Genomic DNA, 72089 nt, shown 5'->3' on the forward strand with positions numbered 1-72089 from the left:
CGGCTGTTAAGCCAAGCGTTGGAGCACGGGCATAAATAATATATAGATATTACTTGTTTATTATATTATTTTTAGATTATAAGGGTCATATTGTATTAAAAACAAACAAAAACAGATTTGAGTATTAAAATTAACATTTAACTTTCCTGAGGAACACTGTAGGATGCAAAAGTGTTGCCTGGAAAAACAATTGCTAATTTAGCAGGCACCATCGGTCAAGGATTTTTCCGAACAACCTTTCTGGCATGAGGTGTTTTATCGCCACGAGAAAGTTGCTAAATTTAAATATGATGTACGATTTAATGCATTAAGTTTAACGCGTAAAACAACAAAATAGCATTCTTTATAGAAATTAACGCAGTAATTTATGAAATATATAATTGCATAGTTGATGTGTGGTAACTTAACGTCTTACTTCGTTGGAAGAACCCGAGTTTTCCTCTTTGATCTTTTGAAGGTCGAACAAGGGCTCTGCAAGACAAACGGCCGCATGTGTCAGTGTATAGGTTTATAAGGGTTCACCTACCGTGTTTTTCAATATCTGTTAACAATTTAAAACTATGGTAAAGTTGAAAAAGTTACCTGCCAAAAAGGATCGATGCAAAAAATCATTTGATAATCTTAATATGCTACGTCACGGGCTGTGACGTCAACGAACCTTGCTCACCTCGGGAGACGAGGCTCCGGTAAGGTTGACTGTTGTCTCGACCGAGAGAGTTGGCGCTAAATCTGCATCAGCTTTCTGTTTAATGAAGGGTATAAACGGTTTTAAAGCAGTGGTTCTCAACTGGGGGTCCGCAAAACGTTTTCAGGGGGTCCGCAGAAAAAACTTCTAAATATACCTTTATTGAATTAATTAACGCTGGGAAACATGCTTAATAAAATCGTTTATAACAGTCTCAGGGTTATTTACTAATACGCGCAAGATGTATAATATTTATAATGTAGCATGTGGCTAACTTACCTCTGGACACATAAGTCCGGAAGATTTGGAAACAATTTCGGCGGAAAATGTAAATGCAGAAGCAACATCAGACGATTTCTGTTAAAACCACAAATAAGGAAACGATAGTAATTAATTTATTATCATGAGCGCTGAAGCTTTTACCCCAATTTAGCGTGGTTAAACAAAATGTAAGAAGCCTTTAACTGTCGCCCCTTTTAGGCACTTTTAAATATTATGTTGTACAATCCCTGTGAAGGTTTGCTGAATCACGTGTCACAATCTCTATAACCTATGGTTGCAATTGGCCTGTAAAGTAATGCATGCTTTCATGGTCGGTTGATAGCTATTTTATCAGTTGCCCGGCCTAATATGAACAAAAAATCAGTTTTATAACTAGACTGGATATGAGGTTGTTGTATATTTTGCCTGGGGGGTATAGTGCGGTACTACTGTATATTCAAACAGCGCAGTGTTGCTAAATTTTGTCAGAGTGGTAATAGGTAGTTAACTATATTCCTCCAACTGGTCTTGTTTGTCGCTTTCCATATGCTACCAATGATATTTTCCGTTTCGATGCTTTAGCAGGCAAATACGGACGTGGCCCGAAGTTGCGTGTCATTTTTGGGCATGGTGTTGCGCCACAAACTAGGTTGCCAGTGGACTTTGTCAGAGAAGTTATTAAAAATATATTTATTTTTAAATTTTTTAGGCACTTAAAACCAAAAAAAAAATAGGTTAAATTCAATTTTGGCCTAGATATTCGAACTGTGATCCATTATATAGCATTTACTATATAGTTGTGAACTGCGATCTATTATATAGCATTTACTTTCAATGTAGCCGTGCAGTGCGACCTAATCATTTTTTCATTACTTGCAGGTAACCTTTACCTGATCAAAATTGTGTGTCCATCAAATGTAATTGTGCGACAGACTAACGTGTAATGCCAGGCGCAGACATTTTCGCCATCTCCTTATATGCGTTAAGTTTTAAAATTTTCTTATTATCAGAAATAGCGCTATAGCCTCGGACAAACTTTAGGTCAATTTTAGAAAGAATTAGTATTTGGACCGTGTTTTTGTTTGTTTTATATGTACAATTGTACATAGTTATCCATCACAATTCCTTGTGAAATAGCTTTAAACAGACGTTGTTTATTATTTGTAATATTATGTTGTATGACATATATTAGCAAACTGTGTTGTATTTAATTGCTGTTTGCTGATTATAAACGGTATATTATGAGTATTTAACACCTGTGTTAAGTCTTTTCTTTGCACATTAGCCGTGTTTCCTTTTTTTAACTCAACTATACATTGCACCCAGTAGCCTATTCTGTCTATGTTAAATAGCTCTAAGCACACACAAGACGCAGGCCAAATCTTGTCTGTTTGACTTTTTGAAAATTAACATTGCTTTATACTTCTAATTGGTTTATTTTTGTTTAGTAATGTTTTTCTGGATTTGCATTTTGTCTTACAAACATGTTTATACTGTGACCCAGTTGTGTTTTGGGACTTTTTTTTTTTTTTTTTTTTTTAGGGCACGCCAAATGACGCGCACGTTATACCACCTTACGAAAGTGCAACTATTTCATCACTATCACATCATTAACCTATCATATCATTATCACAAACGCTAACTAATAAATGGTTGCACACACTTTCCAGTTCGATCTTTTGCTCGTGTCACAATTCAGTGTCTCAACTGTTGTATTGGACGTTATTTTTTGTGGCGTGATGTTTAGTAGTTTACTGCGTTAAAGCAGGATATTCTACAATAAAAGTAGCACGTGTGCTTTTGTGCGACTGAGAAACCAAGCTAAAATCGAAACTGATAGTTAACACTTCTGGTACCGGCTGCAAAACGTTGAAGTATATTCAAAAATAGCGGGCACAGTATTGTGTTTGTGACAGTTTGTTTTTTCACGTGGGTTAGAATATCTTTTTAGGATATACTTTTGAAATTAGGTTTAATGGCGTCTTCGAAGATGCGTAAATTAGATGTCAGATCGTTCGTAAATTAGCGGATCATAGCAGGGCTGCGGACGCGGACTTGGGACTCGAGTAAGACTAGGTAAATCTACATGAGTGCGACGGGTGCGCATACGCAGTACAAATTTCGAAACTGATAAGGCAGAGAACTGTAAATTGTTACGGTGGAATAGCAAATGGTGGCATATTTTACATGAGCCCTACGAAGGATTGCTGAATATCCATCTTATTTTAGTCACGTAAATCGGTTAAATACAGGCTGTAGATTCTGAGCCGGATGCGGGATTCGACAAAATCATTTGACCAGATTGGGACTCGTGTTGTGTTTAACCGACTCCGCAGCCCTGGTTGACAGTGAAAGGCCAAACAAAGAAAAATGTTTTACACGCGAGTTGTTGATAATAGAAATTATTCATAAACAGGCACACTGCATACGAAAGGTTGCCGACCCCTGCTTTACGTCATACATGACATATAATGGCCCTAGTTTGACCGGTGCTGCTGTTTTGCAATCGCATTGTTTGTCCTGCGTTGGTGGTTCGGAATTGGGTTAGGGTTAAAATATTAGGGGAGTTAGTGATGTATTTGAGGTGGGGTTTGGGATTAGGTAAAATGTTGTATAGGCCTTATTCTGGCCATTTTGGTCTTGTTCCCACAGGTTTCGGACTTATTCCGATTGAGACGGTATTACGATTATTGGTTATTACACCTAGTTTAGTCTTACTCCGAAGTGTGTTTTTTAAGTTGATGTTGTTTTTATAGTTCCGCCGTATGGCTAAGTTCCTTATTGCATGTAATATTTTGGACTTGGATAACTCAATTTAAAGAGATTACAGAATCTCCCGCTTAAATCCGCACCCGTTCAAGTCCACAAGAAAATCGGGATTCAAAGTTATGCTCGAAGTTGTTTGCTTTTACTTTCTTCTGACATCAGAGCAGATCGTTTTTGAATATCTTCTCTATTTCGCCAAACATTTCGAATAGCTTTTTCATCTACATCGTACGTACTTTCCTGCAAGACTTTGCTTACGAGGGTGGCCTGGGTAACTCAATGCAGGGGCGGATTAAGGCGGGGGCTGAGGGGGCTGCAGCCCCAGGCTCACCGCTAACAACTTAATATGACCAACCGAGGTTATCTTTGTATAAAAAGTTATATTCTAGAGATATCAGCACATCTTGTCAATTTTAAGGCCGTCAGACTGTAAACTTGTGACGTCTGTACATGTTTGTTACTACACAAATTAAGCTACTATGCGAAAACAAACTTATAACAAACCACAATGAGCTACCTTAAGTTATGTTTAGCTCAGCCAGATTGTTACAATACCTAAAAATCGTGAATGTTTCGAATTATAATTTCGGTGTTGTGCCACAATGCTTCGTAAGGTAACAAGCCTCATAGGCCACGTTAAAAGAATTTGTTGTGCAGAGGAGTGTTACAAAAGGATATTCTACAATAACTTTTTTCGCGCTTTGCGTCAACATTTTGCTGTCTCTGTAAATGTAACTAAACACGTTTTTAAGTGCAAAAAATATCCGAGGCTCCCCTGACTGACAGTTGATCTAACATTTCAATAACACAATTCTTAGTTATCATTTTGTGAGGCCCGCAGAGACCTTTTTGCGTTTGGTTTTGGCCGCGACTAGAAAAGTTTGCCGACCCCTGTTCTACTCTATGGGCCAAAATAGGTTGCATTCCTTAGCTCCATTCTGTATTAAAAACGAGATTTTGAGAAAAAATAGACAGCTATGAAGTTATCCACAGCATTGCTTTATGTTAAGCTAGAAAACATGTTAATTGAATCTGTTTGATAGGTGAATAAAGCAGTGGTATTTTATATTAATTGTGGTTGGAACAGTAAACAGAACGAAAATAGACCCATAGGCCTCTGGCTACCATACAGCCCCAGGACCATACCATACAGCCCTCTGGCTACCATACAGCCCCTGCAGTAATCATTTCTGGTCTCTGAGATTCACTTAATCGCTTGCCTTTTTCTGACATTTCGTGCAGTTAAAATTGCAGTATTAAGTTGAATTTACTAGTGTAACACTACTTCACGCGTTCTAGGATTAAATGGGGAAACCTTGATTTTAATTTGTTACAAATTTTTAGCCTGTCCGTAAAGTTTCAAATAACTTGAAATAATAATTAATGTATTACGTTGCTTAATTAAAGTTTTGCTTTTGTGCTCACGTGATTTCGCGCTTGTTAATTACAGTATTTTTTGCTCACGTTATGGTACGCGCCATAAAGCAGCGTTACGTGTCGCACAGTTAATTAATTAATTAATTAATGTCAGGTTTGGCTGAATTATAATTTGGACATGTGTACAAGCACTAATTATACGTAAAAGAGTTGATTGTGCTGAGAAGTGGCCTATTTTTTTTGTGCTACATACTGTACTGAGTGTACCCGAAAAAAAAAGTCGTATACCTACCAGGTAAGTCCGCACAAGCTTTTGAGATTCAATTTGAGGACAACCGGGAGATTACTGCCGTGTAATATTTCACCTATTTTTGGTGTCAACAGCCTAACGCTGTTGGCACTTAAGACTCCCCGCAAAATGCAATTTCTACCAAAATATATATAGTTAAATATAATTTTCTATTCAACTTTGCAATATGGCTATTGTGTCATGAGTAACATTTATTCAAATTTTAAAACAATATCACGTAATGTATTTTTTACGTGATTGCGGGTGTCGCCATTCAGCTGTGTAGGTCAGTGGTCTTCAACCTGTTGGTCGCGATCCAAACTGAGGTCGTTTAAAATTTTTGGGGTCGCCATAACTCACTATATTTCCGCTGTTTAAGTACGATTTATTCATTTCCTTTTCTTAACAATCTCGTCCCACTGATAAATGCGACTGACTTCATCTTCTACATAAAGCGCATCGAATTGCGAACTTTCTTGAATTGTGTCTTTTCAAAGTCGATATTTATACTATTTACTCTTCCAAAAAATACTCCACAGTATAACCTGTCTTTGATAAAACTAAATATTTTAAATTCACCCCAATCCTTAATCGTAAAATAGCATTAATTACCGTACATATTTTATCAGGGTTTATCGCAGAAACGAGTCTCTTTGAAGGGGTTTAACAAAAAGCCAAATAAGTTACAGGTAGTCATTTATTTATAAACAAGATGGACTGTAGGCTATTTTTTGACACATATAAATAATTAAGCCGTATACACTTTAACTTAGACTTCAAAGTTTTGCCCGAATGTGCTACTAAAAATAAGACAAAATATATTCTCATTGTTTACGACGAATAAAAATTCAAATAATCCACGCGAGAAAATTTGCTACCGTCATACGAAAACTTCATTGAATACCTCATTTTGACATACCAAAACTTGATTGAATACCTCACGTTTTATTTATTGAAAACGTCGTTATACCTGAAGTAGCTTTATCTTCCAAACCGTTTTTCCTATAAAATGTAATAATTGCGTTCTTCTTGTGTCCACATCTGTAACTCTGCGACCAAACTGTATACGGCAATGAACCCGATTTCCCTACATCGGTATCTTGTTTCCATACTTCATATACAAACACTAAACTAAAGCATGGGACATTACATCTATAAATAGAATGGGAATAATTCGTATTCTCAAAAGATAAAATCTCCAACCATTCTGGTTGTTTTCAACATGCAGCAATATAGCTACTGAAGATTCTCTTGTATAAAGTTTGGAAACAAAAGCGTAGCGGCAAAATCAAGATGATTCATTAAAATCTTATCTTTCGAAGGTTTGGCAGGTCCTTTAACCACCAAAACGTTTGTGACATCATTATTTCGTACAAAAAGTGCGCGGTATACGGTTGGAATTGCGTGGTCTTGATCAAGGCATTTTTAACGGACTCGCTTTAATAAACCTTTAAACCTAGTTTCAGTTTTCACCACAAACATTTTGTTCCATCATTGACTGGTATATTTTGCTTTCGTGGTTCAAACCAAAGAGACTCCATGACATTTGGTTGTCGCGTTTACAGCAAAAATCAACAAAAACAAGATGTGACAAAAGTAATACAAGGATGGTAAGCGTGAGCATACGAAGCATTGTTGATTAAATTGCTTTCAATTTTCACATAATCCTAATTGTTTCTCTTCGTTCAATTCTGGAAAACAAATAAAGTTATGTTAAGGAAATTAATTTAGTCGAAACAAACACCACATGAGCTAAGACAAAAATGAAATGACTATTGGTAATTTATTTTTTTGTCTTGTTTGGTTGAACCTTTAAACGTTGTTTTGTGGTCGTATTCAACCTATTTATCAGTCTGTCTAAATCAGGGGTTGTTAAACTTTTTTACAGCGGACCCCTAAAATATTTTTTTGCTTTGCATGGAACCCGGTTGGCAAGAAATGCTCCAAAATGACGTCATAATATGACGTCGCAATACAAATAGACTTCATAACTTTGTTTATTTCGGTCTGAAAATGTGAAAGTTGAAAGGAGTCTAACTATACATTCAGTGCAAAGCCGTTTAATTTTTAATTAAAGTGTTTTCTTTAAAAAATTAATTACTTCGTATGTATACACTAGTTCTTTAATTAGGCCTTCATGGACCCCCTAAAACTAGTTCACGGACCCCCAAGGGGTCCATGGACCCCAGTTTAAGAACCCCTGGTCTAAATAGATTTCAATGGAAAAAGCCATGCTGCATGTCTGCAAGTAACAATTTGTAAATGACTTGACTCGACTTAAGTTTTATGAGGGTAATGAAGTAACTTGAGTTAAGTCTTTGAGACAAAAGATTGGTGTGACTTAAGACGTTCGGACAAATAGCTTGGATAGAAATAAGATGTTTTCATTAAACGATTTTTTTTATAAAATTGACGTATTTATCTTAACGTTTACACATAAACAATTTACTTGCTTTATATTAATTTAATATTTTTAAATGATATATTGCTTACTCTGATGATTTGACCAATTTTAATAGTTTAACGTAGTATTCTCATGGCAAGGACTTGACTTTGAGATGACTTTGCACAAAATGACTTGGACCGAGACTTATTTATTTAAAAAGACTTGACTTGGACTTAAGACATTTCAAAATGTTTGGTTTACAACACTAAGATTTTAGATCCAATTATTACCCCGCTTCTAAACAAAATAATTTCCATCATTTTAGACATTGTGGCCTTGATTTCTTCTTTGGAAATTTCTGCACCATTAGTTCTGTAAAGGATAAAGTTTAGATTTACATACCAAATATTCAAACGTATTAAAGCACTTTGTTTTTTCTTGCAAAACGCGTGGCATTCTTTTAAGTTAGTATTGAGAGTATTTAGGGTACCGGTATACAAATAGTGATGAAAATATTTTTATTAAGTTCTTAAATTGCAGCAACGTTTTTATTGGTTTTATTTTATTTGTTAAGGTGGACGATTCTCACTTTGACAAAAGAGTGTATCCGAGAACAGCTAGACCACTGTTGGATTGAACTGACGCTTTGTTTTTCATATTATACTTCTTTCGATCAGGTGTTGACACAATTAGTTTGGGGCTCGTATCCTGAAAGCAAAACCACTGTTTTTCACAAAATGTTTAAATAAGATTTAACCAACTTAAAATATATCCCACCAGGGTAGGAAGTGGAACAAAATGATTTACTACCCCAATGTCTGGCCTTTTGGCCTGCTAATTTAATGACAAATACCAATTATTTAAATTCTGGTGTACCAGGTATCAAACACTAAATTTGTAGTATCATCAAGCGTATTCAACATGGCCGAACTTTTTCAAAGCACAATATATTTGGGATTAAAATTTGATAGGCACACTCAAATGGGTCCTATTAACGGGAAATTAAAATTCTTTAGAAAATTTGCCGAATAGGGAAACAACTTTTGTCACTTTCAGAAAATATTAGCAGACACTATGATTTAATTTTTCAGATAAAAAAACATCGTTTACCAATTGGCTAAGCATTCGAATATACTTACTCCAGTGAGGGGCAGGTAAAAGTACACCTCGCAAACTGTTGCATCGCCGGCAGAATACACTTGGGCGCCACCATATTGCAAGATAATGTTTTGGAAAATAAGCACACCATCAAAAGTACCAAACTTGCCCCTTCCATCTGCTCCGAGATTTGAATTTACCTTTCAAAAACACTCAGCATCGTTATTTTTAGGTTAAATTAAGAAGGTCGTTTTCGAACAAAGTCCTTATCTCTCCTTCATCAATGTTACCTCTATAGAGTATTGTCCTGACCCGGCTTCAAAATCAATAACAAAAAATGCGGTGAACGGATGTACGGTGAAGGTTTCAAAAATGTACGATGCACCTCTGATAATAATTTTTTAAAAAAAAGTATGCTACATGTTTTAAAGGGACAACCACTAATAAAATTAACATATTTACGAGTATCTTCTGTCGTAAATTGCTCGTTGACGTGTCGCATTTCCCACTTTGAAGTAAACCTGGAAATATAACTTTATTGCTGAAAATTAAAAGTTGTATCGGCAATGAATATATTTTTTCAAAGGTATAGATAAATGTCGCGGAGTTATTTAATTTTCGTGTAAGTTATTGAGGACAGAGAATGAAAAAAAAACAGTAACAATATACCTGATTGCATCTGTTGCCTATTTAATGTATATATTCTGTCCAGGACAGCTCCCAATTGCACCATGCAGATGGGTTGCTGAGGGGATTTTATTTATGACAACACAGAATCATATCGGTTCGTTTTTTTTCTCTCAAAAACTCAGACTTAGGCAGAGCCGTATCTTCGCCAGCTGGGGTCCGCTACAAACTCTAGTATGTGGCTCCCATATACAATAGTATTCTGTTAAGATATTTTTCTTAGGTATAAAATTAGTTTTTAGCAGTAATAAATAACAATTATTTGTTTAAAACCCCGTGTCTTGATTCCTTACTTTTATTTATAGCTAAAGTCATTTATAGCCCTAACTTTTTCATAACTCAGTTGAACTCAAGATTTCCTTATATGAGCTCACATAAAATGTTACCAAGTTAAACGAGTTTTGTTTTGGTATTAAAATGTAATATTCTATTTATTTTAGGACACGCTGTAGGCCTATTTTTATATCGTTAAAAAGTAACAATTACGACTCAGGCAATGCTTAGTACCAGCCTATATTTCATATACGCAAAATTGTTTGAAACCTGTATGTCAGGTGGTTAAGACAAAATCACATAATAAACGAAAAAAAAGCTACAAAAATAAATATACCTGTAGCCTACTATCTCTAAATCAAATACTGCCAGGTCTATTATGTTAGGTGTCATCTACATTTTACAATAAAGTCTAGCAATGTGGGGGCCTTTTTTATGGGGTCCTGGTGCACAGACTGAGCCGGTGGTTGTTACGTCACGGTACTTAGATTATCCTTAATTAACGATGAAGTCACGATAATACCTTTCCATAGAACATAATACCTAAAAAGAAATACCAGTCATTCAGTAGTTTTTTAAAAATCCCACATCAATTTAAGCAAACCGAAACGCCATACTAAAAAAATGCTCTAAACTCTAAAACATTGTTTCTAACAATATTTCTCACACACATTACGATAGTAAGAGCACGGCACTTGCCTTATTCCCTTCGTCAAACATATCCCTTCCTCCGTCTGATATTGCATTTGCTGAAAATCCTCTCGGAAATCTCGGAAACTTATACAGGTGAAAATTGTCGATTTGCCGTCTAAGACTGAACGACATCTTTGGAATGCGCTCAAACAATTCTAAAGCAATACGATTTTTGGTAACGATACTCCTATGTCAAATATATTTCAACCGTTGCTTCACATTGGGGGAAATGATAGCTTTGAAATAAACTGAATGACTTGATTTTATTATGCTATAGTTTTCTTCCTTGAAAACTCTGAAGATTAAAGGTACAAATTATCTGTCAATAATCGTTCACCAGCAAAATGGTTCGATTTGCACAGAATAAAATAATGCATACCTTTAGCGACGCATTTTAAACCACTGAATGGACGACTTTGGGTTTGGTAAGTGCTGGAAGTTTGCAGACATGGGCCGCTGGTGCAACTTCGGCTTCTTATTTGGATCCCGTACACGCGACAACTGATAGGGCTGGCCGACCAAGATGTCCAACGACTCCAAACTTAATTTGATATAACATTTTACCAACAATCAATAGTTATCTCGCAACCAGTTTAATATTCCAACTTCAACAAAATGAAACCTAATTATATAAATAAATTGTATACTGCACAGAGGTTTATCTATGATAGGAATAACATATGTCCTCTTTTTCAAAAAAATGCATGGTCTTTGGAGGACACTAAAAAAAAATGTCATCGTTTTGCAATTTGCGTTTTCTTGTTAGTCTTTTTAACGAAATTAATTTTCTGTGCGATTTTTCGGCATATTTCATTTTTATATGAATGTTTGCCATTGACAAATTAATGGAAACATCCAATATTTATGTTGTGAATTTCCTAAATAATCTGCCTTGTTATCTTGTGTTCCTTTGCTGAAGTAAAATTCCATTTGCAATGTGTGTACAAAATTGGCCTCTTTTAAGGCGATAATTTATATGGTATAGGCCTAGTTTATAATTATAGATGTGCAGAGTATGGATCGTTTATTTTTAATTTCAAGATGTAGCGGATAATTGTGCAAAAAAATGATTTTCAATCTACAGAGTTCTAAACAAGTCATTTCAAACTGAATAAAGCTCCAGTCAGGTCATTCGTGAAATAACTTAAGTTCAAGTAAAGTAAAGTCTTTTCAAAAAATAACAAGTTAAGTCGTAGTCAAATCAAAGTCCTAGTCACCAGTTTCCAAAATAAAGTCCAAGTCAATTCATTATTATTATAGCAAGTCAAGTCAAAGTCAAATCACCGATATAACAATAAAACAAAACTACATTAAAATTGGTTCGTCCGATTCTAAGCAATAATTCAACTAAAAAACACAAAATAAACGGCATGTATCAATCTAAATTAAATGGACATTGTATTCTTTTTGTATTTTAATATACGCATTAATGTAGACGCGCGGCTAAAGTGTACCAGTATTATCTAGCAATGCACTGGTATATATTATTATCTAGCAATTAAGTAATTACATAAAAGCACGTATATATTGACTGATTGTGAAACATTGTACACAAACATATGTAGAGCGTAACACGAGCGACTTTACCGGAGTAATCAGCTCCAACAAGGATATGAATCATGGCAGACATCGTCTCATTGATTTCTTTTATGGCTATTTTCTCACCAGAAGGCCTGCGAAGTTGATATATCGTTGGTCGAGCAACCATTATTTCTCAACGTAATAGCACTTATTTATAAACAACGAGTAACATGAATGCACCTGCTATGAATGGATAACTTTGTTTAAATGGTTAATTGGGTGCTTTCAAGAACAGATAAGCAAGGAGTAACAATGCACTTTGTGTGAGTTTATTAAAATTTGGTTAAAGAGAAAATTAAATTTTGTTTATCTTTAGCTTGTAGATTATATTTCACGACTACCGTTCTGTTCAATCTCATGAAATAGCTACCCCTGTTTCTTAACAAAAATCTTTTTTTTAAGAAACTGCGTTTTCCTATTGTGCCTGCTGCGGACGTCGTAGCCTACCACTCTTAACACCCTTACCTTCTGAGCAGAGCAATTTTTGGCTGAAAAATTATTTACAGGAGCTGTTGTCAACAAAACGCTTGGAACCGTTAAATTTTAGTCACATTTGGGAAACATACTTCGAAAGAAGAGTATATCCGAACACGGCCTTGCCGCCTCCCGATCGGACAAAAGCAAGATTTTCTGTTTTCCTTCCATGTTTACGTTTCCAATGATACGAAGGAACATCGCGCTCTTTTGGCCAAAGGACAAGACTGCGGTTTGAATTCTGAAGCGGAACAAAAAAGTGTTTCCCAAAAGCCTTGCCTGTCAGGTGTTATTGCTATCCAGAAAATAACCGCAATGTACTCGATTTTACCCTGAAAGGTGCACTTTAAAAAAAAGTTGGTTCGCGACTGGAGGAAACTGAAACAACTTATGAAAAAGCAAATTGTGACAAAAAAAAACTGGAAGAAATCTTATGTCATTTTTAACTATATCGCTTATGTGATTTTAGTAATAAAGTTATTTGGTATGGGATAAGATCGCGATACATTTTCTCCAACTTGCCGAGTAGCAAAAAAATAATTAATCAGACATCCCTAGTTGGGCCCAGCTACCGCTTACTGGAGTGAGCGGCAGGAAAAAGTAAACTTCGCAAGCCGTTGGATCCTTTTTGGAGGACAGTTGCGTGCCTCGATACTTGAGAGTGTAGTTTTGAAGGAAAACCGAGCCTTCGAACGTCTCAAACAAGCCACGGACGTGTGTGTTGAATTCGGAGACAACCTGTAAATTTGACAAAGTCATCCAGAATAAATAGGTAAACGCTAAGACTACGTTGACTAAATGATGAAATGCAATCGAAAAACGTGTTTTGCACACCTCTATTGAGTACTGTTGAGGACCCGATTTTTCATTTAGAAGAAAGACTGCTGTAAACGGATGTACAGCAAAGGTTGCAAATGTATACGATGGACCTCTGAAAAAAAGAATTAAGAAACTTATTTTTTTTAATCAGGGTTTCTAAAATATTTTTGCTGCGGACCCCTAAAATTTAGTTTTGCTTCGTTAGGCGAAACTTTTTTTCAAAAATGACGTCACAATACAAATAGAGTTCATAGATAGACTTATTTCTGTACAAAAACATAAAAGTAAAATAGAGTCTAAATACAGACAATTCTAAAAGTTTTATTTTTTATTCAACACTGTTTATTTGAAACTTTAAATATTTCTTAATAATTCACTATATTTCAATTAAGCCCTTATGGGTCCACTAAAACTAGTTTGCGAACCCCCAAGGGGTTCATGGACCACAGTTTAGGAACCCGTGGTATAGATTAACGAAAACCGGCGGTAGTCAAAAGCTAACAAAACCTTTAAAAATTACCGCTGAAGACAAAATAATCCAAATAAAGGATAACGCCACTTTTCCAAACAAACTCCAAATTAATTGCAGTTAACTCATAATAAATACACAATAGACTTTTCCTTCCGGGGCGATTGGTTTTTCGTCGGGACTATTTAATTTGTATCGTTATTTGCCAACATTTTACTGACCTGTAAGTTTTGTTGTATACAACAAGTTGTCGAGGCTCGTCACCAATTTTGAAATACAGCTGAAATGCAGAAGAGTAAAGTCTCAAGCAATTGTAAGCAAAACATCTATTTAAATTGCGTTGACTTTATTCATTTCGTTTGACTAACTTGACTTGAACTAAGGTTTGATACGGTAAATTACCATTAGCCTGTGTTGGTGGTGACAATTTCATTATATTTCGCATTGTATATAATTTATATAATAATGTATATCTACATATTTTTTAATTTAGTTGAAAATGAATAAATATATTGGTGCAGCATTTCGACGGCAGTTAAGTTCACATGATCTAAAACAGTGCTTCTTAAACTTTTTTAGTTTCGTTCACCCCTAGCATTTATCTCCATATTTCATTCACCTTTGTCTAATGATATAATAAATCTATCTCGTCTATATATAACAGAACACCCCTAATATCCGCCCTGCTCGCGAGCTATCTTCAATTGCTGACAGTTCACCCTTATTCACCCCATTTGGTTGGTTAATCCCTGCAAAAATTTTATTCACCCTGGGGTGATCGATTCACCCGATTAAGAAAAACTGATCTAAAATATGTTGGTAAACAAAACAAGGGCTTTTATGTCAGGCTCTTCGCATTATTTCGTGGTTGTATTCGGCTCACCTGATTTCCTGTTTTGAATACATTTTCCACCTTTGAATATCTTCCACCTTTTTTCATTAGGGTTTCCTCAGAATGGGTGGGCAACGGGAAGGGGTAATTATGTGCGACGTCTCTTGTGAGATTGCACGAGTTGGATCGAACGCGCTCAAGGATTTCTTTTATAAAGTAAAACATGCAATTTACAAGACACAGAATACTCCTTTTAAAGATTTAGCGCCCAACAAAAAATGCAGGGCATTTTTATCTATATAAATTTGTTTTAGGTGCATCGACAAAAAGCAAAAAATAAACACGATTTTCTCTTTTTGTTATCGTAGTGGAAAAGGTTTTCCATTCCGTTAAACCATGTTGGACAATATGACCTATAGTCTAATTTAAGCTAAATCAAATAATATAAAGACTGGGAATTTGAAATAAATTCATGTGAGTGAAGTAATTAGTGAGACAGTTTGTCGAAAACGCCAAATTAAATGTGAATGAACGTGTCGTGTACGTTTTGGAAATTTTTGGTAAAATCCGCAGAAATGTTTTAAGCTTTCTGTACACTTAGTTATTTTGCTTCTCTAACTAGATTTAAATATGTCGCACAATTTATTAGAAAATGATTTTCAATCACATCGTTAAATGTAAAAGTGGAATGTTGGACTAAAAGATGTTAAAATACAAAACCTCAATTTACCTGCTTTATCACCTCCCAAAATGGTATGCATCATTGTTCGCATTGCGGTCTTAATTTCATCTTCTGAGCATTTTATTCCGACGGGTCTGCATAGTTCGTTTATGTAAATCAATAAAAGTTGCTTCAGGAGGCAAGAGTTATAACTGTAGGCCTACTATCTAAAACATTATTAGCTGGATATTAATTTGTTTTTATTATGGATCCCAATATAAAAAGTATGTATAACACCATTGATCAAAATAAGGATAGCTTCACACATGTTACATTTAATGTCGTGAAAGCTGTAAATATATGTGAAGCATTCACATTTCGTCAAAAAAGATGATGTATAATCACATATTTAATGAGCAAATCAGTTCGTCAAGCGTAATGCGGACAAATCTTACTTTGATAAGAGAGTGTATCCAAGCACTGAAGCCCCATCGCCAGACCAAACCGACGCATTAACTGCTTCACTCCGTCGTGTTGGAAAAGTGTACGACAAATTGAATTCGCGATTAGACTTCTGGAAGGTAGAAAACAATCGCTGATCTTTCATTATGGTACTTCCAAGGCTGGGATATATGACACTCGTGACCATCAGTTGTTAATATTACATAGAAACCTTCACGTAGGGGAAGTGCTGGATCCATGGAACATAAGGACCAATGGAACAATGGCATATTGCGCCCCCTGTTGGCAGAACTAAATAAAATTTAGGTTGTGGGAATGAGATTGTGTGTTCAGAACTTTTTTCAAAAAGGCTATAGCATGCTTTTGGAAATGGATGATTTATTTCATTTTTCACATTTCTAGGTGAAAAATATAGTTTGTAGCTTGACATTCGTAAGGTGTTTTAGCCTTTAGGTAGTTATAAATCAGCGAATATTTTTTGTGGAGATGAGGGTTTATCTAGGTTGAAAGTTTGTTTGATTAATTTGGTTCAGAATACTGGCTAGTCATGAGTATTTTTTTAATGGCGATTAGAGGACCCTTGGAACAGTCTGTTCCATTGGTCTCTTGAACATTTTGGGATCATATTTTTAGATTTTAAGGATATTAGTATGCCAACTTTTAAGACAAGATCATCTAATAAGGGGTTGTTCACTGAGGACCAGGGGTGCGGAGTCGGACTCGGGCCTCGAAGGAGTCGGACTCGAGGCTCAAGTAAGACCAGACCACGTAAAAAAACAGAGTACCGAGTCCGACGTGCGCATGCGCAGTACTAAAAACTAATATTGCCGTCAATTGCAGTATTTTTAACAAGCGGAATAGAATATGGTGGATATTTTCGAACCAGTTATTGTGAGTGGATGAATTATACGATATCACTATGAGTGGATTGCTGAATATCCACCGTATTTAGTTACGTAAATTGGCGGAATATAGGCTGTAGAGTCAGAGTCGGACTCAGGACTCGACGAAATCGCACATTTGACTATTATTATATTTCTAGATATGTTCTCCTAAAAAATAAAAACAATTGATATAATAAACCTGGGTGGCAAATTATACCAGAAATAAAATAATACCATTTCAGCATTTTGTGCTTGTTTCCCTGTGTTTTTGTTTAATTTCTCCAAATACATTTTCTTGTGCCACTATCAATACACCATTAACAGAGTAGTTATGCACTTCACGAATACTCAGCGCAGTCTTTTTAGAAGCGGTCATGCTCTGTTCCATAGGTCCCATGGGGTGTTCCATAGGTCCTGTGGGGTGGGACCGATGGAACAAAAAGTTGTTTTTTTTATATATAAAAAAAAAACTTGGAAGGATATGTCAGATTTAAATTATTTTTTCCATGTAGGATTGTAGGTATCCATAGCTGTAAGCTTTCCAAAGGAAATAACAGCCAGTGTTTTTGAGTTGTAATTCGAAAGATATTACGGAAAAAAACAAATCCGTTCCATGGGTCCCACACCTCCCCTAATGGATCAGTGGAATGGACAAGTCAAGTATATTATGGTCTTCAATTTGAATTTTTATATTTACTTTAGAAAAGCTGATATCTCTCCAATAATTGATGATTTGTATCCAATATTGTGATTTAGATTTTATAAGAGAAACTTGTATTTGGAAATCATTATTTTCACAGTTATTAACAATAAATATGCGTTAGTTATTACTACTACTTTGTATTTTTACCCAGTAATATTTTATTTGACAGGTCACTTCTCGCTAGCTTTTTATTCATGTGCTTCTCAAAAGAGTTTCTGTAGAACCATTATGATTTTTGTTGTAAAAGACTAAAATGTGGTCAAGAAAACTGAAACACTTTAGGAAGTAAGGAATCTCCCGCAGACAATAAAATGTAAATAAAATATTCAGATGATCTAAGACTGTTTATTAAAACCGAAAAATTTTTACAGAATTATATTTTTCGCCTATAAGGCATCGTCAGTTCGTCGGCGAAATATATATTTCTGTAAAATTTTAAGGATTATTTTATGTTTTATCTGTCTTATAAACAGTCTTAGATGGTCAAGAAAGAAAATAAATTCACATTAATTTTTTAAACTTCTTTACAAAAGGTAAAGTTTACTGCGCATTTTTATTTTGAACATCACATTAACCCTGTATGATATTTTTGAATTGATTGAATAGCCTAATTAATGAAAATATGTCAAGTTTATTTTGCTTGTTTAGGGCAATTTTTAAAATGTAGAAAAAAAACGATAATTAACAAGGCTCACAAAATAATTATTCCAGAATTCTTACCGTAGTCAGCGGTAAGAAAAATAGGATTTTGCAAGCCGTTGAAATCCTGGTGGAAAATGTCTGCGCACCTCCATATTTCATCGTGTAGTTTAACCAAGTAACAGATCCATGGAAATCTTCAAATTTGCTACTTCCATCGAAATCTGAATATACCTTTTAAGAATGTAGCATTTTCAGTAATCTGTTAAAAATTTCTACAAATAAAATGTAAAATCGTATGCTCACCGATATTACGTAACGTTCAAGGCTAGAATTGCTTTTAAGCAGAAACATTGCTCCAAAAGGATGTGTTGCGAATGTTGTAAAGGTATACGACGGCCCACTTAAAAGACATCACATTAGAAATTGTCCAATGATGCATTTTATTTAAGTTAATCGCCTGATTGGCCAAAAACACATGCAGTGCACGTAAATGTTTTACGTTTACTAACTTACCTGTATTTCCTGTTGTAAATAGCAGTTTTAAATGGCGCTTCTCCCACTTTGAATGACACCTGGAACGAAAATATTTTAGTACACAATAGCTGTCATTGACTGGCTTTGAACAGGTGACTGTTGCACGTAGATGAAGATTTCGTGATTTTTAGGCAGACTCACCGCATGCAGGCTAATATAAACTAACCTGCATTATGATCTGATGGACTGAGATTCTCAGCTGGTAGGTTAAATACGATACGAGGGTTAGAAAGCATAAAAACTAATTAAAATATACGAGACGATCCTTCAACAGATGAAATTACAGGATTTAATCATTTGTTAATGCGGCTTATGGTGGCTTTACATTGCCAGTTATGAAGCCGCGGAACATACCAAAGGTGCACAACGAAGCTTATATAATAATTATTACGAATTGACTATAAGCTATTTTCAGTTTAGGTTACATTTTGTTGTCAAGCAGCATTGCATACTTTTGCTATTTTCTTACAAGTTTAAACACAGTATATAGGCCTACGTCAATTTGATGTAGAGTAACATAACATAACAAAAGAAGGTTTTTACCAAAAAAAGTGATTCGATAGATCGGCGAAAACGTGTGTTCCGACAAATAAGCAAATGTCTTATTTTTATTTCCAATATGTATGTACGCTCTCGGAATGCACCGGTGACTTGTGTCACTTATATGCACTTTAAATTGCAAAATGTCTGCCGTTTGATGTTAACTGGCATTTCTTTAGGTTACAAAGGGACAAACCAGCAGTTGTGTGTAGTACCTATGCGAGTATGCGTCCTCAGCCGCTTCTGTTAAAGATCTTTTAAGTCGTTTAATCAAACTCACATAGTTTCGTCTGTTGTGTTTCTCCACTAAATGGTCGATAAAATGAGACACCTCCTTGGGAATTGGCAGCAAGTAGCGGTGAAAGTTTTCGACGAGCCATGTAAGAATGCCACGTTCTGATAGAAAGCGCTCGAATATTTCTGTAGAAAGGCAATTTCCATAATATTGATTGGTAGACAGCAAGCTGAATATGGAAAAGTTAGAATAGTGGCAAAAGGCAGCAAACGTTTGTGTTGTTTACTTGTCATCCAATAAAATTAAAAGGATTAATACGGTCTGTTTAAAAGTCAATTTCAGTCATATATGTCTTGTCAGAGTACAAGACCCCAACGAAATCTACATAAAACTAATCACACTTTTTTCACCCAGAGCGTATTTAAATGGGACATCGAAACTTAACATATTATTAAAAATTTCAAAAAAAACAAGTTCGAAAAAAGTACTTGACACCAATAAAGTTGATCAAACAGTTTGAAAGCCAATTTACTTTCTATAACCAATTAAAAAAATAAAATCCTTAACATTTTACGTTATTCATACCTGCGGCCCAAACTGGGATGCTGCACGGCCGTGTCTCCCTTTCAACTCTGCTGTTGTTTTGCGGACAGGGGCCAATAATGCAATTCCGGAGTCTTATTTGTGTTTGTTGCCCAGGGCAGTTGTCGGGACAAGATGACCACTGGGACCAGTGGCTCCAAACTTAAGGCAAATCGGTCGCTTTTCATTCGTACCTTATATGGGACTACGTGTTGCAATTAAGCGCAGCCTAATACACGGCGTACGTATTTAGTTTGGTCGCAAATACTATTTTATAATGTGGAAAACATTCAAGATTTTGATTTTCCTAATAATCCAACAAAACTCATTAAAAGACAAAAGTTAAAAACAGAAAATATGTTCCAAATTAGATTCACGTATTCAAACATATTGCAATTTTTTTACATTTGCTTAAATCTCAGTGGCAAGAAAAACAACCCATCATCCAAAAACCACGTATGACTAACTTGAAATCTTTTGACATCTTTAATCAGTTACGAAAAATTGAAAAAAAAATGTTTTTACAACGTTAATAAAGGGTCAGTTTAATGTTTTGTAACGTTGTTCCTTTTTTATCGCAATCCCTTTCGCCCACTTGGACTTGATATTATGGCAGCTCATACCTTGCTGGTCAATTCCCAAAATAAGGTGCATCATAGACATCATCGTATCTCTGATTTCGTCCATTGTAATTTCAATTCCGTCGTATCTGCAAAGTCGAGATAAGCGCCAAAAATGTATTCGTGCGGCATGGAAAGTATTTAGACAGCAAAAATTTTAAATTAAACACAGAATATACTTGAATATTTACGATCTAACAAGTTTGTACATAACACCTAGTAGTATGTATAAATTTTAGGAATTCTTCAAAAAAAGAGGGGGAAAACAGGTAGATTGTTGTTTCAAATATATTTGCAGAAAGGTTTTTTAAAACAACTATTTTTCTTCTAAATAAAAGCAAAATGTATAGGCCCGATTGTTTGACATAGATCTAAGCAAACTGAATAACAAAGCACTCGTTTTGAAACATATTCTCACTTGGATAAAAGTGTGTATCCCAAAACAGCTGGGCCACCTCCTGACTGGACCGACGCCTTATTTTCCGAATATCTTCTCTCATGATCCTTTGCTAGAAAGACGAGTTTGTCGTTAGATGCCTGAAATAAACCAAAGTGTTAATACGGACTTGTTTTATTTACAGTAATTTGCATTTCTCGTAACTTGGAATATTGTCCATTATTCTTGAAATGCTCAACATATGCGTTCTTATCTAACTTTCGAAGGTTGTAGTCTTGACCAAAACGTAAGAAATGATTTCGCTCATTCAATTATCGATGTTCTTCATGAGTTCACTTCAATTTCAATTATTGTTCTTTTATAGTAATAAGGCAATTTAGTAAATACTTCTGAAACTTCAATAAAAGGAACACACAGGTGGACAAACACTGTGATCTAGCCTATCTTAAGTCATTTTTGATAAACGATAACGGCTTACGCATCATAGCATCATAGTACAAGCTTCGACAGGTTAACCGAATCTGTCGATAAAAATGCAAGCAGGACAGTCTAGAAAAACAACTAGCCTGCAGTGGACTCACGACCGGTTAATCTTTCAACGGTTTACGGTTCACTTATGAAACTTGTTTTGTTTTAACCCATCTCAGCTCAGGTTATAGTGTTGTATTTCATACGCCCTTGACTCGCTTATAAGGACACACGAAATTATGCATTTTTGACAGCTCAAAGCTCCAAATCCTATGTTTACTTAAACTGGTCTAAGGTTTTGTACTTTGTCTGTTGTTGGTGGGTAGCATTGGATAACATTTAGCCTTTCAGAAAAAAATTTTTACTCGTTTTCTATACTTACTTACCGACGTTAGTGGCAGAAGGTAGTAAACTTCGCAAAATGTTGTCGCACGTTTGCGGTAATGCTGCGCTGCTTTAAACTGAAGCGTATAGTTTCGAAGGGACACTGACCCCTGATACGTTCGAAATCTGCCGGTTCCAGGTCTATCAAGTCCGGACTTTACCTGCCGAGACAAAAATTGTATGCAAATTGTGTCTACGATTAAGTATGTCCGATAATATCGGATAGGAGACGATACCGATTTCATATTGTGATAGCATTGCTACTCGTCCGAAAACCTAATTTAGGCATTTCAGCAACTATTGCGATGCAACCCACCGGTTTTCACCTTAAAATGTAAATTTATTACCCAATTGTTGTTATACAACGGGCGGTAACTTAATTTCTTAATGCTGCATCAAATTTAAGTATCAGATATTGCTATCTACAATATAAGCAATAATTCTAAACAAACTTCTAACGACTTACAGTCCCAAAGAAAGCTTTTACTGACCTCGATTGAATAGGTTTTCTTGTCGGAATTGCCATCCAAGACAAACATTGCCGTAAAAGGATGGATTGCAAAGGTTTCGAAAAAATACGACTGTCCGCTGCAAACAGTAGTAACTGTATTAGCATATAAAGCAAGCCTAAAAAACTATAGTAACTTAAGTCAGGGCTGCGGAGTCGAAGTCGGACTCGGGACTCAAGTAAGACTACGTAAAACTACCCGAGTCTGACGTGCGCATGCGCAGTACCAACTTTTTTAACTCATATAGCCGCCAAGTGGAAATTCTAAAGGTCTAATACAATGTGGTGAATATATTCCAACCATGTATTGTGAGTGAATGAATTATACGACACCCCTATAAGTGCATTGCTGAATATCCACCTTATTTAGTTACGTAAATTGTCGGAAAACAGGCTATAGAGTCAGTGTCGGACTCGGGACTCGACAAAATCGCACAGTTGACCGGAGTCGGACTCGGGTTAGTTTTAACCGACTCCGCAGCCCTGGCGTAAGTATTGTTATGATTTCAGTTAAATTTTCAAATGTTTATACCATTAGTGATGTTAAACACTATTTAAGGCTCTTGGTTTAATTTATGTTGTTTCCCTGTACTTACGAGTAACTTCTGTCGTACGTTGCGCGTCGCAGAGGCTCTTGTCCCACTTTAAAATACACCTGAAATATTATTCATCGCAAAGAGTTCGTGAAATGAGATTATTTCCTTTGAACTATATAGTAACAAAATTACCAGATTTGGGCACTCTGTGAGCGTACAGCATTCTAGATTGGGGTTTATAAACTGCGGTAGGTAAACTAGATTTGGTGGTCCAGGCTTATCAACGACTTAGTATATTATTTATAAAATAGAACGTAATAAAAAAGTGTATTTAAAAAAATGCTAAGCGGAATTTCCTTGATGTATAGTTAAACTTCATTGGAGTTCCATTTTTGTTGGACTAAAACAGCAGGTTTCTTCTAAAATATATATGTTTTATGACATAAATTTATAACGCTACTTTAACATTTCTTGGCTCAACGAAAATTCCATGATACTATTCAATTTGGTATTTTCGTGTACGCGAACACAGTGCGATTATGTTTACACAGAGCATTCATCTAGGATTTTATGACCATGCAAATCACTACAAATGCACCGCCCAATTAATAGTAGTCTTTCTGAACATCGTACAGTTTAAATTAAGATTTGGGGCTTATACTTTAAGTACAATTTTATGGCCTTATACATTACGTACAAAATATTTCTTACGTACAATTTTTAAGTAATAAGCAATTATATCGGACACACACAACTTATAAAATCGTGAAGCAACTTGGAAAACATTGTACTTTTATCCCGTTGATTTGGCAATACTCACGTAATCTCTCTCTATACCATAATGAGGTAAATTAACATTCGACGATGCTTTGTTATAAAAATAGGCGTAAAACCTCTTGACGTTTCTCGAGATATCGGGGGAGTTGGCTCGAACACGCTTGAAGATTCCTACAACGTGATAAATACAAAAAACAGCGCATTTAATCTGAATGTTCGCTTTTACTTGTATACAAAAAACATTAGGTTGTTGATACGTATATATTCCCCCAAATGTAATCAAACATTTGATCGTGTGTTTTAGATGAGTATTTTAACTTTACATTTTACTTACGTAATACCAGTAAGTCAAGCTTTATAATCGAACAACAGGAATCTACTCTCAAAGGTTTCGGATACCATAACAATAAACATATATAAATCCTAATCAAGAAACTAACTTCGTACATGAACCGCAAAGGTTATTGCGTAAAGTCGTACCTATAGTGTTAAGTGCACTTAAATCAATGTTTTAAATTACTTGATTGAACTAATAGTCGCAACTTGCTATTTGTTTTGTTCTTGGTGTTTGCGATGCAACCTATTGCTCAGAATTGGTCTTGTTCAGCGATCTTGTAGATAAAAAATAATTTAGAATGTGACGTGACATGGATCTCACTTTAGGCCAATGACTTGCATCGGAATCTGACGTAACAAAAATGATTTTTCGAAAATGAGTCGACTTGGAATTTAATCTTGACAAAAAATTTCCAACACTCTTACCTTCTACCCAGGCCGGTGCGCTACATGGTCGTTTTTGCACTTCAACTATGTTGGACGTTTTCAAGCAATGTCCGCTGGTGCAGTTTCGGGTTCTCGACTGAGTTCCCTTTTGTCGACAACTTGAGCCATCAGCTGACCAGGTGGTCCAAGTACTGGCGACTAATGCAAAATATAAAGCTCTAAATGATCCAATATAGGTTGCCTTTAAAACCGTGTTTTGATGTTTCAAATTGGTAATAGGCTACTTTGTAACAACGCATGTCAGAAAAAGATGTAGTGTGGAAATTATATTTTTTCAACAAGTGTAACAACTGGTTAGGAAAAAAACTTGTGACGTTTTGAATATAGTTTTGCTTTGTTTATCTTTTTTTTTAAGCCGAAACTCGATTTTTTTTAAAGCTGTAACTGGAACTATTAAATACAACAGAGGCGTCCATGGGTTTACCTGATTGGTCAACTCCCAAAATAAGGTGAAGCATTGTCAGCATGCTTGCCTTGATTTCCTCTTTCCAAATTTGTTCACCTTTTTGTCTGTAATGTCATGATTATATTCGGCCAATAATACGAGACTATTGATTTTCTATTTGGTTAAACTGGAAGAGGGATTGTTTTAATAGAACAAAAATGATCGGGTTTCGTCAAACTTAATATTTAACTTATCCCGCTAAGCCAAATATGTTGCTTAAATATTTTGCGTTATACAAAGTTATTCAAGTTATAACAATGCTGGTGTATAGATGTGTTTTAGTATCAAGTGAAGTGAACGGAGAATCCATAACTTTATAAAGATCGGAGCCTGACCGGTTTGCTAACATTAAGTAAACATTTGGCCATACAGTTTAACGCAGAATAAAGATGTTGTTTTAAACAAGATTAGTCATTCGTTAAGTTGTTGAGGAGTAGTATAGGAAACTTTTTTTTTTTTTTTCACTTTGATAAAAGTGTGTATCCGAAGACGGCTTCGCCTTTTCCGGACTCGACCGACGCCTTGTTTTTAAAACTCCATCTCTCACGATCTGGTATTAGCACTGAAAACTTGCGGTTTGAATTCTGCAAAGAAAAGCTGCTTGTTAACATCAGGAAAAACTGACTCACGTGAGTAAATTGAATTTGACCAAACGTGCTCAAATTATACATTTAGTAAATTTATTAACTTGCTATAACGTAAGGTTACCTGTGTGTGATTGAGCAAAAAAACTGTTATAATTTATAAACGAAATTTAGCATATGTAGTCGCACATGTAGCCTGTTACTTACCGATGTTAGGGGAAGGTAAAAGTAAACCTCACAAACGCTGGAGACATGCAGCCCCATGTAAATTTGAACGCCTTCGTATTTAAGAGTATAATTTCGCAAAGAAACCGAACCATTGAAAGTCCGAAGAATCCCTTTGCCGCGAATTAACAGCGGGGAATCAACCTATTTCCAAAAAGCAATTTTTTTGTTTTAAATTCGGGCAATTACATACCGTAAGACCAATAAGACAAACTATGTTAGAAATCACAGATGCACTGACCTCAATCGAGTAACTTTCTGGGCCTGAATTGGCGGCAAGAAAATACATCGCTGTCATGGGGTGCATTGTGACAGTGGCAAAGATATACGACGGACCCCTGAAAGTAATGAAGACGAGATTCACCGGATTATTAAGGTCTTGTGTTGCAGTTTGTCAATCTTAGGCTACTCAATATTAAAAAAAAATATTAAAGATAAATGACTTAAAAAGTTTACACAAGGTCCTGTGTTGCAGTTTATCAATCGCATTCAATGTTAAAAAACTAATTAACGATAAATGACTAAAAAAAGTCCGTTTACGTGGCCATTCCAAGGGCAGTCGATAACCTATTACAGAGTTTTGTGTCATAATCCTACTACATCAAACAGGGTAAAACAAAAAAAACACCACAAGGTAATAAAAACTGCCCCGAAAAGCTCGCATAAGTGTAGATTCTTTTTGTGTCATTTGTGCGCGTTGGCTTTTCATCATCAAATCATTTTATTTAAGTGTCTGTTAACATATGTGTAAAACAATTCAAGTCATTTTCTCGCTATTTGAAACACCTCAACCGGGTGTTTCTTAAGTGTGGATAAAAAATTATCGAAAACGTGTAATTGTGATGTAAGCACAAGTTTGTGATGTTCGATAGATAATAGTTCACGTTGACAAGACACCTCAATTACTGAGTGTTAACTTACGTGTAGGTTTTGTTGTATGCTGCACTCACACGGGAAGTGTTTCCAACTTTATAATAGATCTGAAAGAAATCATAACTTGTTTTATGTGTTATTCATACGTCGTAATTTTTATAGAAAAACAGTTATTAGCAAGTATTTTACGTGTACTACTTTGAAACAAGCATAACAGCTGAATACAAGTTTGACCCAAAACAAGTTATTATTTTATTACTGAAATATAAACTGTTTTTCTATAAAATACAAGTTTGACCCAAAACTGACAAAACTTGTATAAAAAACATATATATAATACAAACAACACTTAACTTCATTGTGTTTCGGAGCTTGTTTTAAAGCAGTTTATTTAAAGGTTTCTTTGTCGTGCAAATTATCTGTTCTGCTTTAGAGTAAAAAAAAATTCTAGTGACCCCAACTTTAACCATTCTTTTAAGGTAAAAAGATTACACGTGCTAAACGCTCTTACTTGATTTCCACCAGGAAAACTATATACATCGGGAGGATCTGCTATCGGGTAGGAATAAAAGTTGCCGACCTTCCTTGTAAGATTGCTAATGTTAGACCGAATACGCTGGAAGATTTCTGAAAACATATACATAACAATAGCCTCGTCAATAGCATTTAATAACTAGAGGCACAGCAAAATTCTGTAGATTAATAAAGAAAAATATTTCGCCCAGTTATTTGAAACATTTTTACCAAAATACAACCAATATTGTACTTTTCGGTGTAGCGTGTTTTTCTTGTCATTTTGTCAACTGCGAATTCTAACTTTAATTATTAATTTGCGCCTTACTTTAAAATAGGGTCTATAGGGACTTGGGTTCATATTTCGAATTGTATTAAACTGTAACATTGATTCTTATTTTGGTTGGTATGTGTTTTTAAGAGTAATCTGTTTGTGCACACGGCCCTTTTAAGCCAGCTTAACATTCTCTGCACACGGGACATTTAATAGTGTTTTTCTCGTGAAGCTATCTTTCTAATCTGACCTCTGGCGATTTTCCACTGGACTTTTAAATTTAATGACTGCCAATCTCGCAAATAATGGTCACCTTGTTCTGATCTAATCTGTTCGCTGGCGCCAGCCGTCCTCGGACAGTTAATTTGTTTTTCTGCATCGCGTGCCATCGTTATTTTTACTAACTTTATTAAATCGCGTACTTTCCAATAACTGGGTTTTTTTCCGTCGACGCCCTTGTCGGCATTTTCAGTTCTTACGTAACTGCTGTTTAGAAGGTGTCTATATTAATCGGCGTCTGAACGTCTCTTTTGTCCAGTATTTGGGAAGTGGGCCATTGCGTTTAGAGGTCAGCACGTTTTGTGTAGTGTTCTGTCTTGTAAGTAATCTTTGCTCACGTATTATAAGCGTTGGTGTGGTGTTTGACATTTTGGCTCATCTAATACATTTAAGTTGCTTGGGTTAAGTTGTGTGGTCTGTAGAATAAACTTAAGCATTGAGGCAAATTAACTCCCGATTATCTTTTTAAGAACTCATTGCGGTTGCGTCCTGTCGGACAAGTATAGGTTAGGCGGTAGATTCTAATATACTAGGGCGCGGCAGGGCGTAACATTCGGAAACTCAAATGTCTATTTAAAGCAATACCTTTATATTGTAGCGTTTAGCGAATCTGTGGCAATCGAAACTTAAATGTGGCAATTGGACCCTTAATGTGGCAATTGGAACTTGAAGTCTCTTACACGAGGTAAGGCTGGTCGTCGTATACATCTGGCTCTTAAAAAATCGGGTTTTGGATTCCGTACAGAAACGACTTAGTGAGATCTACGCAACGTCACTTTACTTATTTAATTCTCACTTTAATGCAATCACAATTACAACCCTATCCGAAATACTCAGAATACAACAGCATAAACGATATTTTTCAACGACTCCGGTCAACAAAGCATACATTATGTTGTATTCTTGTATTGTTCGCTCGAAGAGTAGAATTGAAAAAGGCGTAAGAATAAAAAGGCACAAGCTTATATAGCTTGGATAATTGGCAATTTACATAGCACACACGAGTGGTAATCACCACAGGCAAAACAGTAAAGAAATGCGGTACAATGAACGAAACACGCGCATTTTACAGTCACAAGGACAGTAAACGAAGCGGGACCACAATATCTCCCCTTCGAAGATCGAAATCCCCTCATCAGAAGTGAAATCGCTCAGGAAGTTTACGCGATCTGTTCGTTCGTCGAGGATTGTCGGGACCGAATGAAGGAGAGCTGTGATTCAGTGACATGTCTGAATCTGCACTAGCAGTAAGGCCCTGCGGAATACTTGCTTCCGCTCCCGGTTCCAAATCCTCATCGGACGCGTATCGAGCGCGTAGCTGGTCGATATGACGTCTCCAAATTGGACCACGTGGAAGAACCTTAACATGAAAAGTACGGCTGCCACATCGTTTAATAATGGTGGCAGGAACCCAGCGAGCATCCTCGGTACGTCTTGGACCAAGATACAAAGCGTAACATGGGTCTTCAATGTTAAAAGAAGTGATCTTCACGGGTTTTCGTGTTCCCTGTGTTTGTTTACGTTGCATCAGGTGTGCTGGCGAAGGCAACAGAGTATCTATTTTGGCCCGAATCTGTCTGCCGTTAAGTAGTTCACTTGGTGAAAATCCACTGGCGTTCGGAATACGCCTGTATTGCAGTAGAAACTCTTAAAATATGCCTCTTTGGGAGGTTTAGAAGACTTCTTAAGTGCCTTTTTAAAAGTTTGCATTAATCGTTCTGCCGCACCATTTGTAGCACGAAAGTATGGAGCTCCGGTCAGATGAACGATGCCCCTTTGTTTGAAGAAGTCTTAAAACTCGGCGGACATAAAAGCTTGCGCATTGTCGGAAACAATAGTATGGGGGTAACCGAAATGGGCAAAATCTTGTTCCAACAACTCCATAGTTGTTCTCGATGACATAGATTGCGTTTGATGTACACATGGGTATTTTGAGTGAGCATCTATCATCACAAGCCAATTACTTCCCAGAAAGTTAACTGCATGATCAATGTGTAATCGACTCCATGGCTTTTCCGGCATCATCCATGGATGTACAGGCGCCTTTGGTGGAGCGTTTTGATGTTCAGCACAAGTTTGGCACTTGTGACAAAGAACAGTAATGTCGTCATCGATATTTGGCCAATAGACTGCAGTTCTTGCTAGTTGCTTCATTCGTTGAATCCCAAAATGTCCTTGATGAAGGATCTGTAGAACTGCAGAACGAAGTGATTCCGGTATAACTAACCGTGAACCATACAGTAGACACCCAAAACTTGTACTCAACGAATCCACAACCTTGCGAAACTTTGCAACTGGATCGTTGTATTCAATAGTAGATGGCCAACCTTCTCTCGTAAAACGCATGACTTTGGATAAGGTTGGATCTTTTCCACTTTCCTTTCGGAGTAACGCCGAATCGGTGGGTTGCACTTGCAAACTAAGACTGGTGATTGCACAAACCGTGTCGGTGTCATGTGCACTTTCCTCTATGTCGAAGAAAAAGTGCCCACCGTGCTAAGCGATTTGCAGCTAGAGCAGGCGTAGCTTTAGTAGGACAGAACAATGCCAGTAGTGGCTTGTGGTCTGTCAGTAGAATAAATTTCCTACCATATATATATTGGTAGAATTTCTTCGGCGCAAAGATGATAGCAAGAGCCTCCTTCTGAATTTGGCTGTAGTTGCGCTGGCTTTTAGTTAGTGATTTGGATACGTTGGCAATTGGTCTCTCGCTTCCATCATGATAGCGGAGAAAAAAAACTGCACCAATTCCAACGTTTGATGCATCGCAGGAAATCCCAATAGGTAACATTGGGTCAAAATGTATCAGAACTGTATCAGCTGTCAGGAATTCTTTTAATCTGCAAAATGCAGCTTGCTCGTTATGACCCCATTCCCATGCGATGTTTGACCGGGGAAGTCGATACAGTGGCTCTGCCACGCTTGAAAATTGTGAAGGCAGAAACTTGCAGTAGAATTGGACCGAACCAAGAAAATAACGTAAGCTTAACACATCTTTTGGTGATGACATTTTAATAACGGCATCCACCTTTGATCCTTTGGAAATACCATCTTTTGACAAAATGTGTCCCAAGTATTCCACTTGTGCTAGCGCGAATTTACATTTTTCCAAACGACAGCGTAGACCTTTGTCGTTAAGCCGTTGAAGAAGTTTTCCTTTTGCTTGTACGTCGTAGGGGTTTGATTGGTAAGAAAAACTTGAGCCACCCTCGTTTCTGGTACAGCATGTGCCTGTATAAACGTTGTAAACCTGGACCAGTAGTCGTCCCACAGCTCCGACGTGGAGTCGAATGAGGTAAAGCTTGGTGTAGCAACGGAAGGTGCAGCGTTTTGACTTGAACCGGCTTTCTCGACTAGGGCAAGAATTTAACTTCATTTGTTCATCATGGCGCCTTTGCTGCTCTTGTAGTTGTTCTTGCATCAGCTTTGCAACTTTCTCCATCGTTGAAAAGAATATCTTCGATACCAAACTGCGTAGAACTCGTTCAGTTGGTAGAATCCCCTTCGAGTTTAGTACTGGCCACCAATAACTCTGTTGTATTCTTGTATTGTTCGCTCGAAGAGTAGAATTGAAAAAGGCGTAAGAATAAAAAGGCACAAGCTTATAAAGCTTGGATAATTGGCAATTTACATAGCACACACGAGTGGTAATCACCACAGGCAAAACAGTAAAGAAATGCGGTACAATGAACGAAACACGTGACTGTAAAATGCGCGTACGCGATTACTGCCTTAAGGACAGTAAACGAAGCGGGACCACAACACATTAGAATAACATATTAGAGTGGTGATGCGTTTTACCCATCCAGCTCATGCGCATTGGTCACACTTGAGCGACATCAGTGACGGAACATAAGAGATCACGTTAAACAGGGCAGTTAACTTACTGGTATTGCGTTACCTGTTATATGCAAATGATACAATGTGAAGTCGCAAGTCGGCCAAATGACTACGTGCGATGATTTGACAAGGAAGTTAAAAAAAGAATTGAAACGTCATTCGTAACCGAATTAATCTTAAAAAGTCAGCCCTGGCTTCACTTTGTGGACGCCCTAGAACAGGGGTCGGCAACCTACGGCCCGCGGGCCGGATCAGGCCCGCCGATGAAATCCATTCGGCCCGCCGTCTCCTAGACAAACCAGACACGAGTCTATTTGACATACTTTTTGATTAATTTAACTACGTAATTGCGAAAAATATTCGCGCGATACGTATTGAAGCTACCTTTTTAACTAGGTCAGCGATTCTCTACCGTTGCGCCGTAAAAGGCTGCCAAGTGCGTCGCAGACAAACGGAAAACGTATTCAAAATTATTGGACATATGTTTTTTAACATTTTTTTATTTTCGGCAAAGTAACAAAAACTTGCAAAAAATTTAAAATAAATATTTGTATGCCAAAAAAAAAATCGCGCTCGCTTCACTCATCTGGTGCGCCTTGACTTAAAACGGTTAACAAACACTGAGCTAGATTAACTTTAAATGTTATCGCGTTCCCTCAAAGTAGTTTTATTACACTCTTCATTAGTAGCACGGATGACGACGTGTGAACTTGAATTTTTAACCAAACGAACGCTTTTTTTTCGCGCTTTGCGTCAACAATTTACTGCCACTGTAAATGTGATTAAACGTTTTTAAGTGCAAAAAATGTCCAAGGCCCGCCTGGTTGACAGTTGCTCTAACATTTTAATACCACAATTCTTAGTTAACATTTGTGCGGCCCGCGGAGACCTTTTTAAGTTTGGTTTTGGCCCGCGACTAGAAAAAGGTTGCCGACCCTTGGCCTAGAATGTGTCGACATATAAATTAAACTGTTTAGAAGTAAAACTAAACGAAAAATCGATATGCAACCACTGAAATATCTCATGTGTGAGTAAAAGATTGGGTAAACTACGATCATCACTGGGAGATAACTTTATTACGACTCGCAACACTCAATGCGTAACATACCGCTTCGATCGCCATCCAATATGATATGCATCATCGTCATCATTGTTGCGTTGATTTCTTTTTGCGAAATTGTTTCACCAGTTGGTCTGCAAAAGAAAGTAGAAATTATAAATAGAAAAATTTAGAAAAGCTAATAGCTCTATTTAGGTTATTTTAATTTTGCAAACGAATACTTTCGCATTTCCACCTGACTTAGACACTTTTTTGACCAAACGAGTTTTACGGGAGCTTAGAAACTATAATTTCAGTATTTTGCGAGATTTATTAACTGCTATCTTACTTTGACAAGAGTATGTAACCAAGAACAGCTTGACCACCACCAGACTTCACCGTAGCCCTGTTTCTCGAATAATCTTTATAACGTGGACGACGTCCAGTATCGTGATATGACGTCGACACAACAAAAGTACGGTTCGAGTTCTGTTGAAAATATCAAAAGATTTATTTTTTCTTGAATGAAACTTTCAACAATTAAACAATTATATTAAAAGGTATGGTTCCAGATGGTATTTGAGTTCCCTCTGCATTCGTCATGCAGGTACAAATTTGGACAGACGTTTCGCCGCAGTTATAATTAAAGTATTATTAAAACAATCTTTTGTGTAGCTTAATAAATGTTGAATAAAATGTACATGGAATAACGAGTCTGTTTTTCTATGTTTTATACTTGCAATTAATTAATGTATTTGCTATTTTCAACAACCGTCAAAGTAAGGTATCCGAGTTGTCACATATACCTACCGGAAAAAGTGGCAGAAAAAAGTAAACTTCGCAAAACGTTGGTTCTTGGGGCGCGAAATCCTGCACGCCTCCATATTGCATTGTATAGTTTCGCGTTGAAACCAAGCCCGCAAAAGTCTCAAATTTGACTTCTTCGACGCTAATGTAAGTAGGGAAACTCTGCACCTGGTCACAAAATTGCTTTTAAGTGGACAATTTCAGTGATGGCATGCATAATCTAATTTCGTAAAATAATCATGAAGCAATGTTTCATAATAGTATAAGCACTGACCTTTATTTCGTACTTTTCCGGACCAGATTTTTCACCGAGAAGAAAGAGTGCTGTGAATGGAGTGACACCATACGATGTAAATGTGAATAAAGGTTCCCTGAAATGAACTGGATTAAACGATTCTTTTCATAATCTACTACAGCCAATTAAAAAATGTTATATATGCGGTTTTATACAACGTCCTAACCAGATAATATGGAACGAACCATTTCCAAGCCAAGCGATAAGTGGTTATGTCCAATACAGGTATTACAGGTACGGCAAGTGACATAATTAAGATAAGTGATAAGAAATGAAAGTCAGTTTGTATTTACGTTTACAGAGAGATATATTTGGCAAAAATAAAAGAAAGATTAGCGAAATACATTTCTCGTTCAATCTTACAAAATCCCTGACTTTGATTACGTCAGGCAATATAAAGAATATAAGCTACTTCAGGGTCGCACAAATATTGACCCGTGGCTATAAAAAATGTTGCAGATCATTTTGATATAAAGGCCGGGTTCCGATATATAAACCAAACTTGGGGCATCCTTTAAAAGCGTCCTACTAATCTGGTGAAAGTATAAATAAATAGAACAAGCTTATAGAGTCAATGGAATCCGACCGCTTTTTAAACGACTGAATAAACTCACTATAGTTGCTATATTAAAAATAGGCAAGCTTGGCACAGTTTAACTATCCTCCATGATTCTTCCGAACTTGCCACCCTCATGGAATAATTAATTTGTGGCAGATGCGCCAACCGAAATACTGACGTTCCCTTTGAACTCACGTGTAAGTTTTGTTGTAAATTGCACGTTTTGGTCCTTTCTTTCCTTCGAAAGATACCTGAAAACGCGTTCGATGGGTTAATGAAACATTTTCTTTAGCAGTTAGTTCGGGCAGCTCTTGTTAACGTAATCCTATAGGGGTATAATTACGAGTTACGACTAATGGGGTTTAATTAACCAAAGGAGTAAATAATCCTAATGTGAAAATATTTGTTTTTCACCGCAGTTCAAAAAATTTCAAAAAGTATATAGTAAACAGCTTTTCAGTTTTAATTTATTTAATGTTTATTCAAATACAACATAATTTAAACCTAAAAAATAGAAGTTTGACAATGGAATAATATTGCTACATGTTAAGGCTGTTAAGCAAAATGTAGTATCCAACCTATGGAATTGTTTAACATTTTTGGGTAAGGAATACAAATTATTAGGCCATTCTAGTGTTGTTCAATCACTGAAAAGAGTATTTCAAAAAAAAAATTGTTTGAGGTAACGATATAAAGAAAGTTAAGAACCAATAACATAGATCAGATGTGTTGAAATGGTTTCTGTCAAGATCCGCCACAGTCAAACCTGACAACATGATGATCCGCTAAACACAATAGCAAATATATTGGACAAGGTATTTTCAGTGTGCTTTATTATAGTACCGTACAACATATTAATAACCTTGTAACAGTTAAAAGTGAAGTATGCAAGATTGTTTCAGTGAGAAAAATATTTATAATGAGTTGGTTTAGATCTACTCACAACAGCATTGAATCTGAAATAATGCAAAAAGTTTTTTTTGAGACTAAATTGGACGATGCACACAAGAAGTTGACAAATGGCAAATCGAGATCCGCCATTTGAACACCACAGACATAAATAATCAAAATTTTGTTTAAAATTCAATCTTATGGTTTACTGTTAGATAGCCGAAATAAATAAGCGTCTGGGATTTGTGCTCACATGGTTTCCATCTCTTCGCCCGCCCTTGCGTATTTTGTAAACTCCCGGGGATGAGGGTAACTTGTAGAAGAAAAAGTTTTCCACGTTCCCTGTCAGATTAGCAGAGTTGCTTCGAAGGCGCTCGACGACATCTGTTGAAATATATGTTATACATTTTGTTTGTAATTAAATTGGAGTTTTGAACCGATTAAGCCAGGGGCCCGAGGATCCGTTGAGGGTACGTGGACTAGTTTAAGGCGTCCACGTAGGCCTAACTGAAATATTAGTGTATTATTTTAAAAACGAATGATTTAAAGTTTTTTTTGAAGAAAATATATTAACTAAAACAAAACTCTTGGAACCTTCTCCTTAAATGTTATTACACTACATTTCAATTGCAAAAAATTTGGAACGCAAACGGCAGTTTTGCCATGTTTACTACTACTAGAAAATCCTGCCGACCATGTTCTACGCAAACCAAAATAAAATTTTAGTAGTCCCCGTTACAAAAGTTTAAGCACCACTGCCACCGAAGTAATTGATCACAGTATAGTCAAAGCAGATGCTACTAAACACCATTGTATTGTGTGTATAATTTTAGTCTTAATTGCACAAATTGTTCACACATTTAACCCGTAAATCTCGCGATGGGTTATTCAAACTTTTGAACGGTTTCGCGCGGGTAACCATTTCACATTTGCAGAAACATGTTACCAAGCAAAATAAAAAATAAAAATGTTTAACAAAAAAACGCAACTATAACATTCTCGTTTTGTTTTATGATAACAAAATGAGGTTTTAAACCTAAATTTGGAATACTAATAATACAAAGAAGTGAATGATGCCAGTTACGAACAAACACATGTGAGTATAAATTTTAATTCGGCTGTAACGTGGGACAATTAGTGATTGCTTTCAACAGTTTCAACTTCAGACCCTGGTGTTTGTTTTTTTATTTGTATAAGATTTATTTGGATTAAAAAATGACAAATTCACGTTTTGAAAGGTTAGTTTATCCTGGGCGTCTTTTTTAGGAATTCAAAGGCATAAAGGTATTATGTGTGGTCACACGATATGTATTAGGGTGTGGAAGTACAGAAAGTATGTTTATCTATATTTGGGAGGAAGGTAAAATAATTGTCCACCACTTCATTCAAACATAAAATAATTATAACAAAATTTGTTTATATAAAAACTCACGAGGCCATAATGTATAAATTGTTTATAGCGTAACTTGGCCTCATATTCAACTTACAGTTCAGAAAAGGTTTTATGAACGTTATACTCACCATTCGCGAATGTTGCAGTGGTCTCTGACGCAAATGCTAGAAACGAAAAATGAACTGATTAAACAATTGAATATGCGATAACGCTATTGAATCGACATTATGAAAAATGTTTAGTCAACGATGCAATGTATTCTTCGTCGAGGTGTTTTTCGTATTAAGACAAACCGCGAATATGTTTACATGTGTTTTATGGCGACGCGTAAAGATGTCTATTATTAGCCTGTTAGCCGCTGTAGGCGTTTTCCTAGTGGCAATCATGACAGAAACAATTATTTTTTCTGCATAATTGCCACGCATGAAGAAATCAAATTGACAATTAAGAAAAGATGACTTGAAATACAAAACTATGGTATAAAGCTGCATTTCTCAATTGGTGCGCCAGAAGGTTGTATTCTGCGCCCAAGCCCGTCGAAAAAATATTCGAAATATATTTATATTTATTCCTTTCTATTTCGGCTTACTTTGTTGAGTGCGCAGTAACAAAACGATAAAGCCTATAATACAATAAAAACGAGCATGAAATTTACGATAACTACCGGTATACTGCGTAAAAGGTGCGCACTGCGCAAAAAAGTTCAAAACATTTGTCATAGGGTGTTTGGCTGTTGTGTAACCGAGCGGTCACTTAATACCTGTAGACGTTGTATTTTATAGTGTTGTAAACCAGTAACGTGCTACCAAATGGCCACTTTGCTGGATTTAGCTCGTCTTATTTTTGTTGCTGTAACGAAAACCATTACTTATTTGAAATTTTACGCAATACAGTAACACAAAGACGCGAAAAGAAGTCTTCATGAAAACAGAAAACACGTCAGGGCACACTTTTCAAAATATAACCATTCGATAACCGACGCACGTTATAAATGTGGCCTCGGGTGTATGAAAAATGTATTTCGCTGAGTTTAATTATGTTGAATCATTTGCGGGACTATCGTTCAAAGTGGCTTATTTTGCGTGCTTCTCAACTGTATTCTGCGTGCTTCTCAACTGTATTCTCAACTGTATTTTTCTGTCAAATTACCATAAATGAAAAGGTTTGTATGAACGTTCACTCAAATTATTTGATTGACAAAATACGAAGTAGGTTGGTACCAAATACAAAAGTGGTATGCACGTGCAGTACGCGTATACACATACACCACTTACATACAAACACACTAGTACACACACACACACACACACACACACAAACACAAACACACTAACACACACACACTAACACACAAACACATAAACACGGACTCGTATACACCTGCGTCAGTTCTAGACAATGGACAAAGTGCGGACCGGTACAGAATAAGTTATTAGTTGTTTAGTTCCGCGGTGACCAACACTTTTTGTCCAATTTTTTTTACTTTTACTTAAGATGCGCCGCACAATTTTATTGTTTCAAGGGGGACACACAATAAAACCTAAAAAGCAACAAAATCTAAAGCAGAAAAATTTATAAAACCGTAATATTAAGATCAACGACATAAAAAATCCATACCCAGTATTATTCATGATAGAATATGGTCTAAATCGTTTGAATAAGACAAAAAAACTTGTCGGATTAAATCCTAAATTCATCGAAATAAAGGTGAAATGCCAAAATAACGCCTGAAATTGAAGAAAGAGATTATGGGACGTTTGGGCGACCTATAGTTTGAATGGCTAATTTGAAGCGCCGCTGTTTTGCAGTGGATTTTTCGTCCCTGTTAAGGAATATTGGTGGGTAATGGGTAGGGTAAGAAAATAGGTTAGGTTTCAAATTATCAGGGAATTGGTCATGTAGCCTACTTAGGGGTGAAGTTTGGGGTTAGGTAAAATGTAGTGGAGGCCTGATTCTGGCCATTTAGGTCTTATTCCGTCGGATTTGGGACATTTTTACGATTTAAACGGCAATACAACAATAAGGTATATGCTCTATTTTGGTCTCATTCCAACGTTGCGTTGTTCTTATTTCGGTCCTATGGCTGGAGTTCTTTTAAAACGATAACTAGATACATACGAACAAATTGTATAATAAACAACATCCTATACTTTTCTGTTGTACTTTTTAAAAATAGCATATTGTTATTCATTTTGATCAGGTATAGGCTATACCTACTCTATTAATCTTGAAGGTATGTTGCGCGACTAAAAAACATTAAATGGGCTATCCTACATTATTTTTTTATTAAAAAACTAATTTTTGCCATTAGTGAACTGAGTAAATACAAAGTGGCTATAGGTTTCTATGAATTTTCAAAATCGCAAATATATACCTTTGCTTGTTCCTTTTGCGAAAACACAAATCAAGAGCAGTATTTCCACGAAAACTGTATCCTTCCTATACATTGTGCCTAAAGAAATGACTGAAAAACATGTTTGTCCTATGTAGCGCTGTATAACATTCCTAAGCGAAACAGTCATTATGGATTTTCCTGTTAGCGCTTCGTCATTATAGCCCACAGGCTTGATTGTATGTTGGCAAGTAGCGAAAGCGGTCTTAATTTTAAAGTCGTTTCTGCTATAGCTTTAACCAGTGGTGGCGATTCAGTCGGTTCTCACTGGTTGTGTAGAACCTTCTCACAAAATTTTATGAGATCAGCGAACCGGGTAGCATTACTGGTTACCTTCAATGAATTTTTGCTCTTATCTGATACACCGATTTTTGAGATCAAAGTAGCTCACGTGTTTTGTTTTTTTGAAAGTGTGCATGTTCTCTTTTTTTATTGATCATTTGGTAAATGTACACCAGCTGGTTATAACATTTATAGCTAATTTCACCCAGAAACAACATTTACCATGTTCTATAGGCTAAATTTAATGGTGAAAAACGGATATTTTCAATATTTAGTTTTAATTTAATTAACTTTTCATTTTCATTTCCTTGTATGATGCAATACCATCACGAAATACTGCGAAGTGCCTGACTTAAAAGCCCTTTTTTGTTTACTAAAACATTTTTAGATCATGTAAACTTAACTGCCGTCGGAACGCTGCACAAATATGTTTATTCAATTCTAACTAAATTAACAAAAAATATATATGCATATGTAAATTATATACAAGGCGAAATAAAACGGATTGCTAGGATTTTAACAAGTGCCCTACATTTTGTGTGGTACACAAACGAGTCACGTTATAAGTGCCAATAAAATGTCATCATCAACGCAGAAGGCTAATGGTAATTTACAGTGTCAAAAAGTGAAGTTAGTCATGAAACGATATGAATAGAGTCAACGCAATTTAAGTAGATGTTTTGCTTACCATTGCTTAAGACGTTACCCCTCTGCATTTCAGTTGTACTTCAAAATTGGTGACGAGCCTATAGACAACTTGTTGTGCACAACAAAACTCACAGGTCAGTAAAATGTTGGCAAATTAGATGTAGCGTTAATAATTAAATAGTCTTGAAGAAAAAACAATCTCTCCGGAAGGAAAAGTCCATTGTGTATATGATGAGTTAACTACAATTAATTTGGAGTTTGTTTAGAAAAGTGGCATGGTCCTTTATTTGGATGATTTTTAGCAGAACATTTTAAAGGTATTGACAGAATATAGATTGTTAGTTGTTGATTGCCACCGGATAATCTATGCCTTAGTTTTGCAATAAAAAATTGTTTACAGAATTTTTTCTTCTAAATGAAAAATCGGGTCCTCAACAGTACTCAATAAAGGTGAGCAAAACCTGTTTTCTATTGAATTTCATCATTTAGCCAATGTAGTCTTAACCTTTACCTATTTCGTCTGGACGACTTGTCAATATTACAGGTGATCTCCGAATTCAACACACACGTCCGTGGCTTGTTTGAGACGTTCGAAGGCTCGGTTTTCCTTCAAAACTACACTCTCAAGTATCGAGGCACGCAACTGTCCTCCAAAAAGGATCCAACGGCTTGCGAAGTTTACTTTTTCTTGCCGCTCACTCCAGTAACTATTTAGGCCCAACTAGAGATATCCGATAATTAATTTACAAGTTTTACGACTCGAAACTTTGGAGAAAATGTACCGCGATGCCGTTTGATACTGAATAACGTCATTACCATGATCAAACAAGCGACATATTTGACAATTAAATAAGATTTCGTAGTTATTATTTTGTCACAATTTGCTTTTTGATAAGAGGTTTTAATTACCTCCAGTGACGACCAAGGGTTTAAACCGTCGCAAAATATAGCTGAAATATTTGGATTAATTTTGTATTGGATTACAATTGTCGGTCATCCCTACAACTAGTATTGGACCAGTTCCGATAACATTACTCCGTCAGGTATTAACTTTAAACCGATATTGCCGGTCATCCCTCAATAGGCCAAAAGCAGAAATATATATGGATTTCTGATTTGGAGAGCGATTGTTTAAAAGGGAAACAAAAACTTGTAGTTTATTCTGGATGGCATTAACACCAGAGTTACAACAGTTACTGATCTTGGGAAATACTTTGGACAATAATGGAGATCACAGCAATAAACAAAACTAAAATATGTGGTGATGCTGCAAAATTAAAGTAGAATGCTTCGACGTACTTTTTGCAAATTTTCTCTAGCTTTAGAATTTGAACTTAAAAGCTGAGATTTTCAAACTAGAGGTCCATGGGAAAGGGGCGTCGGCAGAACATTCCTTTTTATAGGCTGAAAAGTTGTATTGGTGCGACAATAGATCTCTTTTCAAAATCTATTAAAAATATTTTTTTAACAGCTGTTAAACATTGTTCTGAAAAACATTTAAGTGGTCAGCCAATATTTCAAGAAAGCCTAAAAGGGGTCCGCAATGTGAAAACGTTTAACCACTGCTTTAAAATGATTCTTATTGTACGTTCTAACAACCCGTTACACGTTTTTAAAACAGATTTTATCGTTAAATGTTGTTCACGAAATGCCACGTACAAATCTGGACGTTTGGCAACCCTTAAACTTACACAGAAATCGGATTTGGACAAACGGATCGCACATATTGTTGCGCATTTATAATGTTTTGTTACCTTTCGGCAGGTTTTTATAAACATAGCCCCTCATTCTGGTTTACTTTATTCCCATTAAGGAGGGTATTTTGTTCTCATTAAACATCATTCCGGCCTAATTTCTTTTTTATAAAGGAAGAAGAGTTAATTATTTAGGTTGACGTCTAACTGTCAAAAGAGATCAAACAATTTAACCTTTTATGATAACCGTCGACTACCCTCGATGTGAACAATTTTTTTTGTGTTTAACTGTGAAAAACAGCAGATTCATCAAAGCACTTGTTGCGCTTCAGAATTCAAAACGCAGGCTTAGCCTGTGGCCAAAAGAGAGCGATGTTCCTTCGTATCATTGGAAACGTAAACATGGAACGAAAACAGAAAACCTAGCTTTTGTCCGATCGGGAGGCGACAAGGCCGTGTTTGGATTTACTCTTCTGTTGAAGTAAGTTTTTCAAATGCGACTAATGTTTACGTTTACGGTTCAAAGCTTTTTGTTGAAAACAGCTGGAACCTGCTAACGAAATCCTGCAACGGTATTCGTGAAATGCAATCTACAGGCTAAACAAAACGCATTTAAATTTTATTTTTAGATAAATTTTATTGAACTCATACGAAATGCATTTTTACTCTTTGCTTATCTGTTTTTTAAAAGCACCCAATTAAACATTTAAACACAGTTATCCATTCATAGCAGGTGCATTCAGGTTACGTTGGTTTCTAAATAAGTGCTGGTACTGTTCTTCCAACTAACCCAGCTATAACTTCCGAAAAGTTTTGTTCCGAATTTAAAATAAGACCTTTTTCATTTCATTATAAATTTGTCTTTTGAGATTCGAAAAAACAACCATTAGTAAAGCATTAGTTTTTATAGTTGCTACGTTTTACCCGATCAGCTTGCGTTGCCGTCTTTAAGTTTTCAAAAAAGTTTTAAACCATCGTTTTTGACCCATTATATAGGCTGGAATATTGTAACATTTAAGCCTTACATCGCCCCATACAGGTTATCATGAAAATGGCCTAAAATTCAGCAAACACGTTATGATAAATGCAATGTTTTAACCTTTCAAAGATCGAAGAGAAAAACTCGGGTTTTTCAAACCAAGTAAGACGTTAAACTAACACATGGCAACTCTGTAATTTTATTTTTCATACTATAAATTATTGCGTTCATTGCTATATCAAAGTTTATTTTTATATTTTACGCATAAAATTGAGGAAAAACAGCCAATAATGGCAAAATTTCCTGTTTAAATCTAAGCAAATTTTCCTAGGTGATGAAGCATCCCATTCTACTAAGGTTGGTCGGAAAAACCTCGACTCGTTTGAACGTTGGTGTCTGGTAAACTGACAGTTGTTTTTCATGACAACTCTTTTGCATCATACAGTAGTTCGGAGGTAAGTTAAATGTTTACTTCATTATATAAATCGACACAGAAACGTAGCCACATGGCTTTAGTGCAAGATAATGTTGACGTAATTGATATCGGTTCGACGTTCGTGGAGCAGGCAATTCAGTTCTGCCGCATACACATGTTTGTCCATGGGCTTACCTTACTTTTTTTTCTTTCAGTTCCTTCCGATTATACAAAATGATGCAGAGTCGTCTGTGTACCAAGTTGAAGCAACAGCAAGCGAAGTGAGGCTTGATGATTGTTGTGTTTCAGGCGACCTACTTTCCCCAACTTTCAATGTTGAGTTGGATACCATCAGCGATTCAAAGCCGAGTAAAACACGTGTTTTATTAGTTTTGGACGGTCGACAATTTTTGTTTTTGAGTTCACCTCAATGAATTCAATAATGTTAACTTTACAAGCCATTAATACCTCTCTGATGATGTCATTCGTGAGCCAAGAGCTAGCGAACCTACAAAATCTCGCCCTATCTCATACTAAAATTTCAATGGCATAAAAAACATATTTATTCAGAATTTAAGAAAATATATTTTACCACCACACTAAGACAGTTCTATATTTTATAAATAAAAACTTAAAAGAATATCAATATTGAATATTATTATTCGCCAAATATTACAAGATAAAAACATTTGCCAACCGTTTAACCAACAAATTGGGATAGGCCTTGATCTCACCTTTGTAGCGATGCTACACTTGATGTCACTGATTATGTGGTTAAGGGTTTAAATCAGTGTTTCACAACCTTTTTGACACTACTGTCCCCTTGGGCTTAATATTATTTCATAACGCCCCCTTCACCTTGCTTTACAGTAAAGTATTATATTGATCGTTGTATAACATCATATTGTCTTCACATTCGTTTCGATAAGCTGTCAATCTAATTTTAGGTTGTCTAACATACATTCACTATGGGAATTTATGGATTAATTAATTCACCAGGTTATGTCACCAGGAAAAATTCAACTTTCTGCACCAATACTTTAAATCAGGGGTCGGCAACCTTTTCTTGTCACGGGTAACAATCAAACTTAGAAAGGTCTCTGTGGGCCGTTTTTATAATATTTATTTTATGTAAAGCTCAGCGCCCCCCCAAATTAGAAACAGACCCAAAACGACCCCTTGTAACTCGCCAACGCCCACAAGGGGGCGGTACCGCCCACGTTGGGAACCTCTGGTTTAAATTGACGATATCCGAAATTCATACTTATAACCGATCGCGATAATCTTTAAACACCTGTAGTTCGCACAGTTCAAATAGGGACTGGACGAAATTTTAGCAGGGCGTTTAAGCCAAGCGTTGGAGTACGGGCATAAATAATATATAGATATTACTTGTTTATTATATTATTTGTAGATAATAAGGGTCCTATTGTATGAAAACCAACGGCATATTACAAACAAACAAAACCAGATTTGCATATTAAAATGAACATTAAGTTATCTGAGGAACACTGTAGGATGCAAAAGTGTTGCCTGGAAAAACAATTGCTAATTCACCAGGCACCATCGGTCGAGGATTTTTCCGAACAACCTTTCTGGCATGAGGTGTTTTATCGCCAAGAGAAAGGTGCTAAAATTTAAATATGATATACGATTTAATGCATAAGTTTAACGCGTAAAACAACAAAATAGCATTCTTTATAGAAACTAACGCAGTAATTTATGAAATATATAATTGCATAGTTGATGTGTGGTAACTTAACGTCTTACTTCGTTTGAAGAATCCGAGTTTTTTCTCGATCTTTTGAAGGTCGAAACAAGGGCTCTGCAAGACAAACGGCCGCGTATGTCAGTTTTTAGGTTTATAAGGGTTCACCTACCGTATTTTTCAATACTTGTTAACAACGTCACTTGCCAAAAAAGATCGATGCAAAAATCATTTGATAATCTTAATATGCTACGTCACTGGCTGTGTCGTCAAGCTTGCTCACCTCGGGAGAAGGGGCTCCGGTAAGTTGGACTGCTGTCTCGACCAAGAGAGTTGACGCTAAATCACCATCAGCTTTCTGTTTGATGAAGTTTATAAAAGGTTTTAAAGAATATGAAAGATCGAATCATATTAACGCAGATGTGTTGCAGCACGACGAAAAATTATCCAGTAATGTGCGCCTCCGAAGGGAGAGTTTGTTGAAACGTGAATAGAGTGGACGCAAAATAACAAAAGCACATGTAATGAGGTTACCACTCATAAAATGCTGAGAATCACTAGCGTAAATTACTGTGGCAATGCATCACGTTTCCTTATAGGCTAAAATATTTTTCATTCAATCCAAATTTACTAATACGCGCAAGATGTATATTTATAATGTAGCATGCGGCTTAACTTACGTCGGAAAACAAAAGTCCGGAAGATTGGGAAACAATTTCGGCGGAAAATGGCAATGCAAAAGCAGCATCGGACAATTTCTGTTGAAAACACAAATAAGGCAACCACACTAATTAATTAATTATCATGAGCGCGGAAGCTTTACCCCAATTAACGTGGTTAAACAAAATGTAAGAAGTTTTTAAAACTGTCGCCCCTTGATCACTTTTAAATATTATGTTGTAGAATCCCTGTGTAGGTTTGCTGAATCACGTGTCACAATCTCTATAACTTATGTTCGCAATTGGCCTGAAAAGTAATGCATGATTTTTTGGTCGGTTGATAGCTATTTTATCAGTTGCCCGGCCTAATATGAGCAAAAAAACAGTTGTAAATTTAGACTGAGTATGCGGTTGTTGTACATTTTGCCTGGGGGGTATAGTGCGGTACTACTGTATTTTACAATAGCGCAGTGCTGCTAAATTTTGTCAGAGTGGTATTAGGTAGTTAACTATATTCCTCCAACGGGTCTTGTTTGTCGTTTTCCATATGCTCCCAATAATATTTTCCGTTTCGATGATTTAGCAGGCAAATACGGACGTGGCCCGAAGTTGCGTGTCATTTTTGGGCATGGTGTTGCGACACAAAGAAGTTGCCAGTGGACTTTGTCAGAGAAGTTCATTAAAAATCTATTTATTTTTAAATTTTTTAGCCACTATAAACCCCAAAAAATAGTTAAAATTCAATTTTGGCCTAGGTATTCGAACTGTGATCCATTATATAGCATTTACTAGTTGTGAACTGTGATCTATTGTATAGCATTTACTTTCAATGTAGCCGTGCAGTGCGACCTAATCATTTTTTCATTACTTGCAGATAACCTTTACCTGATCAAAATTGTGTGTCTATCAAATGTAATTGTGCTACAGACTAACGTGTAGTAATGCCAGGCACAGACATTCCGCCATTTCCTTAAATGCGTTAAGTTTTCAAATTTTCATATTATCAGAAATAGCGCTATAGCCTCGGGCAAACTTTAGGTCAATGTCCTGGAACGTTTAGGATGAATTAGTATTTGGACAATGTTTTCGTTTGTTTTATTTGTACAGTTATCCATCACAATTTCTTGTGAAATAGCTTTAAACAGACGTTGTTTATTATTTGTAATATTATGTTGTATTACATATATTAGCAAACTGTGTTGTATTTAATTTAGGGTTCCTTTCCGGGAATGTTTCGACGGGAAATTCCCGGGATTTCCCGCAAAATTACGATCCCGAATCCCGGGAATTTTTTTTACAATCCCGGGTATTCGACAACATAGCGAAACTTAAAAAAATTGCCATTTTTGACTAATATAAAGAAAAATAATATTACCAAACCTGTTAAAGTTGTTGCCTGGGTTGCTTTATTTGCGCTTACCAGCGGAAAAATCCTAATTAAATTTATTTACCGATAAAATTGCACCTGCATGCGCGTTTTCTAAATAAAAGCAAATAATGGTCCAGCCTTTAATACGAAAAGGTCTTGTAAGATTGCAGAAGCAATACTACAGAACATAAATAAGCTTAAGTAAATATTTGGAGCTAATATAAAGTAATTTTAAACATCATGATGACGTAATTAGGACACGAAATTTTTTATTTCCCGGGAATTTTTATTTTGTAATCCCGTTTCCCGGGAGTGAAAAAATCCGGGAAAAAGAGGAACCCTAATTTAATTGCTGTTTGCTGATTATAAACGGTATATTATGAGTATTTAACACCTTTGTTATGTCTTTTCTTGGCACATTAGCCGTGTTTCCATTTTATTTGTAACCTCAACTATACAATATAATGAGTAGATTATATAGATTGTACCCAGTATTCTGCCTATGTTAGATAATTCTTATCACACACGACACAGGCCAAATCTTGTCTATTTGACTTTTTGAAAATTAATTTACTTCTATTTGGTGTTAATGTATTTTCTGGGTTTGCATTTCGTCTTACAAACGTGTTTATACGGTGACCCGGTTGTTTTTTGGGCGTATAACTGATTTTTATGATTAGCTAAAACGAATAGAAGGCTTTAAGTCATACATGAAATATAATCCCCCTAGTCTGACCGGTACCGCTGTTTTGGCACCGGATTGTTTGCCCTGGTTGGGGTTCGAAATTGGGTTAGGGTTAAAATTATTAGGGGAGTTAGTAATGTACTTGGGGTGGTGGTTGGGATTAGGTAAAATGTTGTATAGGCCTGATTTTGGCCATTTGAAGTCTTATTCCGACGGGTTTAGGACTTATTCTCCGATTTAGACGGTATTAGTACTATTAGGGTGTTACTCCTAGTTTGATCTTATTTCGAAGTGTGTTTTTTTAAGTTAATGTTGTTATTATAGTTCGGTCGTATGGCTATAAGTTTCTGATTGCTTGTAATATTTTGAACTTGGATAACTTAATTTAAGTAGATTACTTTAGTTTTATCGCCGTTGTAACAACAAAATTCCTTTTAAATCATTCAATTAAGAATTCAAATATTATTTTGTTACCAAAAGTATCCACATATAGACCTATGATCCTTTGTGTATCAAGTTTTGGCCGATTCATATCACATTTTGCCAAACGTGTAATTTTAAAATGTCCCAGTCAAGTCATTTTTAAAACAACTTGAGGCGAAGTCCAGTCTTTTTAAACAATAGCAAGTTAAGTCACAATTGGAGCAAGTCAAGTCCAGGTTAAAAAAAGTTACACGTTAAGTTAAGCTATTAAAATGGATAAACTCTTCCGATAATTAATGAGCAATAACTCAACTAAAAAAATCAAAAACGTACATTACAAAACGCAAATTGTTTTACGTAAAATAATTGGATTACATAACTCCATTTTACAACACAATTCTTAATGAAACACTGCATTTTGCTATTTTGAAGTATAGCCCACTTCGATGTGCGCTATGTGTAGCCTACATATATGAATGTGTGCTGCAGCCTACCGAGAAATAGATTCATACCGGTATTTTTATGTATCTTAATTACCACACAACAAAGAAAATTTGGGTTTTTAGCATGCAAAATCAAGATAGTCCGGTAAACTTTGCACTCACTCCAAAAATTTGTTGATCTGGTCTTTAGCTGTCTCTACGAAAGAGTGTTAATCGCTTAAAAGACCCTATAACTGTATTAGTTGAATTGCCACGTGGTTAACGCTATATCAGAAACGACAGAACATTTAAGACCAGTTTCGCCACTTGACAACATACAATCAAGCCTGTGGGCAAAACGAGAATAAAGCGCTAAATGGAAAATCCCCATAATGACTGTTTCGCTTTGGAATGTTGTACAGCGCTACAGACAAACATATTTTGCTTCAGTTATTACTTTAAGGCACAATGTACAGGAAGGATTCATTTTTTGTGGAAATACTGCTCTTGATTTGTGTCTTCGCGCCTGGAACAAGCCAAGGTATATAGTTCTAATTGTGAACATTTATAAAAAATAACTAGGCCACATTTTATTACCTTAGTTTACTAATGGAAAAAATTATTTTTTATTAAATAAACACAATGTACGATGAAAATGGTTCTCAAATCATTAAATGGTTTTTATTGGCGCAATGTAACTCAAAGATTATATAATAAAGAGTTTAAAAATAGAAAAAAAAAATTGGGGCAAAAAGTGTTGATCACTGGTAATCCAAACGATTAATAAATTATTCGGAACGCATTTTGTCCATTGTTTCCAACTGACCCAGTTGCATATGCGTGCGTGTGTGTGTTAGTGTGATGTATGTTTATTACCTACGTGCACACCAGTTTTGTATTTAGCACCAACCTACTTCATATTTTGTCAATCAAATGATTTGTGCAAACTTTACTTCAAACCTTTTTCATTTGATTTTACAGAAAAGTACAGTCAGTAAGTAGTCCAAACAAATGTTAGACATGCAACGTATAAACCAACACAGGTAGGCTACACTCGAGATTGCACAGCACGCAAAATATGCGACGTTAAAAGATTATCCAGCAAGTGATTAAACGTAATTAAACTCAGCGTCCAGACTAAAATACATTTTTCATCCACCCGAGGCCTTATTTTTTAACGTGTGTCGGCTACGATTCGTCATATGTTGAAAATAGGCCCTGAAGTGTTTTCCTGTTTTTCGATGACGACTTTTTTCGCGTACTTTTGTTATTGAGTAAAAATGAATATCTGAAATAAGTAAAGGTTTCCGTTGCTGAGATAAAAAAATAAGACGAGCTAAAACTCAGCAAAGTGGCTATTTACTATCACTTTATCTGGCTTAAAACTATAAAATACAATGTCTACATCAGCTATTAAGTGACCGCTCGGTTACACAACAGCCAAACACCCTACGACAATTTTTTTGAACTTTTTTTATAGTCCGCAACTTCGGGGATAGGCCCTACCGTAAATTTGATGCACATTTTTATTAAATTATAGGCTCTATAGTCAGGTATTCTTTCTATTACTGCTCACTCAATGTACTAAGCCGGAATAGAAAGTAATAATTTTATAAATTTATGTCAGATATTTTTTCGTCGGCACACAAGGCAACCTTATATAGTATAGCGCAGAGATTGGAAAACGCTGATTTATGCCATAGTTTTGTATTTCAAGTCATCTGCTATTTTTGGTTTGTCAATTCGTTTTCGTCATTCGTGGCAACTGGCAACTAGCAGCGTAAATTTATTGTTTGTTTCTGTCATGGGGCACTAGAAAAACGCCCACAGCGACTGACAGGCTAAAAATAGACATCTTTTACGCTATAAAGCACAGTAAACGTATTCGCGGTTTTCTATACCTTGTCTAAATAAAAAAAACGTCGCGCCCCCCAAATTAGAAACATTTTTGACTAATATAAAGAAAAATAATATTACCAAACCTGTTAAAGTTGTTGCCTGAGTTGCTTTATTTGCGCTTACCAGCGGAAAAATCCTAATTAAATTTATTTTACCGATAAAAATGCACCTGCATGCGCGTTTTCTAAATAAAAGCAAATAATGGTCCAGCCTTTAATACGAAAAGGTCTTGTAAGATTGCAGAAGCAATACTACAGAACATAATAAGCTTAAGTAAATATTTGGAGCTAATATAAAGTAATTTTAAACATCATGAGGACGTAATTAGGACACGAAATTTTTTATTTCCCGGGAATTTTTATTTTGTAATCCCGTTTCCCGGGAGTGAAAAAATCCGGGAAAAAGAGGAACCCTAATTTAATTGCTGTTTGCTGATTATAAACGGTATATTATGAGTATTTAACACCTTTGTTAAGTATTTTCTTGGCACATTAGCCGTGTTTCCATTTTATTTGTAACCTCAACTACACAATATAATGAGTAGGCTATACATTGTACCCAGTATTCTGCCTATGTTAGATAACTCTTATCACACACGACACAGGCCAAATCTTGTCTATTTGACTTTTTGAAAATTAATTTACTTCTATTTGGTGTTAATGTATTTTCTGGGTTTGCATTTCGTCTTACAAACGTGTTTATACGGTGACCCGGTTGTTTTTTGGGCGTATAACTGATTTTTATGATTAGCTAAAACGAATAGAAGGCTTTAAGTCATACATGAAATATAATCCCCCTAGTCTGACCGGTACCGCTGTTTTGGCACCGGATTGTTTGCCCTGGTTGGGGTTCGAAATTGGGTTAGGGTTAAAATTATTAGGGGAGTTAGTAATGTACTTGGGGTGGTGGTTGGGATTAGGTAAAATGTTGTATAGGCCTGATTTTGGCCATTTGAAGTCTTATTCCGACGGGTTTAGGACTTATTCTCCGATTTAGACGGTATTAGTACTATTAGGGTGTTACTCCTAGTTTGATCTTATTTCGAAGTGTGTTTTTTTAAGTTAATGTTTTTATTATAGTTCGGTCGTATGGCTATAAGTTTCTGATTGCTTGTAATATTTTGAACTTGGATAACTTAATTTAAGTAGATTACTTTAGTTTTATTACCGTTGTAACAACAAAATTCCTTTTAAATCATTCAATTAAGAATTCAAATATTATTTTGTTACCAAAAGTATCCACATAGACCTATGATCCTTTGTGTATCAAGTTTTGGCCGATTCATATCACATTTTGCCAAACGTGTAAATTTAAAATGTCCCAGTCAAGTCATTTTTAAAACAACTTAAGGCGAAGTCCAGTCTTTTTAAATAATAGCAAGTTAAGTCACAATTGGAGCAAGTCAAGTCCAGGTTAAAAAAAGTTACACGTAAAGTTAAGCTATTAAAATGGATAAACTCTTCCGATAATTAATGAGCAATAACTCAACTAAAAAAATCAAAAACGTACAATACAAAACGCAAATTGTTTTACGTAAAATAATTGGATTACATAACTCCATTTTACAACACAATTCTTAATGAAACACTGCATTTTGCTATTTTGAAGTATAGCCCACTTCGATGTGCGCTATGTGTAGCCTACATATATGAATGTGTGCTGCAGCCTACCGAGAAATATATTCATACCGGTATTTTCATGAATCTTAATTATCACACAACAAAGAAAATTTGGGTTTTTAGCTTGCAACATCAAGATAGTCCGGTAAACTTTGCACTCACTCCAAAAATTTGTTGATCTGGTCTTTAGCTGTCTCTACGAAAGAGTCTTAATCGCTCAAAAGACCCTATAACTGTATTAGTTGAATTGCCACGTGGTTAAAGCTATATCAGAAACGACAGTACATTTAAGACCGGCTTCGCCACTTGACAACATACAATCAAGCCTGTGGGCAAAACGACAATAAAGCGCTAAATGGAAAATCCCCATAATGACTGTTTCGCTTTGGAATGTTGTACAGCGCTACAGACAAACATATTTTGCTTCAGTTATTACTTTAAGGCACAATGTACAGGAAGGATTCATTTTTGTGGAAATACTGCTCTTAATTTGTGTCTTCGCGCCTGGAACAAGCCAAGGTTTATAGTTCTAATTGTAAACATTTTTAAAAAATAACTAGGCCACATTTTATTACCTTAGTTTACTAATGGAAAAAATTATTTTTTATTAAATAAACACAATGTACGATGAAAATGGTTCTCAAATCATTAAATGGTTTTTATTGGCGCAATGTAACTCAAAGATTATATAATAAAGAGTTTAAAAATAGAAAAAAAAATTGGAGCAAAAAAGTGTTGATCACTGGTAATCCAAACGATTAATAAATTATTCGGAACGCATTTTGTCTATTGTTTCCAACTGACCCAGTTGCATATGCGTGCGTGTGTGTGTTAGTGTGATGTATGTTTATTACCTACGTGCACACCAGTTTTGTATTTAGCACCAACCTACTTCATATTTTGTCAATCAAATGATTTGTGCAAACTTTACTTCAAACCTTTTTCATTTGATTTTACAGAAAAGTACAGTCAGTAAGTAGTCCAAACAAATGTTAGACATGCAACGTATAAACCAACACAGGTAGGCTACACTCGAGATTGCACAGCACGCAAAATATGCGACGTTAAAAGATTATCCAGCAAGTGATTAAACGTAATTAAACTCAGCGTACAGACTAAAATACATTTTTCATCCACCCGAGGCCTTATTTGTTAACGTGCGTCGGCTATCGATTCGTCATATGTTGAAAATAGGCCCTGAAGTGTTTTCCTGTTTTTCGATGACGACTTTTTTCGCGTACTTTTGTTATTGAGTAAAAATGAATATCTGAAATAAGTAAAGGTTTCCGTTGCTGAGATAAAAAAATAAGACGAGCTAAAACTCAGCAAAGTGGCTATTTACTATCACTTTATCTGGCTTAAAACTATAAAATACAATGTCTACATCAGCTATTAAGTGACCGCTCGGTTACACAACAGCCAAACACCCTACGACAATTTTTTTGAACTTTTTTTATAGTCCGCAACTTCGGGGATAGGCCCTACCGTAAATTTGATGCACATTTTTATTAAATTATAGGCTCTATAGTCAGGTATTCTTTCTATTACTGCTCACTCAATGTACTAAGCCGGAATAGAAAGTAATAATTTTATAAATTTATGTCAGATATTTTTTCGTCGGCACACAAGGCAACCTTATATAGTATAGCGCAGAGATTGGAAAACGCTGATTTATGCCATAGTTTTGTATTTCAAGTCATCTGCTATTTTTGGTTTGTCAATTCGTTTTCGTCATTCGTGGCAACTGGCAACTAGCAGCGTAAATTTATTGTTTGTTTCTGTCATGGGGCACTAGAAAAACGCCCACAGCGACTGGCAGGCTAAAAATAGACATCTTTTACGCTATAAAGCACAGTAAACGTATTCGCGGTTTTCTATTCCTTGTCTAAATAAAAAAACCTCTCTACAAAGACTAAATTATATCGTAAAATGGGCCTAACCCTTTTTTCTTGATGCCGATTCAATAACGTTATCACATACTAAATTTCTTAAACAGTTTATTTTTCGTTTCTAGCATTTGCGTCGGAGACCACCGCAACATTTGCAAAAGGTAAGTATAACCTATAGGCATAAAACCTTTTGAACTGCATGGTGAATATGAGGCCAAGTTACTTTTAAACACTTTAGATGATAGTGTCTCATAGATGTGTTATATAAACAAATTTTGTTTTAATTTTTTTATGTTTGAATGAGGTGGTAATCAATTATTTTATATCCCCCGTCCAAATACATATAAACGTATACTTTCTGTAATTTCTATTATATACCTTAACACCCTTAGTAGAAATCCGACTTGTGTGTAACCATTCATATTAACCTTTAAATCCATAAAATAGCCGCCCACAATTAATTACCTCTAAAGTTGTTAAAAAATCGTTGATTACAATTTGTCATTTTTAAATCAAAATAAATCTTTTGCAAATATAAAATCCAGGGCTAAAAAGGTAATATTGTTAAAAGCAATCACTAACTATCCCACGTTAAATTTACATACACGTGTGTTTGTTCGTAACTGGCATCAGTCACTTCTCTGTATCATTGCTAGGGGTCATTTTTATTTTGACCTAAAAAAAATCTTTACCGTATTTTTTATGAAAATTTGACTTTATTTTAACCTAACGAAATTGCCTATTTGTAGAGGCCACAACTCTTCCTTAAATAATGCCAGTTACCCAAACATAATATTTTGTCGAAAAGTCAAGGTGTTTCACAACTTATAAAACGTAGGCCTACGTCGTATTTTTTGGCGATAAATTTAGCTTGCTTAGGCATTTTGTATTACAGAATGTCAGTAGTTACTGCTGATCCAAGTGGGCATTGTGACATATTTCCTACTTTTATGGGTTTATATCAGTGATTCTCAACCGCGGCTCTCAGAGCCGCATGCGGCTCTCAACTGTACATTTTGCGGCTCTCACTAACGGAGTAAAAAAAATTAGTTAGCAGTAGCAGAATTGCAACAAAGGAAGTAAAAGAAAATAAAAGTGAATGCATTTGATCAGCAAGGATCCTGAGTACGAAGTACTAATTGTTCCCGGGAAGTACTTATGTTCCCCGGTACTTCCGTCCGGGTCTTTAAAATAATTTTGTGGTTTGTGACGTCATAATATATTTAGTCTTGATCGACAAGCTATGGCAATAAGAAATAGCTGTTTCAACAGTGATAATTAGTTAGCCTAGGCTAGCGTAATGTATTTTTGTTGTTTTCTAGTTGCTTTCTTAATGTTTTTTTAATTATATGCCTACTGTTGTTTTTATGCGGCTCCTTGCAAACCTTAGGTTTGAAATGCGGCTCTGGCTCTATAAAAGGTTGAGAATCACTGGGTTATATGGTTTAATTGTGTCGCAGTTCCTGATTTACAATGCTTCCGCGACGATTTTTACAAAATATACTCTCAAGAAACACAAAAACTTTGTCAAAAGCCATAATTTAACAAAATTTTGCTTTATTTAAATTTTTGACTTTATTGAAAATTTTGACTTTACATTGACATATAAACTTCTTAGAAGCAGTCCCCTAGGTGATTTGTGGCAAACGAGGACCTTATAAAATTTTGGCTTTATTGACTTTTGTTGGCTTAATCATTACAACACCGGATTTCGTTTAAAAGCTTCATTTCGATATCGTAAAACAAAATGTTGTATTCGTGTGTTTTTTACACTTTGTTGCAAATTACTTTTAATGATTTACGTTTCTGCAAATGTGAAACAATGACCCGCGCACACCGTTCAAAAGTTTAAATAAACCATGGCGAGATTTGCGGGTTGAATGTGTGAACTATTTTCATAATTACGACTGATATTATACTAACTATGCAATAGCGTTAGAAGCATCAGCTTTGACTGTACCGTGATTAATTACAGTAGGCTATTTTGGTGCCACATCCTTCGGGGCTGGGTTATTACAATTTTGTAACGCGGAAATTCTACTTTTGTTTTGATTGCGTGGACCATGGTCGGCATGAATTTTTTAGAGATGACGTCATAAAACTAATAAACTTAACTCACCTACTGTTTTTGTTTTAAAAATTGTGAAATGGAATCCGGAGTAAAATAACATTTAAGAAGAACGCACCAAAGCGTTTTGTTTTAATAATATGTATTAATAAAAAAAAACAATTTTAAGTCATACACTAATATTTTAGTTAGGCCTTCATGGACCCCCTTAAACTAGTCCACGCACCCCCAACGGGTCCACGGACCCCGGTTTAGAACCCCTTACTTACTCTGTCCAAAACTCTATTTTAAATAATAAACAAAAGGTATAACATATCTTTTAACAGATGTCGTCGAGCGCCTTCGAAGCAACTCTGCTAATTTGACAGGGAACGTGGAAAACTTTAACTACTACAAGTTACCCTCACCTTGGAGAATTTACCGAATATGGAAGGCCGGGCGAAGAGATGGAAACCATGTGAGCACAAATCTCAGACGCTTATTTATCTCGGCTATCTAATAGTAAACCATAAGATTAAATTTTAAACAAAATTTTGATTATTTATATCGGTGGTGTTCAAATGGCGGATCTCGATCTGCCATTTGTCAACTTCTTGTGCGCATCGTCCAATTTAGTTTCAAAAAAACTTTTTGCATTATTTCAGATTCAATGCAATTGTGAGTAGATCTAAACCAACTCATTATAAATATTTCTCACTGAAACAATCTTGCATACTTCACTTTTAACTTTTACAAGGTTATTAATATGTTGTAGGGTACATTAATAAAGCACACTAAAAATACCATGTCCAATATATTTGCTATTGTGTTTAGCGGATCATCATGTTGTCAGGTTTGACTGTGGCGGATCTTGACAGAAACCATTTCAACACATCTGATCTATGTTATTAATTATTAACTTTTTTAATATCGTTACCGGTACCTCAAACAATTTTTTTTTTTTGAAATACTCTTTTCAGTGATTGAACAACACTAGAATGGCCTAATAAGTTGTATTTCTTACCCAAAAATGTTAAACAATCCCATAGGTTGGATACTACATTTTGCTTAACAGCCGTAACATATAGCAACATTATTCCATTGTCAAACTTCTATTTTTTATGTTTAAATTATGTTGTAATTGAATAAACATTAAATAAATTAAAACAGAAAAGCTGTTTACTATATACTTTTTGAAATTTGAACTGCGGTTAAAAACAAACATTCTCACATTATGGATTACTTACTCCTTTGGTTAATTAAACCCCATTAGTCGTAACTCGTAATTATATCCCTATAGGATTAGGTTAACAAGAGCTGCCCGAACTAACTGCTAAAGAAAATGTTTCATTAACCCATCGAACGCGTTTTCAGGTATCTTTCGAAGGAAAGAAAGGACCAAAACGTGCAATTTACAACAAAACTTACACGTGAGTTCAAAGGGAACGTCAGTATTTCGGTTGGCGCATCTGCCACAAATTAATTATCCCATGAGCGTGGCAAGTTCGGAAGAATCATGGAGGATAGTTAAACTGTGCCAAGCTTGCCTATTTTTAATATAGCAACTATAGTGAGTTTATTCAGTCGTTTAAAAAGCGGTCGGATTCCATTGACTCTATAAGCTTGTTCTATTTATTTATACTTTCACCAGATTAGTAGGACGCTTTTAAAGGATGCCCCAAGTTTGGTTAATATATCGGAACCCGGCCTTTATATCAAAATGATCTGCAACATTTTTTATAGCCACGGGTCAATATTTGTGCGACCCTGAAGTAGCTTATATTCTTTATATTGCCTGACGTAATCAAAGTCAGGAATTTTGTAAGATTGAACGAGAAATGTATTTCGCTAATCTTTCTTTTATTTGTTGCCAAATATATCTCTCTGTAAGCGTAAATACAAACTGACTTTCATTTCTTATCAATTATCTTAATTATGTCACTTGCCGTACCTGTAATACCTGTATTGGACATAACCACTTATCGCTTGGCTTGGAAATGGTTCGTTCCATATTAACTGGTTAGGACGTTGTATAAAACCGCATATATAACATTTTTTAATTGGCTTTAGTAGATTATGAAAAGCATCGTTTAATCCAGTTCATTTCAGGGAACCTTTATTCACATTTACATCGTATGGTGTCACACCATTCACAGCACTCTTTCTTCTCGGTGAAAAATCTGGTCCGGAAAAGTACGAAATAAAGGTCAGTGTTTATACTATTATGAAACATTGCTTCATGATTATTTTACGAAATTAGATTACGCATGCCATCACTGAAATAGTCCACTTAAACGCAATTTTGTGACCAGGTGCAGAGTTTCCCTACTTACATTAGCGTCGAAGAAGTCAAATTTGAGACTTTTGCGGGCTTGGTTTCAACGCGAAACTATACAATGCAATATGGAGGCGTGCAGGATTTCGCGCCCCAAGAACCAACGTTTTGCGAAGTTTACTTTTTTATGCCACTTTTTCCGGTAGGTATATGTGACAACTCGGATACCTTACTTTGACGGTTGTTAAAAATAGCAAATACATTAATTAATTGCAAGTGTAAAACATAGAAAAAAAGACTCGTTATTCCATGTACATTTTATTCAACATTTTTTCGCATTTATTAAGCTACACAAAAGATTGTTTTAATAATACTTTAATTATAACTGCGGCGAAACGTCTGTCCAAATTTGTACCTGACGAATGCAGAGGGAACTCAAATACCATCTGGAACCACACCTTTTGATATAATTGTTTAATTGTTGAAAGTTTCATTCAAGAAAAAATAAATCTTTTGATATTTTCAACAGAACTCGAACCGTACTTTTGTTGTGTCGACGTCATATCACGATACTGGACGTCGTCCACGTTATAAAGATTATTCGAGAAACAGGGCTACGGTGAAGTCTGGTGGTGGTCAAGCTGTTCTTGGTTACATACTCTTGTCAAAGTAAGATAGCTTTTAATAAATCTCGCAAAATACTAAAATTATAGTTTCTAAGCTCACGTAAAACTCGTTTGGTCAAAAAAGTGTCTAAGTCAAGTGGAAATGCGAAAGTATTCGTTTGCAAAATTAAAATAACCTAAATAGAGCTATTAGCTTTTTCTAAATTTTTCTATTTATAATTTCTACTTTCTTTTGCAGACCAACTGGTAAAACAATTTCGCAAAAAGAAATCAACGCAACAATGATGACGATGATGCATATCATATTGGATGGCGATCGAAGCGGTATGTCACGCATTGAGTGTTGCGAGTCGTAAGAAAGTTATCTCCCAGTGATGATCGTAGTTTACCCAATCTTTTACTCACACATGAGATATTTCAGTGGTTGCATGTCGATTTTTTGTTTAGTTTTACTTCTATACAGTGTAATTTATATGTCGACATATTCTAGGGCAGTGGTCGGCGGCCTTTTTCTAGTCGCGGGCCAAAACCAAACTTAGAAAGGTCTCCGCGGGACGCACAAATGTTAGCTAAGAATTGTGGTATTAAAATGTTAGAGCAACTGTCAATCAGGCGAACCTTGGACATTTTTTGCACTTAAAAACGTTTAATCACATTTACAGTGGCAGTAAATTGTTGACGCAAAGCGCGAAAAAAAGCGTTCGTTTGGTTAAAAATTCAAGTTCACACGTCGTCATCCTTGCTACTAATGAAGAGTGTAATAAAACTACTTTCAGGGAACGCGATAACATTTAAAGTTAATCTTGCTCAGTGTTTGTTAACCGTTTTAAGTCAAGGCGCACCAGGTGAGCGAAGCGAGCGCGATTTTTTTTTGGCAAACAGATATTTCTGTTAAATTTTTTGCAAGCTTTTATTACATTGCCGAAAATAAAAAAATGTTAAAAAATATATGTCCAATAATTTTGAATATGTTTTCCGTTTGTCTGCGACGCATTTGGCAGCCTTTTACGGCGCAACGGTAAAGAATCGCTGACCTAGTTAAAAAGGCAGCATCAATACGTGTACAAACCAAACATATAATGAACATTCGCGCGAAGCGCGAACATTTTTCGCAATTACGTAGTTAAATTAATCATAAAGTGTGTCAAATAGACTCGTGTCTGGTTTGTCTAGGAGACGGCGGGCCGAATGGATTTCATCGGCGGGCCTGATCCGGCGCGCGGGCCGTAGGTTGCCGACCCCTGTTCTAGGGCGTCCACAAAGTTAAGCCAGGGCAGACATTTTAAGATTAATTCGGTTACGAATGACGTTTCAATTCTTTTTTTAACTTCCTTGTCAAATCATCGCACGTAGTAATTTGGCCGACTTGCCACTTCACATTGTATCATTTGCATATAACCCGTAACGCTATACCAGTAAGGTAACTGCCCTGTTTAACGTGATCTCTTATGGTCCGTTACTGATGTCGCTCAAGTGTGACCAATGCGCATGAGCTGGATGGGTAAAACGCATCACCACTCTAATACGTTATTCTAATGTATGCTTTGTTGACCGGAGTCGTTGAAAAATATCGTTTATGCTGTTGTATTCTGAGTATTTCGGATACGGTTGTAATTGTGATTGCATTAAACAGTGAGAATCAAATAAGTAAAGTGACGTTGCGTAGATCTCATTAAGTCGTTTCTGTACGGAATCCAAAACCCGATTTTTTAAGAGCCAGATGTATACGACGACCAGCCTTACCTCGTGTAAGAGACTTCAAGTTCCAATTGCCACATTATGGGTCCAATTGCCACATTTAAGTTTCGATTGCCACAGATTCGCTAAACGCTACAATATAAAGTCATTGCTTTCAATAGACATTTGAGTTTCCGAAAAGTACAATATTGGTTGTCCTTTGGTAAAAATGTTTCAAATAAATGGGCGAAATATTTTTCTTTATTAATCTACAGAATTTCGCTATGGCTCTAGTTATTAAATGCTATTGACGAGGCTATTTTTATGTATATCTTGTTTTCAGAAATATTTCAGCGTATTCGGTCTAACATTAGCAATCTTGCAAGGAAGGTCGACAACTTTTATTCTTACCCGATACCAGAACCTCCCGATGTATATTCGCTCACGTACAACAACATGTACTTTCCTGTTGGAAATCGAGTAAGAGCGTTTTAGCACTTGTAATATTTTACTTTAAAGCAAACAGATAATTTGCACGACAATGTAAGCTTTAAATGAACTGCTTTGAAACAAGCTTCGAACCACAGTGAAATTTTGTGTTGTTTGTATTATATATACATATTTTTATACATGTTTTTATATTATCGTCACGCAAATTGTAAAAAAAAAACTCGATTTGGGTCAAACTTGTATTCAGCTGTTATGCTTGTTTCAAAGTAGTACACGTAAAATATTTACTAATAGTTGTTTTTCCATAAAAATTACGACGTATGAATAACACATAAAACAAGTTATGATTTCTTTCAGATCTATTATAAAGTTGGAAACACTTCCCGTGTGAGTGCAGCATACAACAAAACCTACACGTAAGTTAACACTCAATAAATCAGGTGTTTGTCAACGTGAACTATTATATTATCGTTCGGATATCACAAACTTGTGCTTACATCACAATTACACGTTTGCGATAATTTTTTATCCACACTCATGAAACACCCGGTTGAGGTGTTTCAAATAGCGAGAAAATGACTTGAATTACTTAACACACATGTTAACAGACTCTTAAATAAAATGATTGATCATGTAAAGCCAACGCGCATAAAAGAAATACAAATAATCTACACTTATGCGAGCTTTTTGGGGCCTTTTTCATTGTCTCTTGGTCGTTTCTCATATTTTCTCCGTTTTTCCATTTAATAAGAATGAGACACAAAACAGGTAATAGGTTATCGACTGTCCTTGGAATGGCCACGTAAACAGACTTTTTTTAGTCATTTATCGCTAATTAGTTTTTTAACTTTGAATACGATTGATAAACTGTAACACAGAACCTTGTGTAAACTTTTTAAGTCATTTATCTTTAATAGTTTTTTTAATATTGAGTAGCCTAAGATTGACAAACTGCAACACAAGACCTTAATAATCCGGTGAATCTCGTCTTCATTACTTTCAGGGGTCCGTCGTATATCTTTGCCATTGTCGCAATGCACCCCATGACAGCGATGTATTTTCTTGACGCCAATTCAGGCCCAGAAAGTTACTCGATAGAGGTCAGTGTATCTGTGATTTCTAACATAGTTTGTCTTATTGGTCTTACGATATGTAATTACCCGAATTTAAAACAAAAAAATTGCTTTTTGGAAACAGGTTGATTCCCGGCTGTCAATTGGCCGCTATGGGATTCTTCGGACTTTCAATGGTTCGGTTTCTTTGCGAAATTATACTCTTAAATACGAAGGCGTTCAAATTTACATGGGGCGGCGTTACTCCAGTGTTTGTGAGGTTTACTTTTATCTTCCCCTAACATCGGTAAGTGATATAGGATACATATGCGACTACATATGCTAGAAAACATTTTTTTTGCTTAATCCCACACAGGTAACCTTACGTTGTAGTTTAATTCAAGTTTACAATTTACTAAATATATAATTTGAGCACGTTTGGTCAAATTCAATTTACTCTCGTGAGTCAGTTTTTCCTGATGTTAACAAGCAGCTTTTCTTTGCAGAATTCAAACCGCAAGTTTTCAGTGCTAATACCAGATCGTGGGAGACAGAGTTTTAAAAACAAGGCGTCGGTCGAGTCCGGAAAAGGTGAAGCCGTCATCGGATACACACTTTTATCAAAGTGAGAAGAAAACAGTTTCCTATACTACTCTTCATCAACTTAACGAATGACTAAGCGTGTTTAAAACAACATCTTTATTCTGGGTAAAATCGTGTGGCCAAATGTTTACTTAATGTTAGCAAACCAGTCGGGCGGTTTAAACGATTTGTCTCCGATCTTTATAAAGTTATGGATTATCTGTTCACTTCACTAGATACCAACCACATCTATACTTCAGCATTGTTATAACTTAAATAACTTTGTTTAACGCAAAATATTTAAGCAACATATTTGGCTTAGCGGGATAAGTTAAATGGTAAGTTTGACGAAACCCGATCATTTTTGTTCTAGTAAAACAACCCCTCTTCCATTTTAACCAAATAGAAAATCAACAGTCTCGTATTATTTGCCGAATATAATCATGACATTACAGACAAAAAGCCGAACAAATATGGAATGAGGAAATCAAGGCAATCATGCTGACAATGCTTCACATTATTTTGGGAGTTGACCAATCAGGTAAACCCATGGACGCCTCTGTTGTATTTAATAGTTCCAGTTACAGCTTTAAAAAACAATCGAGTTTCGGCTTAAAAAAAAGATAAACAAAACAAAACGAAATTCAAAACGTCACAAATTTTCTCTTAACCAGTTGTTGCACTTGTTGAAAAAATATAATTTCGACACTACATCTTATTCTGACATGCGTTGTTATAAAGTAGCCTATTACAAATTTGAAATATCAAAACACGGTTTTAAAGGCAACCTATATTGGATCATTTAGAGCTTTATATTTTGCATTAGTCGCCAGTACTTGGACCACCTGGTCAGCTGATGGCTCAAGTTGTCGACAAAAGGGAACTCAGTCAAGAACCCGAAACTGCACCAGCGGACATTGCTTGAAAACGTCCAACATAGTTGAAGTGCAAAAACGACCATGTAGCGCACCGGCCTGGGTAGAAGGTAAGAGTGTTGGAAATAAGTTTTTGTCAAGATTAAGTTCCAAGTCGACTCATTTTCGAAAAAATGTTACGTCAGATCACGATCCAAGTCATTGGCCTAAAGTGAGATCCATGTCACGTCACATTCTAAATTATTTTTTATCTACAACATCGCTGAACAAGACCAATTCTGAGCAATAGTTTGCATCGCAAACACCAAGAACAAAACAAATAGCAAGTTGCGACTATTAGTTGGCGAAAATAATCCAATAGTCAAACAAGTAATTTAAAACGTTGATTTAAGTGCACTTAACACTATAGGTACGACTTTACGCAATAACCTTTGCGGTTCATGTACGAAGTTAGTTTCTTGATTAGGATTTATATATGTTTATTGTTATGGTATCCGAAACCTTTGAGAGTAGATTCCTGTTGTTCGATTATAAAGCTTGACTTACTGGTATTACGTAAGTAAAATGTAAAGTTAAAATACTCTTCTAAAACATACGATCAAATGTTTGATTAAATTTGAGGGAATATATACGTATCAACAACCTAATGTTTTTTGTATACCAGTAAAAGCGAACATTCAGATTAAATGCGCTGTTTTTTGTATATATCACGTTGTAGGAATCTTCAAGCGTGTTCGAGCCAACTCCCCCAAAATCGGGAGAAACGTCAAGCGGTTTTACGCCTATTTTTATGACAAAGAATCGTCGAATGTTATTTTAGAAAGTTCTCATATAGGGAGAGATTACGTGAGTATTGCCAAATCAACGGGATAAAAGTACAATGTTTTCCAAGTTGCTTCACGATTTTATAAGTTGTGTGTGTCCGATATAATTGCTTATTACTTAAAAATTGTACGTAAGAAATATTTTGTACGTAATGTATAAGGCCATAAAATTGTACGTAAAGTATTAGGCCCAAATCTTAATTTAAACTGCACGATGTTTAGAAAGACTACTATTAATTGGGCGGTGCATTTGTAGTGATTTGCATAGTCATAAATTCCTAGAAGAATGCTCTGTGTAAACATAATCGCACTGTGTTCGCGTACACGAAAATACCAATTTGAATAGTATCATGGAATTTTCGTTGAGCAAAGAAATATTTAGGTAGCGTTATATATTGATGTCATCAACATATATACTTTAGAAGAAACCTGCTGTTTTTAGTCCAACAAAAATGGAACTCCAATGAAGTTTAACTATACATCAAGGAAATTCGACTTAGCTTTTTTTTAATGCACTCTTTTTTATTACGTTCTATTTGGCAAATAATATACTAAGTTGTTGATAGGTTTGGACCACCAAAAACTAGTTTACCTACCCCAGTTTATAAACCCCAACCCAGAATGGTATACGCTCCCAGAGTGCCCAAACCTGGTAATTTTGTTACTATATAGCAGTGTTTCGTAACCTTTTTACTTGGGGGCGCACCTATAGCTATTTTAAAACGTTGCGGCGCAAATTGCAAGCGAAGCAAATTTTTAAGGTGTATCTGTATTTCTCTTAAATTTCTTGCCATTTTTTATAATATAGGCTTTATAGATGCATATCTTTAAAGAGATCCAGCCTTGAGCCCAAAATGAGAACAACGTCAACTTCGGAATAATAGCATGTCGAAATCGGAATCAGACCTAAATGGCCAAAATAAGGCCAATACAACCTTTTATCTAACCCCAAACACAGCCCATAACTAACACCAACTCTCCGAATATTTTTAACCCTAGCCCAATTGCTAACACCACCATTTACCGCCTATAAGCCCAAACAGAGGTAAAAAATCCGGGGCCAAAACACGGCCAATGCCAGACATGTGTCCCCCAATCATCCTATACCCTTTGCTACAGTCCTGGGCGTAATTTTGGCTCATTGCGATTAATTTAGAGCTTAATTCGACATGTTTAGGTCTTATCAAGACTATTTTAGATTTTATTCTGTCGTGGTCATTAATGCGAATTTTGCGTTATTATGTCGGTGGTCTTAGTACTTTGGTATTATAGATTATCTGTTTTAGATATTGTTGCTTTGTAGGTATTCTTGTGTTTTCTACTTGAAAGTACTGTGGAATCAATGAGCTAAGCCTAATCGAAAAGTAAAAACACATGTTTTATATATTAAACTACATTTTTCTTTTGCTCGCGGCGCATCTGGCAGCCTTCCATAGCGCACCGGTTGAGGAACGCTGCTATATAGTTTCAAAGAAAATAACCTCATTTCACGAACTATTTGTGATGAATAAAATTTCAGGTGTATTTTAAAGTGGGACAAGAGCCTCCGCGACGTGCAACGTACGATACAAGTTACTCGTAAGTACAGGGAAACAACGTAAAACCAAGAGCCTTAAATAGTGTATAACATCACTAATGGTATAAACATCTAAAATTTAATTTTGAAATTATAGCAATACTTGAGCCAGGGCTGCGGAGTCGGTAAAAAATAACTCGAGTCCGACACTGACTCTACAGCCAGTTTTCCGACAATTAACGTAACTAAATAAGGTGGATATTCAGCAATGCACTTATAGGGGTGTCGCACGTCAGACTCGGGAATCGGGTAGTTTTACGTAGTCTTACTCGAGTCCCGATTCCGACTCCGACTCCGCAGCCCTGACTTAAGCTACTATAGCTTTTTTAAGCTTGCTTCATATGCTAATACTTTTACTACTGTTTGAAGCGGACAGTCGTATTTTTTCAAAACCTTTGCCATCCGTCCTTTTACGGCAATGTTTGTCTTGGATGGCAATTCCGACAACAAAACCTACTCAATCGAGGTCAGTAAAAGTTTTCTTTGGGACTGTAAGTCGTAAGAAGTTTGTTTAGAATAATTGCTTATATTGTAGATAGGAATGTCTGATACTTGACAATTCTTTTCGATACTTAAAAAGTTCCTCTATCCGTTATTAAGTGACGTCAATATTATCTTCAAACAGGCAAAATAGATGTACAGTAATTAAAACGTTTTTAGGTAATTTTAATTCGGTTATTTACAAGCCAAAATTTGATTCATCATTAAGAAATTAAGTTACCGCCCGTTGTATAACAACAATTGGTTCCTAAATTTACATTTCAAGGTGACAACCGGTGGGTTGCATCGCAATAGTTGCTGAAATGCCTATATTAGGTTGGTATTGGATCGGCAATGATGCCATCCCAGTATCGGACGAGTAGCAATGCTATCACAATATGAAATCGGCTATCGTCTCCTATCCGATATTATCGGACATATTAAACGTATAGACACAATTTGTATACAATTTTTGTCTCGGCAGGTGAAGTCCGGACTTGAGAGTTCTGTAAACGGCAGAATTCGAACGCATCAGGGTTCAGTGTCCCTTCGAAACTATACGCTTCAGTTTAAAGCAGCGCAGCATTACAACAACCTTGCGAAAACATTTTGTGAAGTTTACTACCTTCTGCCACTAACGTCGGTGAGTAAGTATAGAAAAAGAGTAAAACACTTTTTCTGAAAGGCTAAATGTTGTCCAATGCTACCCACCAACAACAGACAAAGTACAAAACCTTAGACCAGTTAAAGATTTGAAGCTTTGATCTGTCAAAAATACATAATTTCGACTCAGCGGGTCAAGTGCATATGAAATACAACACTATAACCTGAGCTGAGATGGGTTAAAACAAAACAAGTTTCATAAGTGAACCGTAAACCTTTGAAAGATTAACCGGTCGTGAGTCCACTGCAGGCTAGTTGTTTTTCTAGCCTGTCCTGCTTGCATTTTTATCGACAGATTCGGTTAACCTGTCGAAGGTTGTACTATGATGCTATGATGCGTAAGCCGTGATCGTTTATCAAAAATGACTTAAGATAGGCTAGATCACAGTGTTTGTCCACCTGTGTGTTCCTTTCATTAAAGTATTTACTAAATTGCCTTATTACTATAAAAGAACAATAATTGAAATTGAAGTGAACTCATGAAGAACATCGATAATTGAATGAGCGAAATCATTTCTTACGTTTTGGTCAAGACTATACAACTGTCGAAAGTTAGATAAGAACGCATATGTTGAGCATTTCAAGAATATTGGGCAATATTCCAAGTTACGAGAAATGCAAATTACTGTAAATACAACAAGTCCGTATTAACACTTTGGTTTATTTCAGGCATCTAACGACAAACTCGTCTTTCTAGCAAAGGATCATGAGAGAAGAAATTCGGAAAATAAGGCGTCGGTCCAGTCAGGAGGTGGCCCAGCTGTTTTTGGATACACACTTTTATCGAAGTGAGAATATGTTTCAAAACGAGTGCTTTGTTATTCAGTTTGCTTAGATCTATGTCAAACAATCGTGCCTTTACATTATGCTTTAATTTAGAAGAAAAATAGATGTTTTTTAACTAAACCTTTCTGCAAATAATTATGAAACAACAATCTACCTGTTTTCCCGTTCTTTTTTGAAGAATTTCTAAAATTTATACATACTACTAGGTGTTATGTACAAATTTCTTAGATCGTATAAAGATTCAAGTATATTCTGTGTTTAATTTAAAATTTTTGCTGTCTAAATACTTTCCATGCCGCACGAATACATTTTTGGCGCTTATCTACTTTGCAGATACGAAGGAATTGAAATTACAATGGGCGAAATCAGAGATACGATGATGTCTATGATGCACCTTATTTTGGGAATTGACCAGCAAGGTATGAGCTGCCATAATATCAAGTCCAAGTGGGCGAAAGGGATTGCGATAAAAAAGGAACAACGTTACAAAACATTAAACTGACCCTTTATTAAAGTTGTAAAACATTTTTTTTCAATTTTTCGTAACTGATTAAAGATGTCAAAAGATTACAAGTTAGTCATACGTGGTTATTGGATTATGGTTTGTTTTTCTTGCCACTGAGATTTAAACAAATGTAACAAAAATTGCAATATGTTTGAATACGTGAATCTAATTGGAGTGTTTTATTGCAACATATTTTCTGTTTTTAAATTTTGCTTTTTATTGAGTTTTGTTGGATTATTAGGAAAATCAAAATCTTGAATGTTTTCCACATTATGAAATAGTATTTGCGACCAAACTAAAATACGTACGCCATGTATTAGGCTGCGCTTAATTGCAACACGTAGTCACATATAAGGTACGATGATTTGTCTTAAGTTTGGAGCCACTGGTCCCAGTGGTCATCTTGTCCCGACAACTGCCCTGGGCAACAAACACAAATAAGACTCCGTAGTTGCATTATTGGCCCCTGTCCACAAAACAACAGCAGAGTTGAAAGGGAGACACGGCCGTGCAGCATCCCGGTTTGGGTGGCAGGTATGAATAACGTAAAATGTTGACGCTTTGGGTTTTTTACTTGGTTATAGAAAGTAAATTGGCTTTCAAACTGTTTGAGCAACTTTATTGGTGTCAAGTACTCGTGAAAATTTTCCAACTTTGTTTTTTTTGAAATTTTTAATAATATGTTAAGTTTCGATGTCGATATATAATCTGGGTGAAAAAAGTGTGATTAGTTTTTTACTCATTTCGTTGGGGTCTTGTACTCTGACAAGACACATGTGACTGAAATTGACTTTTACACAAACCGTTTTAATCCTTTTAATTTTATTGGATGACAAGTAAACAACACAAACGTTTGCTGCCTTTTGCCACTATTCTAACTTTTCCATATTCAGCTTGCTGTCTACCAATCAATATTATGGAAATTGCCTTTCTACAGAAATATTCGAGCGCTTTCTATCAGAACGTGGCATTCTTACATGGCACGTCGAAAACTTTCACCGCTACTTGCTGCCAATTCCCAAGGAGGTGTCTCATTTTATCGACCATTTAGTGGAGAAACACAACAGACGAAACTATGTGAGTTTGATTAAACGACTTAAAAGATCTTTAACAAAAGCGGCTGAGGACGCATAGGTAATACACACAACTGCTAGTAGGTCCTTTTTTAACCTAAAGAAATGCCAGTTAACATTAAACGGCAGACATTTTGCAATTTAAAGTGCATATAAGTGACACAAGTCACCGGTGCATTCCGAGAGCGTACATACATACTGGAAATAAAAATAAGACATTTGCTTATTTGTCGGAACACACGTTTTCTCCGATCTATCGAATCACTTTTTTTTTAAACATTCTTCTATTATGTTTTGTCGCTCTACATCAAATTGACGTACCATACTATGTTTAAACTTGTAAGATAATAGCAAAATATGCAATGCAGCTTGACAACAAAATGTAACCTAAACTGAAAATAGCGTATAGTCAATTCGTAATAATTATTAACGTGGAATAAGCTTCGGTGTGCACCTTCGGCATGATCCGCATCTTTATAACTGGCAATGTAAAGCCACCATAAGACGCATTAACAAATGATGAAATCCTATAATTTTACCTGTAATGAAGGATCGTCTCGGATATTTTAATTAGTTTTTATTCTTTCTAACCCTCCTATCGTATTTAACCTACCAGCTGAGTGTCTCAGTCCATCAGATCATAATTTAGGTTAGTTTATAGTACATGCGGTGAATCTGCCTAAAAATCACGAAATCTTCTATCTACGTGCTACAGTCACCTGTTCAAAGCCAGTCAAGCAGGGCTATTGTGTACGAAAATATTTTCGTTCCAGGTATCATTCAAAGTGGGAGAAGCGCCATTTAAAACTGCTATTTACAACAGGAAATACACGTAAGTTAGTAAACGTAAAGCAGTTACACACACTGCATGTGTTTTTGGCCAATCAGGCGATTAACTTAAATAGAATGCATCATTGGACAATTTCTAATGTTATGTCTTTTAAGTGGGCCGTCGTATACCTTTACAACATTCGCAACACATCCTTTTGGAGCAATGTTTCTGCTTAAAAGCAATTCTAGCCTTGAACGTTACGTAATTTCGGTGAGCATACGATTTTATATTTTATTGGTTAAAATTTTTAACAGATTACTGAAAATGCTACATTCTTAAAAGGTATATTCAGATTTCGCTAGATGTAGCAAGGTTGAAGATTTTCATGGATCTGTTACTTGGCTTAACTACACGATGAAATATGGAGGTGCGCAGACATTTTCCACCAGGACTTCAACGGCTTGTAAAATCCTATTTTTCTTACCGCTGACTACGGTAAGAAGTCTGGAATAATTATTTTGTGAGCCTTGGTAATTCTCATTTTTTTTCTCCACTTTGAAAATTGCCCTAAACATGCAAAATAAACTTGACATGTTTTCATTAATTAGGCTATTCAATCAATTCAAAAATATCATACAGGGTTAATGATATGTGATGTTCAAACTAAAATGCGCAGTAAACTTTACCTTTTGTAAAGAAGTTAAATAATGTGAATTTATTTTCGTTCTTGACCATCTAAGACTGTTTATAAGACAGATACAGATAAAACATAAAATCATTTCTTAAATTTTTACAGAAATATATAGCCTATTTCGCCGACGAACTGACGATGCCTTATAGGCGAAAAATATAATTCTGTAAAATTTGTTTTTCTGTTTTAATAAACAGTCTTAGATCATCTGAATATTTTATTTACATTTTATTGTCTGCAGGAGATTCCTTACTTCCTAAAGTGTTTCAGTTTTCTTGACCACATTTTAGTCTTTTACAACAAAAATCATAATGGTTCTACAGAAACTCTTTTGAGAAGCACTTAAATAGAAAGCTATCGAGAAGTGACCTTGTCAAATAAAATATTACTGGGTAAAAATACAAAGAAGTAGTAATAACTAACGCATATTTATTGTTAATAACTGTGAAAATAATCATTTCCAATACAAGTTTCCTTCATAAAATTTAAATCACAATATTGGATGCAAATCATCAATTATTGGTAGAGGTATCAGCTTTTCTAAAGTAAATATAAAAATTCAAATTGAAGTCCATAATAAACATGCCTTGTCCATTCCGTTGATCCATTAGGGGAGGTGCGGGACCCATGGAACGGATTTGTTTTTTCCGTAATATCTTTCGAATTACAACTCAAAAACACTCGCTGTTATTTTCTTTGGAAAGCTTACAGCTATGGATACCTACAATCCCACATGGAAAAAATAATTTAAATCTGACATATCCTTCTAAGTTAAAAAAAAACTTTTTTTTTCCATTGGTCCCACCCCACAGGACTTATGGGACCTATGGAACAGAGCATGACTGCATCTCAAAAGACTGCGCTGAGTATTCGTGAAGTGTATAACTACTCTGTTAATGGTGTATTAATAGTGGCACAAGAAAATGTATTTGGAGAAATTAAATAAAACACAGGGAAACAGGCACACAATGCTGAAATGATATTTTTTTTATTTCTGGTCTAATTTGCACCCCAGGTTTATTATATCAATTGTTTTTATTTTTTAGGAGAACATATCAAAATATAATAATAATAGTCAAATGTACGAATTTGTCGAGTACCGACTCTGACTCTACAGCCTGTATTCAGCCCAAATACGTAACTAAATACGGTAGATGTTCAGCAATCCACTTATAGGGTTATCATATAATTCATCCACTCACAATAACTGGTTCGAAGATATCCACCATATTCTATTCCGCATGTTACAAACTGCAATTGACGGCAATATTGGTTTTTGGTACTGCGCATGCGCACGTCGGACACGGGAATCTGTTAGTGTTACGTGGTCTGGTCTTACTCGAGTCTCGAGTCCGAATCCTTCGAGGCCCGAGTCCGACTCCGCACCCCTGGTCCTCAGTGAAACAACCCATTATTAGATGTTCTTGTCTTAAAAGTTGGCATACTAATATCCTTAAAACCTAAAAATATGATTAAAAAATTTTCAAGAGACCAAGGGAACAAACTGTTCCAAGGGTCCTCTAATCGCCATTTTTAATAAAAACACTCATGACTAGCCAGTACTCTGAACCAAATTAATTAAACTAACTTTCAACCTGTACCTAGATAACCCCTCTCTCCACAAAAAAA

At 35.8% G+C, this 72089-nt stretch overlaps 2 protein-coding genes across 5 annotated transcripts in view; one reads left to right on the forward strand and one right to left on the reverse strand.

Annotated features, from left to right (window-relative positions):
• Positions 1–6930: 6930 nt before the first annotated feature.
• On the reverse strand, positions 6931–36563 carry LOC146135646 (uncharacterized). The gene is made up of 41 exons (XM_083396102.1): positions 36552–36563; positions 35284–35414; positions 34335–34390; positions 33560–33656; positions 33289–33453; positions 32828–32967; positions 32548–32633; positions 27045–27160; positions 26582–26640; positions 25902–25998; positions 25643–25804; positions 25317–25435; positions 24831–24916; positions 24386–24544; positions 23667–23794; positions 22907–22965; positions 22294–22390; positions 21805–21963; positions 20972–21090; positions 20557–20642; positions 19937–20095; positions 19397–19536; positions 18556–18614; positions 18346–18442; positions 18121–18273; positions 15807–15925; positions 15421–15506; positions 14742–14896; positions 14080–14138; positions 13405–13501; positions 13150–13308; positions 12663–12811; positions 12103–12188; positions 10895–11056; positions 10522–10670; positions 9325–9383; positions 9153–9249; positions 8904–9062; positions 8354–8472; positions 8055–8136; positions 6931–7069 (listed from the first exon to the last, which is right to left on the reverse strand). The coding sequence occupies exons 5-41, from the start codon at positions 33367–33369 to the stop codon at positions 7064–7066; spliced, it is 4104 nt and encodes a 1367-aa protein (XP_083252228.1). The 5' UTR covers positions 33370–33453; positions 33560–33656; positions 34335–34390; positions 35284–35414; positions 36552–36563; the 3' UTR covers positions 6931–7063.
• Positions 36564–48544: 11981 nt separating this feature from the next.
• Positions 48545–72089, forward strand: part of LOC146135647 (uncharacterized) — a 32555-nt gene continuing 9010 nt past the window's right edge. For 3 of the 4 annotated variants that reach the window (XR_014501564.1, XM_083395165.1, XM_083395167.1), the window contains exons 1-26: positions 51959–52136; positions 53632–53667; positions 55901–56031; positions 56928–56983; positions 57663–57759; positions 57866–58030; positions 58358–58497; positions 58693–58778; positions 60475–60611; positions 60939–60997; positions 61585–61681; positions 61779–61940; positions 62140–62258; positions 62671–62756; positions 63042–63200; positions 63809–63936; positions 65434–65492; positions 65860–65956; positions 66455–66613; positions 67303–67421; positions 67753–67838; positions 68300–68458; positions 68862–69001; positions 69771–69829; positions 69943–70039; positions 70112–70264. Coding sequence is in view for 3 of the 4 variants with exons in the window: in XM_083395165.1 (XP_083251291.1) it covers positions 51989–52136; positions 53632–53667; positions 55901–56031; positions 56928–56983; positions 57663–57759; positions 57866–58030; positions 58358–58497; positions 58693–58778; positions 60475–60611; positions 60939–60997; positions 61585–61681; positions 61779–61940; positions 62140–62258; positions 62671–62756; positions 63042–63200; positions 63809–63936; positions 65434–65492; positions 65860–65956; positions 66455–66613; positions 67303–67421; positions 67753–67838; positions 68300–68458; positions 68862–69001; positions 69771–69829; positions 69943–70039; positions 70112–70264 (2934 nt within the window). In the remaining variant the exon portion in view is untranslated. Of the gene's footprint in view, positions 48641–51958; positions 52137–53631; positions 53668–55900; positions 56032–56927; positions 56984–57662; positions 57760–57865; positions 58031–58357; positions 58498–58692; positions 58779–60474; positions 60612–60938; positions 60998–61584; positions 61682–61778; positions 61941–62139; positions 62259–62670; positions 62757–63041; positions 63201–63808; positions 63937–65433; positions 65493–65859; positions 65957–66454; positions 66614–67302; positions 67422–67752; positions 67839–68299; positions 68459–68861; positions 69002–69770; positions 69830–69942; positions 70040–70111; positions 70265–72089 lie in introns of those variants that run through there. The other variant, XM_083395166.1, reaches the window with a different exon arrangement.

Source organism: Ascidiella aspersa, chromosome 8, assembly GCF_963924565.1.
Source record: "Ascidiella aspersa chromosome 8, kaAscAspe10.2, whole genome shotgun sequence".
NCBI lineage: Eukaryota > Metazoa > Chordata > Ascidiacea > Phlebobranchia > Ascidiidae > Ascidiella > Ascidiella aspersa.

Bases quoted from the DNA above. Each gene is read 5' to 3' on its own strand.
- LOC146135646 (XM_083396102.1), bottom strand. From the start codon at position 33,369: ATGCAATATGGAGGCGTGCAGGATTTCGCGCCCCAAGAACCAACGTTT. The intron at 21,964-22,293 runs GTCAGTAAAAGC...TTGTCTCGGCAG, and splicing joins AGAAAACCTATTCAATCGAG to GTAAAGTCCGGACTTGATAG. The intron at 9,250-9,324 runs GTAAATATGTTA...AATTATTATCAG, and splicing joins ATTTACGACAGAAGATACTC to AGGTGCATCGTACATTTTTG.